Here is a 72,089-nt window from a genome sequence, read left to right as displayed (position 1 = left end):
ATGCCACATCTCATATGGTGTCTTTTCTACCTTTTTAGTAGGAGCAATATTAACAAGACGCGTAGCGGTTTCAAGAGCATAACTCCAAAAGGAGTGTGGTAAGTTTGTACGACACATCATTGATCGAACCATATCTAATAAGGTTCGATTTCTCCTCTCAGACACACCATTAAGTTGTGGTGTTCCAGGTGGAGTTAGTTGGGATATAATCCCACACTTCTTGAGATGTTCATCAAACTCTTGATTAATGTATTCACCACCTCGATCGGATCGAAGTGCCTTAATCGTTTTCCCTAGTTGATTTTGTACTTCATTTTGGAATTCTTTGAACTTTTCAAAGGTTTCATGTTTAAACTTCATAAGATAAACATATCCATATCTACTATAATGATCAGTAAATGTAACGAAGTATCTTTCCCCGTTCCTTGACATAGTCCTGAATGGACCACATACATCAGTATGTATGAGTCCTAACAGGTCTTTGGCCCTTTCACTAGTTCAAGTAAAAGGGGCCTTAGTCATCTTGCCACTTACACAACATTCGCATAAATCATAAGCCTCTTGACCCGTGGATTCTAGAATCCCTGCGGTCTGGAGCTTCCTCATGCGATTGATGTTAATATGGCCAAGACGACAATGCCAACGATATGTTTGATTAAAGCTAGTTTTAACACGTTTAGAGGAAAGAGAGCATACAATATTATTTGATCTATTGTTAGAAGTATCTATTTCATAGACACCATTGTGAGGCTTAGCCTCAAAATAGAACACACCATTTAAAAATGCAGAAATGCTACCATTAACAATATCAAAAGCATAATTAAAACCTTGTTCTCTTAAAGCAGAAGCAGAAATAATATTCTTAGTCAAACTAGGAACATAAAAAACATTGTCTAAAGTAATAAACAATCCAGAAGGTAATTCAAGAATAAATTCTCCAACTGCCTTCACAGCAACATTCTGCCCGTTCCCAACGTGCAGCTTTAAGTCACCCTGCTTCAGCTTCCTAATCCTTTTTAGTCCCTGCAAATCATTACAAATGTGAAAACCACATCCAGTGTCAAACACCCAAGATTTGCTCGAAAAGGAAAATAGATCAATAACATGTATACCTGAGGATTCTCCAATCTGCAGCTTCTTAAGCTTCAACTCAGCCAGGTACTTGGGACAATTCCTCTTCCAATGCCCGATCTCATCACAGTGAAAACACTTGGCATCTTTATGAGGCTTTGCCTTCGGAGTGGCAACCTTTTTGCCTTTGCCCTTGTCTTGCTTACTCGCCTTGCCTTTTCCCTTGGATTGCTTCTTCTTGGTAATTCTTCCTTCTCTGATCGCCAGCACTGGATTGCCCTTAGTTGGGATGTTTGTCTCAGCAGTTTTTAGCATCTGATGCAACTCTGGGATCGTTCTTTCCCACCCATTCATGTTATAGTTCAAAACGAATTGATGATATGAATTGGGTAGTGAGTTAAGGATCACATCTGTAGCTAACTCATTACTAAGGGGTGCGTTCAGACGCTCCAGTTGATCAACGAAAGACTTCATTTTCAGTACATGAGAACTGACTGAAGTACCTTCCTGCATGCGACATGTAATGATAGATCTCATCACCTCAAAACGCTCATGACGAGCTTGCTGCTGAAATATGTTTTTCAGCTGCTCACTCATCTCATATGCTCCCAAGTTTCCAGATTCTTTTGAAGTTCTGGAATCATCATAGCAAGCATAAGACATGTCACATCTTGGGAATCATCAACATGTTTTTCCCATGTCCTACGGGCTGCACCCGTATTAGCAGCAGGTGCTTCGGGAATTGGTCCTTCAAGGACATAAGCCTTTTTCTCCGCCCTGAGAACAATTTTCAGGTTGCGGTACCAATCCATGAAGTTAGAATTATCAAGTTTAGCATTTTCAAGGATGGACTTAAGCGAGAATTTGGTGTTATCAGAATTGTTTGTAGACATCTGTAGAATTTAGAAGAAAATTTTATTAGTAATTTTCATGCATTAATCTAATTCAATTTTGACCCAAGATATACAAAATTTTAGGAATTAGGATGAGATCCCATCTCCCCATAACTCAGTGAATGGACTTAGCACTCTTCACTGGCATAGATTGAAGGGTAGGTGACGATCACCAATTGTGTCAACTACACAATTCTCGGTTTGGGGTCGCATGACGAGTAGTGTCAAGCATTGGTACGTTAACCCCAACTACGCCCACTTTCACAACCGTAGAAAACAAATGCAGGGTAAACACTAATATTTGCTCTCGTGTCGCAAAAGTGATATTTGTCCTCAAATCAGAACTGTAGCCCGGCCCATGTAAGCATGGAAATCGCGGAACTACCCCTAACCAAAACCGTAGGCCTGGATGCAGGGTAAACACTAGCACCAGGGGTTCGGATAGATCAGTTCGGGTGTTCTTAATTCAGGGTGGCGTAGAATATCGATTTTAATTTGGGTTATATTTTAAAATTACCAGTTCGGGTCGTTTTAAAATACTTGTACGGCCTATGGCATGAACATAGGCTATACAATTCCTTTGTAAAAATCAATTTTACGTTTTAATTTGTGACGACTTGAAACACCTTTCAATCACTCGACCGATTAATTTTAAATACCCTATTTAATCTAAGTTGGTCGTGTCGCAAATTTATTTTAATTAATAACTTTTATTAATTACGGTTTTCAAATTAACTTTTAATTTTTGTAAAACCAATTTTGATTTTTTTATTTTAAAATAAACTGTTTATTTTAATTACCTATCCAATACTTAATAAACCTTTTATTAAAATTGCCGTTTTAATGATCGTGTATTAATTATTAATTTTATGTACGTAACAAACATCTCATGGCAAAACGCATAATAAAATAAATAAATATGCAATTCCGGGTTAAGATTATATTCGGTTCCTTCGAGCCCAAGAATATGAACCGAGCCCATTAAGTGTAGCACAAACGCTTTTGTGCCCCCACTTAATTTTAGATCCAATCCAAATAAAAAAAACTTTAATATAAAGAAAACTTAAATTTCCTTTAGATATTGTAACGAAAAGACTTAACAAAATTTTAACTTTATTTTTAAAATAAAGTCTTTAGTTACGTTTTTTTTTTTAATATTTTAGTTTGGTATATATTAAAAATAATTATTTTAATATATTCGTTTTTCTTTAAACTAATTTAACGCGTGTAGCTCCAAAAACTAATTTAGTACACGTGTTATGAAAAACGATTCTAGACCCGGATTTGCATACTACGATCATTAAGCTAAACGAAATAGGTTAAGGCCAAATATTTTGTCAAAGAGAACTTTGACAAGTGTTCATGTTTGGGCTTAATAAAACTTGCCTATAACTATTATACGTGACAGGATCCTATGCCAAATCTACTCGATTTTAAGCATGCAATCCTATAACTATTTTATAGATCTACAAACACATCTATAAAATAACCTACTATGATTTGTAAGGTGGCTCTGATACCACTGTTGGAAATTTCGTGTAACTTTTAGAAAATAATTTTAGTCAATTTGTCAAACAAACTGAACGCAGCGGAAAACATGTACACAAGGTTCGGTTCTAAACCGTTTCCACCAGTTATCTCATTACAATCAAAATAGGTTATATAAAATTAAAGAATCGTGACATCCAAGAAAGACACCTTGGTTCAACGAACGATCTCGCTAGATGATCGTTGATCACGAAATCATATTTGTTCGTTTGAAACGATTTCAAACGAAACCTTAAATCTAAAGAAAATAAAGTTCAAAAACTTTACTTACCTTTTTTTGCGTAATTGAAGAAACAAAAACTTGCTTCTGCTCCTCACCAGAATATTAAATCTTCGGCTGAGTATGAGAGGGAAACATGTTTTTTTTCACCTTTTTCTTCTTGTTTGCGACTATCAAAAGGAATCAAAATTCTCCTAAAAAAGCATCGTCCAGAGCAATGAATATATTCATGAGAGCTATATAATTCAAGATTCAATAGTAATCATATTATATGACTTTCATATATCTCTTTGGAAATCAAATTGCCGTATATCCCCAAAAGATATTTTGGAGGAATTCTTTTATATTAAAGATATAAAGGATTAGGAATTGTAATCTAATTACAACTTCACCATAATTATCTCATAATTAAAACAAGTATCTCTCTTTTAATTATCTAAATAATTAACAATATATATATATATATATAATTTATTATAATTAACAAATTAATTATAATATTAATCTGGCTCACCGTAATTATTCTAAGTAATTACCAGTTTCTTTTATTACGCTTATTATTTCGTGATCCAGTGATTAACGATTAAAACACCGTTAAATGTTCGTTGCCCAAAGTGTAACTCTTTGGGTCGTACCTTGACGGCAACATTGAATTATAATCGACAATTGAACATTATATCCAACACATGGGTGGTCAAGCACGCAACGATCAGAATCCAAATCAAGATCTGGAGACGGAGTTGGGAAATAGGAGGGCCGAGGGTATGATCGGGGAGATAGAATCGGAGGTTCAGGAGACAACTAGATTCGGTGATTGTTTGGGCGTTCAACTAGAAGGTTTCGAAAATCACTTGAGGAAAATGGTTCATGGGGAAAAGTAGAAAAATGGGTCTCAATGAATTTTTTGACTCTTAATATTAATGGGGTTTCTGGTGTTGAAAAACCAGTTTGGATTCGAAATCTGAAAAGGGAGGTTAAATTTAATTTTCTTGGTCTGCAAGAAACTCACCAGGCCGATCTATCTAAGGATCCCCTTAGCCGTTTTTGGGATAGGAGTCCGATGGAGTGTAGCACCGTTGATGCGTTGGGCCGCTCCGGCGGAATTCCGTCTCTTTGGGACCCGGGAATCTTCACCGCTGATACGTTCATGAAGGATCAGTGGTTCCTGTTAGTCTCAGGATACATGAGAGGGATGGAGGATCGGGTAAATGTTATCAACATTCACGCCCCTAATGATTTGCCTAGCAAACGCCTTCTCTGGGATTCTATCATTGAGATCAAAGCTCAACACCTGGGGTTGTGGGTCGCCCTTGGGGATTTCAACGATGTTCGTATAGCCGATGAACGAGCAAACTCCCAGTTTGATTCCAACTCCGCTTTTGCTTTTAATGATTTTATTTACAGGGCCGGGTTTCAGAATATCAAATGATTGGAGGGAAATTCACTTACATATCTGATAACTCTGTCATCAAGTTTAGTAAACTTGATAGGTTTTTTGTGTGCGAACAATTCTTGAATATATGGCCTTTTGCGCCCCTAAAAGTCCTCAGGAGGGGTTGGTCAGACCACTGCCCGGTCATTTTGGCATGTGGGGCACAGGACTTCGGTCCGGTGCCTTTCAAGTTTTACAATAGCTGGATTGGCTCAAAAGAGCTAGACGATATCGTAAAAAAGAATGTGGTACAGCAGGCGACATTGCAGAAGGGAGATATTGTTCTGGCTAAGACCCTAAAGAGTATAAAGTCAGACATCAAGTCATGGAGGGTTGTGACCCACAGGCAGGAAATGCAAGTGATGGAAGACCTTGGCAGAGAAGCAGAAAGACTTGAAAAGCTGGCCGAAACTACCAGCCTAAACGCCGAGGAAAAACAATTGCGGGCGGAAATTCGGGTTCAACTAAAAAGGATGGAAATCGCTAAAATTAAAGACCTGTACCAAAAAAGCCGGGTGAAATGGATTAAAGATGGGGACGAAAACACAAAATTTTTCCACGGGGTAATCAATACTAACATTTCGAGAAGCAGGATAAATGGTATTGTGATCAACGGTGTTTGGGTCACGGACCCTATTATCATTAAAGAGCACATATGCAAGTGGTTCAAAAAACAGTTTAGCGAGCCAATAAGGAGGAGGTCGTGCTTTTCAAACCTGGGCCTGCCTTCCCTCAGTCAGGTTCAGGCCGAGAATCTTGTGGTAGATTTTACCGTGGACGAAATCAAAGAGGCTATTAAGAATTGAGATGGGAATAAGGCCCCCGGGCCTGATGGGTTTATGCTTAAGTTCTTCAAGAAATTCTGGGAACTATTGCAACCTAGTCTGGTTAAGCTAATGCAAGACTTCCACGGGCCAGGAGAATTAAGCCTCGGTTGTAATGCCTCTTTCGTGGCCCTCATCCCAAAGACCACGGACCCTCAAGACATGTCAAATTTTCGGCCAATTTCTCTTGTGGGATCTATTTATAAAATCATTTCCAAATTACTATCAAACCGGTTGCGGCCAGTTTTGGATTCGCTTATTGCTGACACCCAATCAGCTTTCGTTGGGGGAAGAAACATTCTTGACGGCCCCTTATTGTTAGTGAAACGATTTCTTGGACGAAGAATAAAATCAAGACCTTGATCTTCAAGGTTGATTTTGAAAAAGCCTATGACTCGCTTAACTGGAAATTCCTTTTTACAGTTATGGATTACATGTCATTTCCGGCAAAATGGATTGATTGGATCAACGGTTGTCTTCGTTCAGGTAAAGGTTCGGTGTTGGTTAACGGCTCCCCCACAAAAGAATTCCCGTTCAAGCGGGGTTTGAGACAAGGGGACCCGTTATCCCCGTTTCTCTTTATAATTGCTATGTAGGCCTTGGACATGTTCATGAAGAGGGCAGTGAATCTGGGGCTTTTTCACGGTATAAAACTCCCAAACGGGGGACCGGTTATCTCCCACCTGTGTTACGCCGACGATGTCCTATTCGTGGGCGAGTGATCATCCCATAACGTTATGTGGTTGAACCGTCTCCTCGGAATTTTGCATCTCGTGACTGGGCTCAAAGTTAACTTACATAAATGTCGGCTCTACGGGGTGGGTGTGGACGAGACGGATGTGGCTCAAATGGCTGATTCGTTAAACTGTGGGGTTGGGGTGTTCCCTTTCACTTATCTGGGGGTTCCTTTCGGGGCCAACATGAAAAGAACTACTTTCTGGCAACCGGTCGTCACAAAAGTTCAAAAGAAATTGTCCGTGTGGAAAGCGAAAAACTTGTCGTTCGCGGGTCGTGTTACGCTAGCCAAATCGGTTCTGGGAAGTCTTCCTTCTTACTACCTTTCTTTGTTTTTAGCTCCTAAAGCGGTCATAAAAAAACTTGAAAGTATAAGAAGGTCGTTCGTCTGGGGGAAAACAGTTACGGGTCTCAAAATGAAATGGGTTCATTTGTCGAAAATGATTAAACCTAAAAAGCTGTATGGATTAGGCATCGGAGGGATTGGAGACTTTAACGTCGCCATGATCTCCAAGTGGTGGTGGAGATTTAGGCAAGATCCTACCCAGCTGTGGGCTAAGGTGATTGCTTCCATCCACACTAATAAATCCGACAATAACCTGGTCCCGGTTAAGAAGACTGTCATAGGCCTGTGGAAAGACATAGGAGGAGTAGGGGCTATATTACAAAAGGAAGGTATTAACATAAACGAAAAACATAAGGTGAAACTGGGCAACGGAAAAGGCGTCCGCTTCTGGAAGGATGCTTGGATTACTTCTGTTCCTTTCATGAATCTGTACCCAGACATCTATAGGCTAGCAAAACATAAAAATAGTACGGTCGCGGACACGTGGTCGGGTATAAGCAACAATATTAGATGGGGATGGGAATGGTTAAGAAATCCAAATGCGATACGAGAATGGGACCAACTTGGTGAGCTCAATACGAGACTGGTAGAGGCTAGATTAACTGAAGCTAAGGATCAGTGGACCTGGGAAAACAATCTTGGGCTGGAATTTTCTACTAAAGCCGTTCGTTTTCAAATTGTTACGGCTGGGCAGCAACAACAAAATGACCAGGAGTTTAATTGGAATGCTTGGGCCCATTGAAAGTTAATTATTTTCTGTGGAGAGCTCGAATGGGCAGGATCACTACCAGGATGGAATTGGCTTCTCGGGGCATAAATATGCAGGTTTTGAACTGTGTCAGGTGCGGTTACGTCGAGGAATCAGTAGACCACTTGTTGGCTGGATGCATTATGGCAAGAAGTATATGGTGGCATCTGTTTGTCTGGGTTAAAATCCCTATGCCTCCAAACTTAAACACCTTAAATGACATCTTTGAGGTGCTCAAATCTGCTCCAGGTTGCAAAAAGTGGAAGAAAATCGTTCATATTGCAGCCATGGCGACCGTGTGGAGAATCTGGAACGCCCGCAACTTAAGGATTTTCGAAGGGAAGAGCATGACCACGTCAAGCATTGTCGAGTTGATAAAAGAAGACACGTATACTTGGGTGTCTCACAGAACGAATCTTCCGGCTCGTCCATGGAATAACTGGGTAAACTTCGATGTAGCTAGTATGTTGTAAGGCCGATCAGGCCCCTGTCGCCGTTGTTTTTGTTTATTGTTTTTTGTCGTCTTTGTTTCCTTGTTTGTTCCAGCTTCTTGCTGATTTCTATATATAAATATAGAAGTTTTCGCCATTAAAAAAAATTATGATAGTAAAAAAAAGGTACATGAACCATATTTAGATATTTATTTAAAATATGGTATGAAATTTATAGTTGTTAAAATCTAGAAAAAGTTTATGATGATTCTATTGAATAAATAAAATTCTAATTATAAATAAACGAGTAAATTGTCATTTTAGTCTCTGAGGTTTGACCAGAATTGTCAATTTAGTCCAAATAATTTTTTTCTTGCCATTCTAGTACAAATAGTTTGTTTTCTGCCATTTTAGTCGCTGACTTTTGCCATTTTCATCGATGTAGATCCCAATATCAATCCGGATCACGGTGGTTGGTTGTTTTAGCCCAAAACACCTATTGATTAAGTGTTTGAACTATGAAAAGTTAAGAATGATCAAAGATGAAGGTGAAGCTAATGGATTAATGAATACAACAAGTGTTGTATTGAATCCAAACAATGAAATAAATCAATAGAGCACCTTGGATATCAGATTTGAGCACAAGAATAATGATAGAATGCAAACAACACCAATATTCATTAAGAGAGCCAAAAGCTTGAGTTGGTAACGATACAAGGGCAATATATAGTGTTCCTGACTAGCCAGCAAATTTATAAATTCGCTGGAATCTTATCTACACTAGGTCAAGAATCCTAATTCTATAGAATTACAAAATGAGCCCTGATACTATCAAAATAGATACAAACCACTATAAAACTAATCCAGCACAAGTATGAACGATCTCAAAAGTTCCAACAATATCCCCCCTAGATCGTTGCATACTTGTCTTTTCATTCTTCAGTTGTTTCCGCTGGATTCTCTGTAGCTGGCTTTTCAGGCTCTGTGGGATTATCTTCGTTCGTTGTCGTTTCGGGTGGTGCTTGAGTGTTCATTGGTGCATCCGGAGTTTCTTGAGTAGTAACAGCTTCACTGATTGGTTGATCCTCCATAGTGGCCTCATATATGGATGAGGCCGGAGGTGGTCATGTTGTGGTCGGTTCAGTTGTTGAGGCAGAGGTTCTTTCTTTCTTACGTTCATGTTTCTTCTTCTTCCTTGCTTCCTTTTTCTTTTCTTCGGTTTCTTTTCTTTTCTCGATCTTGTCTACCATATCCAACATTTCCCTCTTTAACTGCCAGGCTCTCTTTTTACACTTTAGCCAAGTTTTAAATTTATAAAACACGATATTTACTAACACTAAACACACATATGGGCAAGTGCACCCATCGTGGACGTAGTATAGTGTTGGTAAGATACTGAGGTCGTCCAAGGACACAAGAGCTTTTAGTACCGGTTTATCCTCAACGTCTAATCAAATAAAAAATGTTAGAAAAAGATTTTTTAAACTAAGAAAATAAAACTAACTAAATGCTGAAAAGTAAAAAATAAAATAAAACAGATAGACAAGATGAATCACTTGGATCCGACTCGTGTATAGTATAACCTTTGATTATTTTCGCACTTTTGCACTTGTTTAAGAGATTATCTTAGTTATTGTGGTAGGCCCCTTTTTTGAAGGTAACGTTACCCTCAACACAATAGTTTGAGTCAGCAGGGATACAGTCCTAAAGGATCGGATTATTGAAAGATAATGAATTAAGTTATTAATGCAAATTATGGTAGGCCCCTCTTTTGAAGGCGACGTTACCCTCGACTAAGTAGTCTGAGTCAGCAGGGATACAGTCCTAAATAGCCGGGTTATAGTATTAATAGTAGTTTACTTATGAGGGGGTCAAAGAGTTTGGATCCCCGCCATCCAATACCTTTGGGTATTGAAGGAGATCCTACTAAATTTGACCCAGGTCCCTTACAGGACCTCTAAACGCTGAACAAGGGCAAGACCCTTACCAAACCGTTCCCTTAACCCCCGACCAGGTAGCCAACATACCTCCGTATAGACCGTGGAGATATGAATGGTGAAAATCTTTTATTTTATATAGACAATAAAATAATGCCAAGACACCACGGACAAACGATAAGGAAGAATCACCTTCAACATAAGAAACTAGTTATTAAAGTCATTAATACAAAACCAATTAAGAAGTGCAAAAGATTAAAAATAAAAAGTATTATACTAAACACTTGTCTTCACCAAGTGATGTAAGAGACTTAGGCAAACATGGCTTTGATTGTCAAGAACTTTTACGATCAATCTTGGATCCCGAGACGACTCACACACTCTATGATGGACAATGGATGATGGTGGTGGATGATGGTGTTGTGATGGTGGTGGGTGGTGGATGAAGTGTGAGAGAGGTGGTGTGCCAAGGGATGAGTTGAAATGTCTCCAAGCACTCCTATTTATAGGCTGAACAGAAGCCTGGGCACGGCCCCGTGTCCGCTGGGCACGGCCCCGTGCCCGTCTGACACTATCTCTCCTCATTAATTGTAATTCGCAATTACAATTAATGCGCTTGCAGTACTTTGGGCACGCCCCCATGTTCACTGGGCACGGCCCCGTGGTGAGCAATAGAAGCTTCTACTGTTTTGTCTTTTCTGCTGCTTCTTGGGCACGGCCCCGTGCTCGCTAAGCACGGGGCGTGTTCAGCCTTCTGTCTTCCTTGTTTTGCTTGGGAGGATGCTGTCGAGGGGTCGGGCAATCCACTTTTGTTCCTTTTCTTGTATTTATGTTAGATTTGGCTGTCTTTTTGCTTCTTTTGTTAATTTAAGCTCATTTCATCCTGAAAATACAAAAGGAAGACAAAAATACACTTTTTCCAACACTAGTACTTAAAAAGGGTTAGTTTTATGCCTCATTTGATGTAATTTATATGTTGCATTTTACACACATCAAATATCCCCACACTTGAATTTTTGCTTGTCCTCAAGCAAAACTCTTTAATATGTGGCTTACACTCCCAAATGGAATGGGTAGAAGAGAAGGTTTTGGGCTTGTCATAGAGTGTCGGGATTTTCCAAGATCGTTTAGGTTTTATTTTTACTTATTTACAATCCTATTTGTCATGATTTATTAAAAACTTTTCATAAGGTAAATTTTTTATTAAGGCATAACATGCCTTTCTAAAATTCCATTTATATACAGGTTCACATACCTCACGGGGGAAATCACTCACACTCGACCGAATGTGTATTTTTAGTGAATCACTCGAGAGCGGCATGTAACTTATTTCTACCATAAGCTTGCCAAGCAATCAATCCTCCTTCTTTTTAACTTTATACCTTTGTAAATATCAAGAGGACTTTTTGGGTGAAGGGTTAGACTTGGGCTAAAGGTGGGTAGTTGGGTTAGTGGTTAGTAGAAAAGGGCGAAAGGCGTAAAAAGCATCGGTTTTCGTAAAACATTTTGTTTTTGTGACTTTCTATTTTTAATGAAGTATTTATTCAAACAAGCTTTTGTTTTAGGAGCTTTGTTTGTTTATTTCCAACTTCATTGTTATATATATATATATATATATATATATATATTAGTCACACGAAAACCGAGCTTGTTACTAAAATAAAGGTTTAAAAATAAAAAGGGTTTTTGGTGGGTAAAAAGGGTTTTGGGTTAAGAAATGAAAAAGTTTAGGCTCAAAGGGGTTAACTAGGGGGAATTTTTGGGTAGGTGAAAAGAAAAATAAAAATAATGGTGTTGAAAGAAAAGGGGTTAGTCCTAATGCATCCATCATTTACTTACTTGGGTTTAAGTTGGTAAGGACCAGGAATGTATTGTCGTGGCAAGTTCTAGAGTCGTAAGAACCAAGCGGCTATTCACACAAGAAAACGAAAAATGAGCATTTAGTTGTAAAGATGTGTATTTGTATGCTCTATAAAGGCTCAAAACTCACTTTTGTGGGAATGGTTTTTTATGTGAGCAAGTATATATAATCAAATTTTAACTAAGCTTGTCATGCCGTTTCATAATTTTCTTATGTTGGTTCTTTTTATCACGACGCTATTGGTTGTAAACTTATAAAAATATAACCTTGTTAATCTTAGAATTCCCAACTTAAACTTAGACAAGTGAAAAAATGAAAATTTTTGAAAAAAATTTGGGGTGATTAGCGGTTCCAATAGAGTTTTGTGTAAGGCTTGTTATTAGGACTTGCAAAATTCAAGGTTTTAGCATCCCCCCCCCCTCCACACTTAAATTACACATTGTCCTCAATGTGTCCCAAAAATAATTTTTTAGTTTGATTGAATGTGTAAAATGGTGTTAAAAGCAAAATTTTAGGTTACTGGCATTCTGGACTCGGCCCCGTGGTGACCGGGCACGGCCCCGTGTTCAGGTGTCAGTAACAATAATTAAAGAAAAGAAACAGAAGCCTGGACACGGGGGCGTGTTCGGTGAACACGGCCCGTGTCCAGTTACCTGAACTGGGCATTTGTCTGCAGGATGTTCAGCACGGGGCCGTGTTGGCTGGACACAACCCGTGCTGAACTTACTGTAATGGAGAAATTGTTGTCGGATGGCTCTGTTTTCGTGCATGGGGCCATTTTCTCGTTTCCCTTGTTATCCTTGACCACCATGAGAGTGTTTTATTTATTTCAACATCATCCAAACCTTAAAACCATCATTCCATTAAAAACCATAGAGAGATCTTACATAACGTTCCTAAAGAAAAAGTAAAAAGAAATGTAAAGAAAAATCTTAACTAATTAGGTCAGGAGGTACATAAAGTTATCATAAAGAGTTCTACTTTTTGTTAAGAAAATTTCGGGAATAGGTTCCCGATGTAGTAGGACTCTTGGCCGATGGTTTTCTTCCTAGATGTTGTTAAAGCCATTCTTCTACCTCCCTTGGAAGGAAGAAGGTGGCTTCATTTTCCTCAACATCTTGCGGAGGAGGGGGAACAACCACCGGGACTCCTTGTACTATCCCCTGCGGAGGCTCCGGGTGTACGGCGTACCATTCGGCGGGTAGGATGACTTCGGGGACCACGATCCATGCCCTTTGGGTTATTATAGGTACCAAAGGAGGAGAGGCGAGGAGGTTTAACCTCTGGTGCAAGAGGTTTACCTCTCGGAGACATCCCTCTAGTCCCACCGTTAGATGGTTGATACGGTCAACCAATGCTTCTTCCACCCCCGTCATTTCATCAATAGCCTCTCTTAGGGCGTAAACATAGTTTACAAGAGAGTCATCCGCAGTTGATGATCTTCTCCCGTGTCGGTTATTTCTTGAGGAAGACGTTCCGCTTGTCCTGCTCGCCATTTCTGAGGAAATAGACCGAAAAGGGCTCAATTCTTACGAAACAGCACCTCGGACACGGCCCCGTGCTCGATGAGCACGACCCCGTGCCCAGTTGTCTGCAGGTTTTGAGATCAAGGAATCTTGGAGTTTTAAATTATTTTTATAGTTTTTATTCGAGTTTTAAGCACAGATAATTTAAAACAAAGTTATACAACTTACTTTGAGTAAGATCCCTTGGATAATAACCTTACAAACTTCACACCAAAGGTTGGAATCATGGAGCTTCCAAGCTTTAGTGGAGGAGATGTTATGAAAAATTGAAAGAGAAGGCAATGAATAAAAGTGGAAAAGACAAGAGGGTTCTTTGGAACCTTCTTTTAGAACTTACCTAGGATAGTATGTGTGAAGATCCCAGGAATCTATGTCTTTTGAAGTGGTAAAAAATGAGCAGGATTCAGGCTGCATTTAAAGAAAACGACAGCGTGTTGGACACGGCCCTGTGTTGGTTGGACACGGCCCCGTGTGCAGTTAAAATCCTGACACATTTTGTCCGTATTCTGAAAAAATCAGCAGAGAATCTTTTAGGTGGGCACGGGGGCGTGCTGACCTGGACACGGCCCCGTGTCTAGAAGCTGTCTTATGGAGTTTCTCCATTTTCTAAGGAACTTATTGATATCGGGTGGTTCCTTACTGGTTGGAACAACCCCAAAGTGCCTAAGATACCTCAATTGCCCTAGACTAAGACGAGAACGCAAGACGTTGTCGGTGAGGGTAATTCCTATGTTTATTTTAGGTGGACAAGTCCAACCCTTTTCCGGGCTCTCGTTAAAGAAGGTATATGCCGAATCGCTCAGGTCTATGTATGCACCGAACGAAGTCGATGGAGAGTCCTTCACGGCACAATCGGCACAGGGACGACTATCGTCCATGTCTTTGCTAGGTACGAAGGTAGGATTGGGAACAACGAGGTTGTTTTCATGCGACCCCAACATTTCTTCTTGGTCATCATCTTTGGATGGATCAATGAAATCCTTCCTAAGCTCTCTTAACCAATTTAGAACTAGATTTTCTAGTTAAAATAACTCGTCAAGGAGCATTTCTCCTAGAATATCTGGTTGGGCGCATTCGAGGGAGAGATAGTGATTATTTTTACTTTCGCCCCTCTTAAGGTTATAGGGAGACGGTGGGTCTATATAGTGGGGCTTATAATTTATAAAGTAACATTCTAATTCTTTATGTTTGCCTCCACATAATTGACACCACGTACCATAAGAGTGCCGAAAGTAAAAAGAATTACCATCACTCATGTTTGTGTCAGAAATTACCAACCGCCGGGATCTAACGGTTCTGTTTTCAGTAACTGAATCTTGGGCACGGGGGCGTGTTGAGTGAACACGGCCCCGTGTTCAGCTTACTGTCTAACTTAAAACAAGATTGCCAGTTCCAATGATTGGGCACGGGGCGTGTTCAGCAGGCACGGCCCGTGCTGAGCTCTGCAGAAGCTGAAAATCTAAGAAAATCCTAAAAAAATTAAAAAGAAAATGAAAAAAATGATTAAGCCGTTGATTCCTAACTTTCTTAAAATCCTTGTGTCCCCGGCAACGGCGCCAAAAACTTGATGTGCATTAGTGTGTATATGTTTTAGGTATATATTTTAAGCCCTTTTTACACTTTAGCCAAGTTTTAAATTTATAAAACATGATATTTACTAACACTAAACACACATATGGGCAAGTGCACCCATCGTGGACGTAGTATAGTGTTGGTAAGATACCGAGGTCGTCCAAGGACACAAGAGCTTTTAGTACCGGTTTATCCTCAACGTCTAATCAAATCAAAAATGTTAGAAAAAGATTTTTTAAACTAAGAAAATAAAACTAACTAAATGCTGAAAAGTAAAAAATAAAATAATACAGATAGACAAGATGAATCACTTGGATCCGACTCGTGTATAGTATAACCTTTGATTATTTTCGCACGTTTGCACTTGTTTAAGAGATTATCTTAGTTATTGTGGTAGGCCCCTCTTTTGAAGGTGACGTTACCCTCAACCCAGTAGTCTGAGTCAGCAGGGATAGAGTCCTAAAGGATCGGATTATTGAAAGATAATGAATTAAGTTATTAATGCAAATTATGGTAGGCCCCTCTTTTGAAGGCGACGTTACCCTCGACTAAGTAGTCTGAGTCAGTAGGGATACAGTCCTAAATAGCCGGGTTATAGTATTAATAGTAGTTTACTTATGAGGGGGTCAAAGAGTTTGGATCCCCGCCATCCAATACCTTTGGGTATTGAAGGAGATCCTACTAAATTTGACCCAGGTCCCTTGCAGGACCTCTAAACGCTGAACAAGGGCAAGACCCTTGCCAAACCGTTCCCTTAACCCCCGACCAGGTAGCCAACATACCTCCATATAGACCGTGGAGATATGAATGGTGAAAATCTTTTAATTTATATAGACAGTAAAATAATGCCAAGACACCACGGACAAACGATAAGGAAGAATCACCTTCAACATAAGAAACTAGTTATTAAAGTCATTAATACAAAACCAATTAAGAAGTGCAAAAGATTAAAAATAAAAAGTATTATACTAAACACTTGTCTTTACCAAGTGATGTAAGAGACTTAGGCAAACATGGCCTTGATTGTCAAGAACTCTTACGATCAATCTTGGATCCCGAGACGACTCACACACTCTATGATGGACAATGGATGATGGTGGTGGATGATGGTGTTGTAATGGTGGTGGATGGTGGATGAAGTGTGAGAGAGGTGGTGTGCCAAGGGATGAGTTGAAATGTCTCCAAGCACTCCTATTTATAGGCTGAACAGAAGCCTGGGCATGGCCCCGTGCCCGTCTGACACTATCTCTCCTCATTAATTGTAATTCGCAATTACAATTAATGCGCCTGCAGTACTTTGGGCACACCCCCCGTGTTCACTGGGCACGGCCCCGTGGTGAGCAATAGAAGCTTCTACTGTTTTGTCTTTTCTGCTGCTTCTTGGGCACGGCCCCGTGCTCGCTGAGCACGGGGCGTGTTCAGCCTTCTGTCTTCCTTGTTTTGCTTGGGAGGATGCTGTCGAGGGGTCGGGCAATCCACTTTTGTTCCTTTTCTTGTATTTATGTTAGATTTAGCTGTCTTTTTGCTTCTTTTGTTAATTTGAGCTCATTTCATCCTGAAAATATAAAAGAAAGACAAAAATACACTTTTTCCAACATTAGTACTTAAAAAGGGTTAGTTTTATGCCTCATTTGATGTAATTTATATGTTGCATTTTACACACATCACTCTCTCTACCGCTCTCTAAAATAGCATAGCCTCCTCAAGATTTGCATTTCCAGCTCCAAGGTTTATACGGCTTGCATTCAACACTGTCAAATCGGAGAGCCCAAACATAAACACGTCCATAGGATCCAATATTCGAATATCCACATTTTCATTGGATCTTATCACAGCTTCGCCAGTCTTGCTATCATAGAACCATTTCTTGAAATCTTTGAGAGCAATAGCAATCTCTTCAGGAAGCTTGATTCTCGTGACAATTTTGAAGATCCAGACGGCCAAGCTCACGTAAATCCCACCTGGGAAGTGTAAAGAGATCAAATCCGGCCTGAAAGTACTGAATTACGCCACCACATCTTTTAACCACGAACATTCCTCTCAGGTTGTCGTACATCCAGCTAACGATTCTGTCAGTAGCTTCACTCTTTTTGACAGTTATCACCTGATAAAAATCAAGGAGTCTTTCTCTTTCTTTCTTGAACCATTCTGGATGCTGAGGAGAGAAAGTTTTTCCATTTTCTTGCTCATAAAGTACTTCCTCTTCCAGACCCCATTCGATGAATCTAGCTGGCATATCATCTCGGTGAACTTCCTCTTCATCACTTTCATCTCCCTCAGTTACCTTCTCGACCGATTCCAGACGCCTTTTCTTAGCCTCAGCCTCTTTTTCTTTTCTAGCAGTTTCTTCTTCTATGAAAGCGTCAAAGTCGAAGATTTCATCAAAGGAGAACATGGGATTTACTTTCATCTGCTCGCACATATTTCTCATCATTCTGTACATTTTCTCTAACCCCATCTGCTGGAATCTGATAAACTTTGATTGCTTAGCCATGTAGGCGTTCATCTCTTTATTTTTCTTACGCTGATCCTTAATCTTCTCTCTCAAAAGGTTTGTGTCGTTTACTTGGTTTTTTAGAAGACAAATTTCCTTGGCAACAGATGGACCGGTATCTTTGATCAATTTATCGTAAAGCTCTTGAAAGGGACGAACCCTTTGTGGAGGGACCGGTGGATTTGAAAACCTGGTCGGCTTCACAGGAGATACTTTGGAAGAACCCTTGCTTGCTGAGGCTTCATCAGGATCAACAATCAAAGCATCTACGAAATCGTTCAGTGACTGAACTTCTTCAGTAACAGTCTCTGGTCTTTCTGAAGATGACATCTCCTGTCTCTTGAGCCTTTTCTCTCTCTTTTGCCTTTCTTCCATAGCGTGAATTTCTTTTAAATCTTGGATATGTCTACGATGTTCTTCAGTCTCGGCCGCCCTGATGGTTGCACTCATGAGTCTTTCAGGATTTTCAGATACCTTTTTCTTCTTAGGTGGCTAATCTTCAGCAGCTTGTTTTTCTTTCCTTTTTCCCTTCGAGCGCTCTTCCTTTTCAGCTGCCTCAGCTTGCGCTTGAGCAGCTCTTTGTTGTTTTTCTCGAATTGCCTCCTTGTATTTTCTATATGCCTCCTTTACTTATGGCAATCTTTCAGCTGCATACATCCAGTCGTGTAACAACACCCATTCATTTGTCTTGATTTCTGTGTACTGGCGACTTGTAGGAACGTGAAATTTGTAAAGATCTCCATCGTTTGGAGGATCCTTATATTGGTCGTTGATTAACATTTGAATGAACCTTGGATACATCACCCAAGTCGGCCCACTGACATTTTCCAGCATGTAGTTGAAGATTAAACCAGAGACGTTGAACTTTTGTTTCGTACACAAATTTAACATAGCCGCCGACCATTCCAAATTTAATCCGTCAAACCCACCTTTGCGATGAACTAAACTCATAGCAAATACGTGAACGATGAACCTCCAGTCCCTTGTGAGTCCACCCCTTTTGATCTCCTTCTTTTGCTGAAAGTCTCCTGCATACCCCATTCCCCGAAATCCATCCAAGATATCATCTTTTCTCAAGGAAATTGGATCTTTTGTGTTGTCTTGCAGTTTTAAGACTTTGCGAATCCTCTCTTCAGTCACTTCTATTCGTTTGTTGCGCACGGTTGACGACATTCCTCTGGTGTTATTGATGGTCTCAGGCTTCGCATTTTCCCAGAATTCTCGAATATGGGTTCTGTATACTTTAACGGCAGTCTCGACCGCGTACCCGACTCTGCTTGATCTAACCCATCTAGCTGCATCCTCGAATTCCTGTGGGACCTGCTCCAGATTGATGCTTTGATTATGCTTTAACGTTTTATCCCATTCAACGTTCTTCACCATCCTGCTTTTGACACGAACAAAGAGGCAAGTTAGAAAGAACTTTAGGAAATAAATATTTACAAGAAAACTATAAACAAACAGTATTTACAAAACTATTTTGAAAAGTATATTGAAAAATATTTGGTTAAAAGAATTAAAGAAATTAGTTAATAAGTTAAAAAAAATTAAAAATTTAATTTGTGCATAAATTCGCTGCTGGGTCGTTGATTGTCTCCGCCGGTGCTAGTGGTCGAGATCCGGTGTTAACATCGACAACGATGACTGACCATCATCGCTGACTTCACTGATGAGCCAATCACTTTCCTTCTCTGAGTTCGCTGATGGCTTGGATGGTTTTAGTCGGCAACTAATTCGGACCAAGTGCATATTTACCGCATAATTTCGCTAGCGAACTTAGCGACAACAAGGTTTTGTTTCCGGAAACGATCTACCAGCGAAGGTAATAGTCTAGATCGCTTTCGGGCGAAGTAGACTATTTTGCCGGTTGCTCGAACTCGCGTTCGAGACTTTAGAGATTCCATGTTAAATTCGCTATCTTCGCTGTATTCATGTCCAATTCGCTGTCATCATCGATTTCTTACAAAACCCTTCTAAAACCCTTTAACCGATTTTATCGATTGATTAATGTCGATTTCAGATAAGTCTAAGCATAAACAAACTTTCCGATGTCTCAGTTCGTTCGGTTTTACCGTTTGAAACACATAAACAAACAACAGATTCGACAATTTATGAAGATTTCAACTATAAAGCAAAGATCCAAATATTAGTAATTCCTAAGAACGGAACTGATCACCGAAAACATTGATTGATGAATGCAGAGAATGAGAATGTTTATTAACTACAAAGTGTACCTTGTGATCTTGAATGAGATGAATCTTGTGAGAAGTTTAAAGTGTTGAAAAAAAAATGTTTCGGTTTTTAAAGATGAAGAAGATGAAGGATTTTGAAAAACTTTGGACAAATGACGGTTGTGAATAGATATTTATATGAGAATTAGATATCCAGCGAAATTATAATTTCGCTGGTATCTTAATTCCGCCGTCAATGGTAGGATTTCAAGCAATTTTTAAATTCGATCGTAGATTTCAAACTTTCTCGTAAAACGTGCCTGGTTTTGTTTAAAATATTATTTGTTACGTAATATTCACAATTTTGCTAAAATTTGAGCCATTTTGACTCCGAACTTCGAATTTCCAGCTCTGGGAGGTTCCATGTGATGCTGATTTTCTTAAAATATTCGACGCTTGCCAACTTACCTGCAGAAGATCATATCGCCAACACTTGTCAATTTCTTTATTTATTTATTTATTATTATTATTATTATTATTATTATTATTATTATTATTATTATTATTATTATTATTTACTGACCAGGGCACAAGAAAAACTGCCAGTGTGTTTGTCCGCTTAAATCCATGCATCCTTCTTTCAACATGCCTTCGGGGAGCGCTTTTATCATGTTTTTGGTAATATTGACAAGTCTTCAATGGCCCCCACACAAGCTATTGAGAATAGAATCATTACGCCCCCGTGAGTCCCACATCAGGACATACCCCCGCGATCAAGGTATGCACAAAGATTCCTCATAACAGGTGAGTATATTGGTTTCATTCTCTTCAACAATAGAACGGAGATCAGGTCTGTACTTTCGTACAACAGAGATCCCAAGAACTATCGAGGGCTGATCGGTGCATTTTAAGTACACTCTATTTTGTATTAATCATAGTAAAAATGCATCAATATTGGTAAAAATGATATTGTCTTGATTCGTTTTTATATTTAATGGGTTATAAAACAAATGAGCTTAAAAAGGAAGTAATAAAAAAAGCAAGGTTAGTGTTGGAAATAATCGTTTAAATTGTATTGTAATTAATGTGTTAGATAATTATTATTAATTTAATTACTAAACAGTTTTATATATTTGTGTATGTTGACATAACAGGGAAGAATGGTGAGAATTAAATGTGACTTCAAGTTCTAAATAATCATGTGGTGGGTCCTCTTTGAAATACAGATGGCTACAAGTTTGATGAAAATCAACGTAAATTGAGTTGGGCCGATTTATGGAGATGATTGGGCTGATTTATAGAATGGGACGCAATCAAGTAGGAGAAAATAAGAATGTCGGCCAAAAATAAGAATGTCGGCCGTGATACATCGAACAGGGACAATTTTCATCATCATTCAATATTATTCAAGCCAAGCAATGAAATCTGATCAACCCGGGATGACAACCGAAGCTGTGAAGATCATTATGCGCGGCTAAGCCTCTCGTGACTTCTGCCCGGATGAACGTTTACATGGTTTGATATAATTATTTGTTTTTCTGATTTTTGTAAACTGGTACAGCTTGACCACTTGTGTTGGATTATTGGTAAACGTTTCTTGTGTTTGAATTACTTGTCGTTTATTAAGTGTATTGGCAACTTTCTTGCGTTGTTAGCGGGTTGGTAAATTGGTGGGTAATTGATACAATCAAACGGGTTATTAGGTTGCATAGTGAATCTTAAAAACTATCCCTATTAACTAATCAAATTCATTAATTCCGAGGCCATGTCTATGTGGTGTTTTGAATCAGAAAACGAATTTTTATAGAAAAACGGGTATTCGGGATTCCGGGTGGAGGTTACTTCTTCTCATCTTGATAACACTTTTCGTGACAAATCGTGTTTTCTTTTAAAACGACAAACAAACCCCCAATTTAGATAGTTTAGTTTTACTTAATTTCTTTAACACTGACCACAAATTCCCTGTGGATACGATACCCTACTTACGCTATCTACGTAGCTTATTTAGGTTTTTGATTGACCCTTACGACAGTGATCAAGGGCTAAGACAGATAGTTTGGTGAACAGGTCAGTACTACCGTACAGCAGAGTGACCAAACTAATCTATCTAAGGTTTTGGCCAAAAATGGCGCTTATTATGAGAAGGGTTTTGGCCAAAAATGGCGCTTATTAGGAGGGGTTTGGCCTTTTTTTAAGGCACTTATTATTAAAAGGATATCATAGCGTCTAGGTCAGCATATATCTGGATGCAGCAGAAGAACAACTATGATATCCCCCGAATGAAATACCAATATAAAGACCCAAAATCTCAGACTTTGGCAATCTGTCAACGTAAGATTCAAGACCATTAAGCCATATGCCGCAACGTGTTACCCACTGAGATGCGTAATGCTTGAGAAAAGCCAGAATTCTTGTGTAGGCGTTATGTTTTGCTCCCTAACAGTAGTTTACTCGTCGGTGTTGCTGAATCTACCGACACGTGGTTGCTTGGTACCCCGATTTCTTTTTGTTTTCTGTTTTCGCAAGAAATGACAAAGTGTTAGCAATTTTCTATCACTTCCTCTAGCAGGAGTCAGACATAAGCATCTGTTTTTGGATTTTCTGAATAGATCCCCCCTAAAATCTTTATTTTCGTGAGTCCTTTTGCCCGAAAATAAAATTTTAAACAGAAAATCTTTTTGGTGGGCGCCATTTTTCGATACTTGTTTTACTCTCAACAAACGTTTTTTTTTTAAGGGATAGCGTATTTACGGACAATTTGGATCACAGGATTCATTTCCATTCAAGGAAATTAACCATTTCCAACCAGGTTACCAGCTGGTTGAATCGAGTTTTATCAAAGGCTTTTGTGAAAATGTCGGCTCGCTGCTGTGTTGTATCCACTGGCACCACTTGAATATACCCCTTCTCGTAGGCATCTCGAATTGCGTGAATTCGAATTTCAATGTGCTTTATTCTTGAGTGGTGCATGGGATTCTTCACAATTCCCAGACATGCTTCATTGTCGATGAATATAGGAGTCTTCATGATGTTGATTCCATAATCCAACAACTGATTTTGTATCCAGAGAACTTGTGAACAGCAGCTGTAGGCCGCAGTGTATTCTGCCTGCGCTGTTGAAGTGGACACCGTTGTCTGCTTCTTGCTTTGCCATGAGATCAAACGATTTCCCAAGAATTGACATCCTCCTGATACAGACCTGCGATCTACTTTACAACCTGCATGATCACTGTTAGAATAGGCAATAAGATCAAAATTACTATCTTTAGGATACCAAAGACCTAGTTTCGGAGTTCCTTTGAGATAGCGGAAGATGCGCTTTACAGCAGTTTCGTGAGATTCCTCGGGATTTGTCTGAAATCGAGCACAAAGACAGACTGCCCACATAATGTCCGGCCTGCTAGCCGTCAAATACATCAGAGAACCGATCATCGAGCGATAAAAGGATTTGTTTACTGGTTTTCCTTGAGGATCTAGAGTAAGCTCTGTCTGAGAGGCGAATGGGGTGCTTGCAACTTTACAGTCGTTCATGTTGTACTTCGTGAGAATATCCCGAATGTACTTGGCCTGATGAAAGAAAATCCCATCCTCTTTTTGCTTCACTTCTAGCCCTAAGAAGAAATTCAGCTCTCCCATCATGCTCATTTCGAATTTTGCCTTCATGACGGTCTCGAATTCTCTGCACAACGCCTCGTTAGTTGACCCGAAGATGATATCGTCGACGTAGATTTGAACCAGCATTGCATCTTCCCCGATCTTCTTGGTGAAGAGAGTCATGTCGATTTTTCCTCTGGTGTACCCACACTCTAGCAGGTAAGTTGACAGAGTCTCGTACCAAGCACGTGGAGCTTGGTGAAGACCATAGAGCACTTTGTCTAACTTGAAATAACGACCTGGAAAGTAAGGATCTTCAAACCCAGGAGGCTGGCATACGTAGACTTCTTCCTTTACTTTCCCGTAAAGAAAAACACTCTTTACATCCATTTGAAAGACCTTGAAATTTCTGTATGATGCATATGCTAGGAATATTCTGATCGCTTCCAGTCGTGCAACAGGAGCGAAAACTTCTTCGTAGTCAATCCCTTCCTCCTGACGAAAGCCTTGCACCACCAACCTGGCCTTGTTCTTAATCACCACTCCACGATCATCCATCTTGTTATGAAAGACCCACTTAGTACCAATTGGAAACTTTCCTTCAGGTAAATCTACTAATTCCCAAACTTTAAGCTTGCGAAATTGAGATAGCTCTTCCTGCATGGCCTGGACCCAACTGGAGTCTTGAATAGCCTCTTCAATGTCTCGCGGAACGGATTGCGAAAGAAAAGCTGCAAATAGACCCTTGTTGATGCTTGATGACTGCCCGCGTGTACGCACTCCTTCTTCGACTGCTCCTATGACGTTCTCAAGAGGATGATTTCGATTTGTCTTGTATCCTGCATTTGTCAGAGACTCAATCTGCTGCGGAAGGTTGGTGAAGTGTTCGTCCACATAAATCACTGGTGGATCATCTTCTTGAGTTGGTTCATCCACATTCGCCTGTGAAGAAGAAGCATCGTTTTCTTGGGTGTTCTCAGGCGAAGTGTCACCAGTTGCTTCATTCACAACAAGAATAGGGTCAGCGGTTGATGGAGATAGACGGGTGGAAAACGGAGTTAAACCAATGTCTGATGAGTCAAACAGTGGTTCAACTTGAGTGTCTTCAACAGGTTCTGTTTCTGGAGCATCTTCCGGAATTTCAAAAGTGTTAAAAATCACACCCACATCATAGAACCAATCGGGAGTACTTCCGGTGTTGGTATAGTTCCCTTCTTGAAAGTCAACATAGTATGCCTCAACCACCATCTTCGTTCTTTTGTTGTAGACTCTGTAGGCCTTCTGTGTGGATGAATATCCCATGAAGTAGCAGATATCACCCACTGCGTCGAACTTGATGAGATTTTCTTGAGTGTTTAGAAGGGTGCATGAACTTGATGAGCGGCTTTCTTTTGAAAAGAAGTTCATATGTGGTCTTTCCGTGTGGTTTTACAATGAGTACCCTGTTTAGAACGTAGCATGTTGTATTTACTGCTTCTGCCCAAAAAATGATTGGAAGCTTTGAATCTACTAGCATGGTTCTTGCAGCTTCGATCAACGTTCTGTTCTTGCGTTCGGCGACTCCATTTTGTTGGGGAGTTCTGGCTGCACTGTATTGGAGATGAATTCCCTTTTCTGCACAGAAGGATATGAAGGTCTGATTTTTGAACTCGGACCCATTATCACTTCTGATCGACTTTACTTTCAGTTTGGTCACGTTTTCAATTAGCGGGATGAACGATTTGAGAACTTTAGCAGTCTCGCTTTTTGCTTCAAGAAAATACACCCATGAAAACCGAGAGACATCATTTGTGATCACCAAACAGTAAGAACTTTTAGCAAGACTTTTAACACTAATTGGACCAAAAAGATCCATATGCATCAACTGAAGAGGCGGAGTAATCGTATTCACTGCTTTGGACTTGTGCGATTTCCTATGTTGCTTTCCCTGGGCGCATGCAATACATTTTTTAGAAAATGGAAATTCTTTAATCGGAAGACCTCTAACTAAGTTTAACTTAGAGAGTTTGTTCATATTTTTGAAATTAACATGCCCCAATCGCCTGTGCCAAAGCAGTGATTCCGACTCTGAAGCCTTAGAGATCAAGCAGGTCAAATTGTCATTTGTCATGGGATTTTTCATATTGAGCACGTATGTGTTGTTTTGTCTTGGAGCAGTGAGCAGTGAGCATGATCATTTCTGCAGGAACGACATATCCAGGCTTGAGGAACAAGCATTCCATGTCATTGAAAAGCACCGATATTCCTTTATCACAGACTTGTGAGACACTCATGAGATTGTAGCACAACTCTGGAACATAGTTGACATTTTCCAACGTGAGAGCTTTAGACACCACATCTCCTACTCCAACGATCTTCCCTCCTTTCTCGTCTCCAGCGAAAGACACTAAATCACCATCGATGAAGCGATAGTTCTTTAGAAGTTCCTTTAATCCAGTCATGTGTCTGGAACATCCGCTGTCGACATGCCAGATGCAATCCATGAGCATACGAAGCCATTTCTGGAGTTTATTCTGATATACAAAAAATATACACAAATTAGTTTGATTTGGGAACCCAGATTTGCTTCATTTTGAGTCTATCGTGGTTTTGACCCACGTTGACCTCTTTTTGTTTCCAAAAATAGGCTGTTGACTCAACCAGATTTTTAACAGACTTCTTAAGATAATTTAGTTGATGTGTGACGTTTGTAAGAAAATCATGTTCTTGTTTAGAAAACTTCTTGGTTTTACAATGTTTCGCTGTATGTCCTAAGTGACCACAGCGAAAGCATCTTTTACGTCTGGGTCTTTTGTGTTAGAAGATGATGTATGTGATGAGAGTCTTGAGCTTTCTGCTTTCTTCATTTTCTTGTCCACTCTACTTTCATCTTCTGAGTATTCTTCATCACTGTCTGAATCGAATGAACTTTCATACGTGTTGTCCTCGCTTGAGCTTTGCTCTTCACTTGCTTCGTAACTTGACTCATTGTAGCTTTGATCTTCGTTTGAACTTTCTGAGTCTTGGTCTTCGATGGTTTCAGTACTTGAACATTTGAAGCTCTCATCATTGATGGGTTGATCTTCATTTGAGGATTGCTGGGTTTCTTCACTAGGGAATTCGAGATTTTCACCACTTGTTGTTTGATATTCACTTGAACTTTCTGATCTTTGCTCATCTTTTGAGGCAGTGATGCTTGAGTCTTCATTGCCATGATCTTCAGTGACATTCTTTTCCGAATCTGTCATACCTGTTCTAGAAGGAATAAATTCCAGAATCTCCTCTGTGAGGAATTTTCCAAAACTATTCTTTTTCAATTCTGGCACAAATACAGGAGATTCACAAACAACTTTATCATCACAAAACGCATAATTTAAATCATGACATTCAGCCACACAATGTTCACGATCACGGGTCTCAAATATAGGCACATAGCCCTTACAGTCATCCGAAGATTTAAATTTAGGCACACGGCCATTACAGTCATCCATCCTACTTAAATTATTACATTCATCCTTAATATTGTTTCTCCTAGAACAGTTCCAGGCGAACCAGTTAATGGTGGAATAACTGTCGCCTGAATATCCGATTCCTATTTTTGAACCGCCGCATTCTCCATCCTCATCGCACACATCTTCTTTACACACAATTGGATCTGCATTACTTTTAGAACAGTTAGCGGTTGTTTCATTTTCACAAAACTCATTTTGTTCAACAGAGGCCTTTTCATTGATGAGATCGTTTTCGGGATGAGGAGTCGGCATAGGCACATAGTTTTTGCTATGTGGTGGAAAGAAGAGTTTTCTTTCATTTCCGTGCCTGTCCTTATACCCAATCCCGTCTTTCACAAATGTTGGTCGTTGGCAGTTTTTGATGTCAGTAAAGGCCTTTTGACTGACATTCCATTTGTCTATTATAATTTGTAATTTATTCTTTTCGTTCAAAGCTTTTTCTAACCTTTCTGTGAGATCGTTAATGATAAAATCTTTTCTAAACACAAATTCTTTTAGAGTTTGCATTTCAGCTAAAGTTGAATTCAACTTTCTCTGATATGCAGCCTCATTCTGTTTAAGCTCGTTGTTAAATTTTAAAGCTTTGTCTTTTTGTCTCTCAAATTCTAGATTTAGAGACTTGTAATGTGCCACGACATCAACGCATGCAGGTGTGCATAATGTTTCTTTAAAACTAAGTGGAATACTGTTTACCAAGTCCTTGTCAGCTTTTTCTTTTGAAGACTCTGTTTTCATAGCTGCAGCTGGGACCTTTTCCTTGCCTTTCTCTTGATCAGATGCCTTCTCAGACACATGCTCCTTTACTTCTCCAGACTTCTTTTCTTTCTCAGGCTCCAAGGAGGTGAGAATGCTTTTCAGACCTTTGTCAGCAGTATTTTCTCCTTTTGGAATTCCAGCTGTCTGTTTCTCAAACTGCTTCGATGAGGACTCGCTTGAGATCTTAGCCATCAGAGCTTTGTTGACATGCTCCTTTGCTTCAGCAATTTCTTTACTCCAATCATAGTCTTCGACGACTAGAGCTTTTGGCGTGCTAGGAGACGCGTTGTTCTTGTTTTCTTCAACTGTGATTTGCTTTACAGCAGGAGTGGTTTCACTGTTTCCTTCTTCCAACAGAGGACAATCACACTTGAAATGGCCCAGATTCTTGCAGTTGTAGCACCTAAGTTTGGATTTGTCAAAACCAGCTTTTCCAAGACCCAAACGCTTTCCTGTTTTGTCTTTAAATTTCTTTAACCTCAAAGTGATCATGGCCATCTGCCATTTCAGATCCATTTCTTCCATGTCATCTGGATCAACCTGATACATGTCTTCAGCTGTGAACATCTCCTTCTTTAGTTCTCCGGACATCAAAGCTTCATAGCTGCTCAGAAACATATTGAAAAGTGCCACGTTTTCAGTAGACACCTTCAACGCTTGTGTATCACCAACCGTGATCGTCTTCTCAATAGGTTGTGGAGCTTTCGATGCGCTTGCGGAAGCGTTGGCATAGATTAAATGAGAAGCTTGTGGAGTGATGCCACCTGAAGCAAGAAATGCCACGTTTTTCAATCCGGCAAAGGTTTGAGTTGACTTTGGTGGGTAACCAGCAGTGTTCGTCTCTCGTTTGTTGACATCCATTTCAAAGGCTCTTAGGGTGTTAATCAAGTCAGACAGAGTGACAGGATTTGGATTGTTGAGGAAATCCTTCTTGATCATCATGCATTGTAGGCTCCATTCCTTGGGGAGTGAATCTAGCAGCTTCTTTATTGCAGCACGGTTTGTGACAGGATTTCCCGCCTTCTTCATTTTGGTCATCATATTCAGAAAGCGACTGATGTGATCGGAAAGACTTTCTCCACGAACTCCACAAAACATGTCATATTGTTTCTGCACCATGTCTCTATTGCTTTCGATCAGCTCTTCATTCCCCTCATAATACTCAATCAATGCATTCCAGAGTGCATTTGCAGTTCGGTGTTCTTCAAACATGTTACAGTCATCAGTTGACATGCCATGGTTAAGGCAGCATGAGCACGATGATCACGTTGGATTAGGGCCTTGTCTTCATCAGTGAAGGTGGTTGCATCATTGTTGGCAACTACCGCATCTCCTCGAACCACCATTGGAATGTGAGGTCCAGCGGTAACAGAAAGCCACAGATTGTAGTCCGTATACTCGAAGAACGACTGAATGCGAGTCTTCCAAGTGCTAAAGTCTTCAGCCCCTTTCAACTTTGGTGGCCTAGTAGTGGTTCCGGTCTCAAGTTCCGCTTGAGCAATTGGACTTAGTTGATTCAATGACATCTTGATTTGGCTTTGACAAAAAAAGGACTGATCAGAAGCTAATTTCGCTGACAGATCACTAGAATCCGGTAACAGTGTTAATTCCGCCGATGACTTGAGAAGCACGAACTATTTCGCTGAAAATCTTCACTGATCTCCTATCTTCGCTAGTAAACACGATGATGTCCTGCACGAGCGAACAAGCTAATTCCGCTGATACAAGCAACACAAACGTTAGTTTGACTAATTTCGCCGATTACCGTGATAAGAACACTGTGGTTCAATATCACAGTTCTCGAAATCCCTTTCGATAATTTCGCTACAGGGTCACTTGACACTATTTCGCCGATAATCAGTAATTTCGCTCGAATTATGATCGTCGAAATTAATGATAATGCGATGAACTTCGAAATGAGTTCGCTATGTTCGCTATATTCAAAGATATCGTCGCTGTATTCAAATTTTAAATTCGCTATCTTCAAAACTTGTTCGCTGCATTCAAGTTAAATTCGCTGGACAGAGGGTTTAACATGAACTAAAGCCCTCTAATCACTCAAAAACAGCTCAAAACCATGTTTTGATGCATCAAAATGTCCAAAATGACTCCGTAATCGTGTATTAACAACAACCTATCGATTAAACACACCAAATCAATCCATTTTATGTCTAAAAATTTGAAAACCTTGAAACTTTTGAAAAACCTTCAAAACTATGAAAAATCTCAACAAGAACACAACAACCAAGAGCACTAAGGCTCTGATACCAAATTGTAAATCCCAATATCAATCCGGATCACAGTGGTTGGTTGTTTTAGCCAAAACACCTATTGATTAACTGTTTGAACTATGAAAAGTTAAGAATGATCAAAGATGAAGGTGAAGCTAATGGATTAATAAATACAACAAGTGTTATATTGAATCCAAATAATGAAATAAATCAATAGAGCACCTTGGATATCAGATTTGAGCACAAGAATAATGATAGAATGTAAACAACACCAATATTCATTAAGAGAGCCAAAAGCTTGAGTTGGTAACAATACAAGGGCTATATATAGTGTTCCTGACTAGCCAGCAAATTTATAAATTTGCTGGAATCTTATCTACACTAGGTCAGGAATCCTGATTCTATAGAATTACAAAATGAGCCCTTATACTATCAAAATAGCTACAAACCACTATAAAACTAATCCAGCACAAGTATGAACGATCTCAAAAGTTCCAACAATCGACCACCACCACCACCTCCCACCACCCACCCCATCACAACCTTCTATCATCGCCGCCACCTGCCTGCACCGTCACAACCCACCCCACCACCATCACCACCCACCATTTCCACCACCACCGGCCACTTTCCGCCACCCACGTCATCAACCAACACCACCGCCATCATCGTTAAACCAACAACCACCGCCATCATCTTCACTGTAAACCGACACAACACCATCCCCAATTCCCCATACCATCGCACCTGCAAAAAAACAAAGAAAAATGTGGTTTGACCAAAATTCACCTAAGTTAACTAAATTTTTTGAATGGAGTTAGTGGGTTGGATGAAAATGACAAAAAATTGACAAAAGTCGGGGACTAAAATGGCAGAAAACAAAACTATTTGGACTAAAATGGCAAAAAAAACTATTTGAACTAAAGTGACACTTTTGATCAAACCTTATAGACCAAAATGGCAATTTACTCTAAATAAACTAAGAGGATCAATGTTCTTATAAGATTAAATTAAATAACTAACTTTTAGAAATTATATACCGTCATATTAGAAAGAAAAAAACAGGTCACCTGTATATCATGTGTACCTCAAAATTTACCAACTGTCGTTAAAAACAAATTCTGTAGAGGACCCCAGGAAAAATTATTGTGTAATGTAATTGCTATTTAAAAAAAGTAGTGTTGATAAATCAGAATTTTGGACAAAACATAATAACTTAGCTGAATTCATTATCATTTATGACACTTGATCAAATTATTAAAAAAAAGTACATGTTATACCCCTAGGGGAAGGTTCAAATGAAAATCACTAGTTATTGTGAAAACTAGAAAACTAACTAAAACCCACTAAAAAGGAGGGAGGGAAGACTTTTAATGGAGGGGTAAAATTGGAACAAAAAATATATAACTTTTCAAACATTTCTCATTTCTCCATACGTTATCATTTTAAAACAAAAATGGCACCATAAGATCACAAATTTTCTTATCTTTCATTCAAGTATATTCGAGCATATTTTTTATGACATAAAAAAGATTTATGGTGTCGTCTTGTTTTCAATACTATTATTATAGTAGTGCACATGTGCAATATAACATGTACTACAATTTGCGTTACATGCTTAAAATTAGCTTTTTGATTCTAGTTTAGCTTTTAGGGTTAGTTTTTTTGGAGGTTTAGGATTAGGATTAGGATTAGGTTTTTGGGGGGTGGGGGTGGGGGGTTAGGTTTTTTTCGTGTTTATGTTTAGGGTTTAGTTTTAGGTTTTCGGGAGGGTGGGGGGTGGGGGGGTTTAGGTTTTTTTTTTAGGGGGGGGGGTTAGGCTTTTGGTGGGAGGGTGAATTTAGGTTTGGGGGGGGGGGTGGGGGGTTTAGGTTTTTGGGGGGTGTCGGTGGGGGTGGGTTAAGTGGTTTAGGCTTTCCGTATTAGTGCACATGTGCAGTACAACCAAAAAAAATTTTTTTTTTTTTTGAAATTTTTTTTCCATATATAAAAAGTAGCGATTTTTCTAAAAAAAATTGTAAAAAAAAAAAATTGTATGTTTTTTAGGCTTTTTTTAGTTAGTTTTCGAGTTTTCACAATAAAAGTGGTTTTCATTTAAACCATCCCCTATACCCCTAATCCCATATCTTATTTATGCTATATGCCTAACATGATGGCACTTATTTTACTTATATGCTACCCATCAAATTTACAGTACAGTTTGATTTGATCTGAGAATACATACAGTTTAGCTCAACTTCAGTAACATCACTCTTGAGCATTTCGAGAGAGGCACGAACCGATGAATAATTATGTCTCCACCGCTGAATTCTGAAAAATGTGTTTGCTTGTAAGTTGTAACAGTGCTATCTCAATTCTGTAATCCCCTAAATTTTTCATCATACTCGTGAAAACGTCAATTAAAGTGAACTTTTTTTGTCATGTAACGTGGAAAAGGGGAACATTAGTGATTTGACACTTGAAGGGGGGCACTGCAACTGCAAGTAAAAGGGGAGGGGGTGGCCGGAGTACATTTAGCACAACCCTATCATAATTCTGATGGATTAGCGAATAACCATATGATGTTTGCGTTCTTTTCCTTTTTCCTTTTTAATGAAAAAAGAGTGTATCTTTTATATATAAAGGTGAAGATGATACCTTTTTGCAAAAGATTTTGTATTGTTGCCATAATCTTGCATTGTCTTCCCTCAAGAACCTCTCCTGGACATAAAATATAATGTGTTGTTCTTATATGTGTTATGCAGATTTCATTTCTAAAGAGATAAAAATACCGAAACAAATAATGATCAGTTGGTATTGCGTTTGGCACATACCTTTCGCGCCCTTAAGGTTGTCAAGGTTGATTCAAGCTTAGTGTCTAACTTCATAAGTTCGTCTAGTGAACACGATTCTAAGGTTTGTCCCAAAAGCTTCCGAACACATTAAAATCACCGTATAGTAATTTTAGAAGTGGACATGTTCGAAAACATTAAACATAAATAAATCAGCGGTGCAAAGGGATATGTAACATCTAAAAAACCACCGTTTTGACACTTCAAGTTCTTCGATTTTCGTCCGAATTCTTGTGGTGTTGTGTTTCAAGTGCTGCAACAGTAAATGGAAATGTTTTTAAGGTTAAATAAAACACCCTTTTAAAATCTTGTGGAACTAGTTCATGTTTAGAATATGAATATTTGCCTGAATTTGGGGTTGAATTTCATCATTGCAGCTTTGTTTTGCCATAGCATGGTCATGGTACTTATGTATGGTCTTCCTTATGCTGAAACCAAACAACATATTCTATGGTTATTAATGTCAATGATCAACTATGATCAATTACTGTAAGAGATCCTATGGTTGTTGTCTTCGACTATGTGTTATGGGTTAACTAAACTGTTACGTATCTTATTTATTTTAGTTTTATTACTATTGTTAAGTCAAGGGATTAGGATGTTATTTTGGTTTAGTTTGGGGGGTGTCTTATGTAAATTTCTTATCTATTTATTTGGATGTTATGTATGGAATGGAATCAAGCATAATTTGAGTCAAATATCTCTCTATCTTTTAGTTTTCTTCTTCCCCAAGGTTTTAACCCTATCAAGGGTATCAGAGCCGTTCCGATCTCCGGTCGGAATTACTTCCGATTACCATGACTAACACTCGCAATCAAGAAATTGACAGCACTCTCAAGGAACTTGGCAAGGCAATCTCAAATCTCCAAGAAACCCTAGCCACCATGTTGAAACAACAAGAACAGTCGATGAAACAACAAGAAGAGATCTTACGAGCACTCAAGGAGCATTCAAGCGGTGGCAGTTTTAGCGGCGGCGGAGGCGGCTTCAGCGGCGGCGGAGGCGGCCCTGATAAGGGCCTGTTTAGCGATGAATCGCGGACGGGTACTCGGCCTATGCGGGTCGGGAAGGTTGAGTTTCCTCGGTTTTCAGGTGAAGATGTGGAGGATGGGCTGCAACCCGAAGATGTCAAAATAACACCTTCGGTTAACGCTTCAAAACTTCCGTTGCTTCCAGATCCAACAGGAGTCCCTGGGCCACCAGCTTATAAACCAGCAACTATTAACGCGAAGCGCTTGTCAGGTGAGGAACTAGAGTTAAAAAAGTCAAAAGGAGAATGCTTTTGGTGCACTGAAAAGTTCGTTCCAGGACACAAGTGCAAAAAGAAACAACTTTTTGTGATTAACGTGGAAGGCGACGAGGAAACTGAACAAGACGACAAGGGTTAAGGATTGAATTGAAGAGCTTACTTTTTGAGGGCAAAAAGTAGGTTAAGGGGGGAGTATTGTTACGTATCTTATTTATTTTAGTTTTATTACTATTGTTAAGTCAAGGGATTAGGATGTTATTTTGGTTTAGTTTGGGGGGTGTCTTATGTAAGTTTCTTATCTATTTATTTGGATGTTACGTATGGAATGGAATCAAGCATAATTTGAGTCAAATATCTCTCTATCTCTTAGTTTTCTTCTTCCCCAAGGTTTTAATCTTGATAGGGTTAAACCCTAAAAGAGAAGAACTAGGAGAATATTTGGAGAAAATAGGAGAATTTCAAACTTCAAATCTGATTTCCTTCCTTCATGTTACGTACATAAATAAGTAAATAACCCAAACAATTACATTAGACTCCCTAAACTACTAATAATTAGTAAAATACCCCTAAACTATTATTCTTCACGTAACAATACTTCCCCCTTAAAAGATTCTTGACCTCGAGAATCACAAAATAGAGAAAAAAATGCAGCATCCATGAGTTCTTTTGGGTCGACGCATTCCAGGGTGGACGCCATTCGGTCCTTCCGATTGCAATCGGAGAAATCCTAGCGATGCGCCATGGTGGGCGCCAATCATTTACGGAACTCGCCTTTGCCTTTAAACAGGCACCAAAAAGATTGTGGTTAACAACATCAATTATATCATCATCTGGAAGGGTATCAAACTTCCTACCATATTTGACATGAAGACCTTGACGAACAGGAACCGCATCACTGTTCGGAACCAGTAGGCCAGCCTTAACAACATTGTATAGTCTAGTTTTGGGTTCTTCGCAAGCGCCATTAGCAAGGATTATGCAAAGTGTGTCTCTATGTTTTCTTCCTTTATGAAGAACGGTGTCTTCATTGAAGGACTGGAGCTTTTTCACTGTCTCATGTAGTGCAACAATGGAATTATCATTGTTAATATTTTCATCAACAACAATTATGGCTTCTGTCATCCGAGTACCCGTCCGCGAATCATTGCTAAATAGCCCTTTATCAGGGCCGCCTCCGCCGTCGCTGAAGCCGCCTCCGCCGCCGCTAAAACTGCCACCGCTTGAATGCTCCTTGAGTGCTCGTAAGATCTCTTCTTGTTGTTTCATCAACTGTTCTTGTTGTTTCAACATGGCGGCTAGGGTTTCTTGGAGATTTGAGATTGCCTTGCCATGTTCCTTGAGAGTGCTGTCAATTTCTTGATTGCGAGTGTTAGTCATGGTAATCGAAAGTAATTCCGACCGGAGATCGGAACGGCTCTGATACCCTTGATAGGGTTAAAACCTTGGGAAGAAAGAAAACTAAGAGATAGAGAGATATTTGACTCAAATTATGCTTGATTCCATTCCATACGTAACATCCAAATAAATAGATAAGAAACTTACATAAGACACCCCCAAACTAAACTAAACCAAAATAACATCCTAATCCCTTGACTTAACAATAGTAATAAAACTAAAATAAATAAGATACGTAACAATACTCCCCCCTTAACCTACTTTTTGCCCTCAAAAAGTAAGCTCTTCAATTCAATCCTTAACCCTTGTCGTCTTTTTCAGTTTCCTCATCGCCTTCCACGTTAATCACAAAAAGTTGTTTCTTTTTGCACTTGTGTCCTGGAACGAACTTTTCAGTGCACCAAAAGCATTCTCCTTTTGACTTTTTTAACTCTAGTTCCTCACCTGACAAGCGCTTCGCGTTAATAGTTGCTGGTTTATAAGCTGGTGGCCCAGGGACTCCTGTTGGATCTGGAAGCAACGGAAGTTTTGAAGCGTTTACCGAAGGTGTTATTTTGACATCTTCGGGTTGCAGCCCATCCTCCACATCTTCACCTGAAAACCGAGGAAACTCAACCTTCCCGACCCGCATAGGCCGAGTACCCGTCCGCGATTCATCGTAGGATTTGGTATCGATAGCTCGAGCCGGTTCGTTCTAGCACTTCACATTTAGTCTTGCTTCTTCATTTGGGACATCTCTAGCGGGGGGTCAATTGAGGGAAATAGATATTTAACCGTTATCATTGTCACATTAGCATTGCTTGATTCTAGGGATTCGACACCTAGGTAGCCTTTATCTCATATATATTTGATCACAATTTGCTCTCGTGTTTGCTTCGTTTGCTTGTTTTGTTTCTTACGTCCTCTTATTTAATTTCGTTATTATTTAATTATTAAAAATCACTTTCAAAACAATTCTAAAATTTGACTACTTATTCGACAAAGGTTCATTATCTAGAGTTTGCATATAGTGTCCACGGATTGATATCCGGTCTTGCCATCTACACTACACTGCGACCGGTGCACTTGCCGATTGTGTGTGGTTTAGGTTGTGATTCCATTTTTAAAACTTGTTCGAATTTAATATACACATTTTCACACATCAAGTTTTTGGTCACCCAATCTACCCACCAATGATTAGCTAATAACCTAGCTCACCCTAATCGTCTTTCGAGTCACAAGATGAGGATGCAAGTTTTAATATAGTGATTTTAATTATTAGTCAACTTGGTCAATTTCTCAACACAATACCTAACCCGAAAATCCTAAGATAACCGAATTAAATTAAATTCTAAGTCTAGGGGGAATTTCTTCGTGCCTAAACCGCTGAATTTATTGACTAATAAAATAACCAAAACATACCAACATGCAATATCAAGATCAATTTCAAAGAAAAGTTATGTAAATCACATCAAATAACCGAAAACATGTCACAAACGCACTACAAACCTCTAGTTCATCAAAACCCATGTAGTTTAAGAAAATTAGCCAAGAATCATATTCAAGAACAAGAAACAAGTCTCAAACGATAAGCAAATCATGTTCATAATTTTGTAAAACACAAAGTCTAACAAAACTAAAAATAATAAATTGCAAAACAAACCCGAAACTTGAATCATGACTTGAAGCTCGAACCAATAGTCTCTTTTTTCCTTCTCCTTCTTGATCGTAGACCCCCACTTCTCGTATATTCTGCCGTCTACTTCTCTTTCTGTTCGTGCTTGTTCTCTTCCGTATGTGTTTTTTTTTAATTGCCTCCCACTTTCTCCATGTTAATTCGTTACGCATGTATATATGATATATCAGTAGGGCCAAAGAAATATAATCATGAAGATCGCCCAATATGCTTTCCCAGCTTGGGAACATAACGAGACAACAAGCCCAATAATCACCATTTAATATAATCGGCCCAATAAACAATCAGATAACGGTGGCACATTGGAATTTTTGGATTTCCTTAATTGCAATAATGAACTTTCATGCTTCTTTTAATCCTTGGTAAATCGGCCTCTGTATATAATTGTCATCCAAGCCCCACTCTTTATCTAATATGAGCTCCATCACCTAAGTCTTGCTTTTGAAACTCACCTACGAATGATATGGAAAAACAAAAAGAATTCAATCAATGACTCATTTATATTCTCAATTAATAATTTACGTTAGTGAATGGCTTTATGTTATCATGAAGTTGAGAATTAATTTCAAATTTCACAAAATGTGCACTTTGGTCCTTTAAGTTCTATTAACTATTTTTAAAACGACTTTTTGCTTTTCACATTTTGGTCCCTCAGGTTTAATCAACTCCCGGTTCTTTGTTTATTTATACATTTAAACCCGTTTCGATTTTATTTTCGCACCAGAACCTGTAATAATATAAAATAATAAAATATATAATAAAACTAAATAAAAACAAATAAAACTTATACAAAAATTATATAATTTACATGGGACACATATGTGTATTTTACCACACATCAAATATCCCCACACTTAACCTTTTGCTTGTCCCTAAGCAAAATCCTAAGCAACATGTCCAACTTAAACACTTAACTATAACGCAAGTCTCGAACAAGTTATAACGCGAACTACGAAATCATCAAACATAGCGGTTTCGCAAGGCTTACAACGTTCAAAAGGTTGATGAATCATAATATCTAAATGAAGACGGGCCTACCTAATCAAGCTTTTCTCACCTTCAAGCAATCAACTATGCATTGTCAACACCCCTCACAATTTCACTCATCTCTCGGCTAATATATATATATATGTAATCTCGAGTGAACTCTCAAAACCGAACTACGAAACATACTATCATAAGCTTGTACGTCAATCAAATCTCCACCTAAATGTTAGAATTTAACACGGATCAAGAGGGCTTTATTGGGTAGGTAAGGGCTAAAGGTAAGGTTTTTTTTAGGGATATATGGCTAAAAAAGTAATCACACAATAAACCGGATAAACGCAAAACAAAAAAACTAACATATTGGTCATTTTGACCCACAACTTTATTCTTTTTTTTTCTTTTTCTTTTCATCTTTTTGGCGACTCTGCTGGGGATATTTGGAGCCGGTTATCCGTTAGCAATGTGTTGTGGATTAACACATAAGAACTTGACCATTAATTAAATATCCGTTAGCAATGTGTTGTGGATTTGCTAAACACCAGAGACCAGTAACTAAAAAAAATAAACAGGTGGCATGTGATTGGTTACCACATCCATAGGCCCCACCATCATTCCCATTAACATAGTTATGGGTTAACGATTTCCCCATTCTATTCCCATTCACGGCCGCCGTTAACTAGCCGGCTTGGGTTAACCGTCGCCAACATCGTATGTGGCATCGTTAACGGATTGCTAGTAAAGCCACAACACCCAATCTTATAACTAGCAAATCTCCATAGCCAAAGTGTCTTATATGGAGCACCCTAGGGGTATGATTCCAGTCATTACTAATGTTACAATATCATGGTTTGCAAGATTGGGTGCACAACTCGCAAATTGTTAATTTTATAAGGTCACATACATGGCCACCAAACACATACACTATGATCATATGGTGACTTCTAATCATAGACTATTTATTGGATAAAATCATTTTTTTGGGATGGTCATTTTATATAATTTTGTTATAGATATATGTAAAGATGTCAAGTTTTAATTCCTATCTCATACCAAAACCATAAAAGATTTAGGTGTCTGTAAAGGTAGAAGCCTAAAGTGTTTTTCTTAGATAATATGGTCGCCATGAATATTATGGCTATAATCTAGAAAATAAAAAATAAAAGTAGATAATTACATGCTACTTATTGTTTCTTGGGTATAAATAAAGAAAATATGTGAAGTTAGTTATTATGAGTCTCAACTCACAACAATCAAGAGCATCTCTACTGTTTGTACTAAACATTTACATCATTTGGATGCAGAAAGAGAATTAATGTACGAAATTTATTACAAATCTAGTATAAGATTTAAGTTTTATGTAATTCAGTTTTTCCAACTAATAAGTAATTATTATTATTATTATTATTTTGAGCGGCAAATTTGGAAACTAAGTAATTTAAATTTACACATTGAGATATTCAGTTAAATTATATTTTCTAAGTCATGTTAAACAAAAAGCACCATTTATAAACATTTGGAATTGCTTCTTCCTAGACATTGTGGGATCGATATGTTTTAACTTGCCAAAATACAATCACCGGATTCAAACTTGCAGAGATTTGAGAGAGAATTCTAAATTAAATCATACTTGCATTAGCTTCAAATGAGGGGTACATAGGGGTACTTGGTGAAAGGGTGTGACACCCTTTGGTGAACCGACCTTCAGTGGGTGTGACGGTAGTAACCGTCAATACTTATCTATCTATTATACTAAATGAATTCTTTTAGGCCACATAAACTATTCTTAGCCAATCATTTTGATGATGTGGACATTCTCTAAAGGCTAATAATTCACACTGGGCGGCAATATCATTTCCTTCATTCTCCTTTCTCCTTCTCACGTACGTTTCTCTATTCTCCTTCTCACGTAAGTTTCTCTCCTCAACCTTTCCTTTATATCTTATTATTTGCAAATCACAAACCTAGATCTCTAAAGCAAGGATTCAAATCATCAATTGAAGGCAACACAGTAAGTTATTTTTGATCCTTAATCTGATCCGCATATGTTTTTTTTTCATTGATTGGTGTTTCATATTTGTTTAATCTTGATTTATCTTTCACGAACCCTAATTTGCAGCGAAGCAGTTCTCATGTATCTCTGATTCATCCTAATCGTTACCCTCTTGGTATGTTAAGTTTTAATCTTATAATCTTACGTTTATATAAAACCCTAATTATGATATGTGCGATTTTCAGACCTTCAAACTTCTACAAAACCCTGCTATGAACCGAATTCTCTTGATGGTTCCACTGATTGGATTCTATATAACATTTGGCTTCTAATTATTTCAATTTTCTAATATTTTTCTTCAATGGTAGCAGATCTCTGTTAATTTTCAAGTTATGGTTTTTGCTCAGGTAAATGTTCTATTGGTTTTTTTTGGATTATATAATAGTTTATTGAGTAGGAGTTGGGTGGAAAGTGTGTTTTTCCTAGAAAGTCTAGGAAGCAATAAGAACGCGACATGTGGCATTGAAGGATTTTATCTAAAAGGGCATTTATGTACTTTCACAATCTATTTTTATTTTAGGAAATTATCTTCAATAACTAACTATCCATAAATTTCGAAATTTTTTGTTTTCGATTTTAGATCTCACTTAATATCAATCATTCCTTCGTTTTCTTGCTGGAATCTATCAGCATGTTCTTGGTACTGTGTTTTAACAGTTTGTTCTTTGGTGATGTGTTTTAACAGCAAGCAGATTCATACAACTGTGTTTTATTATTCAGATTCATACAGTTGTGTTTTAACAGCAATCAGATTCATACAGTTGTATTTTTGCATTCAGATTCATACAGCTGTGTTTTAACAGCCAGCAGATTCATACAGTTGTGTTTTACCATTCAGATTCAAACAGTTGTGTTTTAACAGCAAGCAGATGCATACAGTTGTGTTTTAGAATTCAGATTCATACAGTTGTGTTTTAACAGCAAGCAGATTCATACAGTTGTGTTTTAGTATTCAGATTCATACAGGTGTGTTTTAACAGCAAGGAGATTCATACAATTGTGTTTTAACCGCAAGCAGATTCATACAGTTGTGTTTTAGCATTCAGATTCATACAGCTGTGTTTTAACAGCAAGCAGATTCATACAAATGTGTTTTACAAGCAGATTACGACCGTGTTTTCTCTTCCGGCGTTGCTTCCGGCGACTGTGTTTTCTCTTCCGGCGACTTCAAGTCGGCTCCCATCCATCTTGTTCAAATCCCTTTTTTTAATCTCTTCCCTGCAAACATAAAACACTTCAATGTAGAACACAATTGAACCCTAATCGCCAACTAAAACACAGAACACAATGTCCGTTTGATCTTACGTATATAGAAGTTGGAAAATCTCTTATCTTCATCCATGATTATAGGTATTTTTGGTATGATTTTTGATTGATTTCGTTGTGGGTTTAGAGAGAGAAAGTGAGAGAGAGGGAAATTCGCGTGTAATAAGGAAATGTGACTTATTGACGGTTATTTTTTATTGATTTAAAACACTGTTATGACGAAATTGCCCCTTATCATTTAAAACAATCTATTAAATATAGTTAAATATTACAAGATTGCCATCGATTTAATCTCAACCCTTAAACACACCAATCTGATGGACCAGATCGCTTCCTAGACTTTCTAGGAAAAACACACTTTCCGTAGGAACCCTACTCATAGTTTATTATTGGGTTTTGTTTTGTTTTTTTTTTTTTTTTTTGTCAATCATATGTATATGTTATTGATTTAATTGGAATTAGATTTATATGATATGGTTTGAAACATGTGACTGTATTGTGATTTTTTGGGGTAAATTTGGTTACATTCACCAAGTGTAGAAGTGTAGATTGGATTTTGGAGTTTATAAATTGTGAAATTAGAGATCAGTGTAGAAAGATAATCTTACAACTCTTTTAATTCTACAATACTTTGTTTGTTCGGTTTTTGATTTTGTTCATGTTTGTTCAGAGATATTCAGTTTTCATTCATTTTCGCTCTGTGATTCTTTCCGAGTTTCTCAACAAATTTCTTTCCAGTAAAGTTCTTTTAACATCACGTTGTAGTTTTTATTATTGATTTATTGAAAAAGTTTCATTGAGTTCTTCATCTAGGTAATCATTTTTTGTTCAAATATGGTTTTAGTTCTTTAATCAATCGTAATAATACCCTAATTCCCACAATCGATATTATTAGGTGTCCATACCGTTTGTCGTAGTATTGTAGCTCCATCACCATTAAGTTTGGTTAAATAATAGAATTAGTGTTGCAGAGATAGCACATGAGGATATACAAGAGTAGTTTGAACTCGAAAAACAGTAGATAATATTACTTGCACCAGTGGCGTATATAGAGTATGTTCTTAATCCCTTTCAGCTTGAGTTACTTTATTGTCATTTGTTTTTTTTATTTAACAAGATTAATATTCAATCAGTAATAATTTGTTAATAATAAGAATTATATTATGGCTACATATTTATTTATTTATTTATTTAGAATCCCGTATGGGTCAAACAAGGTTAAAGTCACTAGACTTTATGTAGGATCGTTTTCGGACCCGAACGAGTCGATCAGAAGAGTTTATCTCAATACGAAAGGCGGAAACAAACGTATCGAGTTCAATTCAGCAAGAATATCACTTTAAACTGTCGATATTATTGATAAAAAGACGTTATACAGCGATTTGACACTTCGGCAGCACTTCGTGGCTAAAACCGGAAACTGTTCTCCTGATTTCGCTTGAGACAGCCTTTATATAGGCGAAGAGATTCCGCTTGAACATGTTTCAAGCGGAATTAACATAATAAACTCAAGCGAAATCATCATGTTAACTTCGAGCGGAATTAGAACATTTATGATTTCGCTTGAACATGACCTGGTGTCATTTCAAGCGGAATCACCTCTAATTCTCACTTTCTCTTTTTTCGTGCCCTGATCTAACTAGTTCTATACAAGACTCGATACAAGACGAAGTTGACAGACGGATGCACCAACAAACTCCCCCTCGGATGTTGACGGACTCTTCAGTGTCGAGTCTTCGCATCTTCAGTCTTTATTAGCCTTTGGGCTTCTCTTTGAAGTATCTGACGCTGTAAGTATCCTCAATCTCTATCTTCTGTTTTTATCAGCACCAACAAATTCCTCCCCTCGAATACTCAGGATCTGAGTCTGGCTCTTTGTCATTCAGACTCTCCCTCTCAGTAAGCAGGGATCGCAGTCTGTCTTTCACAGGTTCAAGATCATTGCCTGACTCATACTTTGCTCAGAATCGAAACCTGGCATTCTTTGATCACAAGCTTCTCAGGATCGATTAACCCAGCTCTTACTCAAACCTGCACATTCTCTACCACAAACATAAGCTTTTTATGATAAAAATTTCACAGACTCAGACACCACTTGTAGATATCTTAAAATGATTTACCATTAAGAATCTCTAATGAACCACTTTCAGGAATATTGTTTTTATTTCAAAAACTTTTCTCATTTAAACACATACTCCCCTTTACCACATGCACATCATGTCTAGCACTCGGAATTTTGAAAATCAGCTCTCCAACACCAGTTGTCGAAAATCTTTTGAGTTTTTCAAAATTTATGCTAAAACACACTAAAATCTCTTTTTTTTTTTTGGATTTTTGACTGTAATGAAATGCAGTAAAGAAATATTTACAGACAACATTTTAGTGAGTTTGTGTAAGAGGATCATATCAGTTTTTAAGACAAATCACCAACACCGTTAAGCTTCATTTCATTTTAAGTTCTAAACAATTCACCTAGAATGTCAATATACTGGTCCACTTTAAATTTTCACACAAAGTTCAACTGTTTCGAGATATGAGATTAATGTTTTAAGCACTTAAACTTATTCGCGTGTCCCACCACTTGAATATACTCCCGTATCCAGATCCCAATATTCAGTCTTATAGGTGAGTATACCTAGTTGATATCTGTAAGGGGTTAGATGCGAAACCGTGAGAGCTCAGGTCAGAACTTCCGTTCAGCAGAGAGATGACGGTTCGACTTTTGGTGTGTCCCCATTAGAGGATCTTTTCTTCAACAGCACATGATTAGCATTTTTCAATGTTTCATCATTTTTTGTACTGAGGGCGAGCTATATTTCAAGCAATGCGTAAAGTATTATACGGAACTAGGTCAGAATTTCCATTCAGCAGAAGTCCCGGGATAATACCCCAGATATCACTAAGCATAAAGACCTAGTATCTCAGAAAGAGGGACCTTTCAAACAAGATTTCGGGGGTTACCCATATATCCAAGAAATGTTTCCCCACGATATAAGCAAGTTTGAATTTTAGGTTTATATCTCGTCACAATCTACTAAATGTGCAAAAACCTACTGGCACATCCACAGTGAGATTGTTTATCACATTTTTACTTTCCAATTCTTTAGCGTGTTGTGATAGTCCACTGATGTACTATCATTTCCTCTTTTTCATAACAAAACTCATTTTTGGATTTTATCATTTTCTTTTTTACTTTTTCAAATTTTCTAAATGTTTTTGGATTTTCTGAAATTTTTACTCCCCCTAAAATGCAAACACATTTAAGGAAAATTGAAAACAAACTATACAAGAAACTTGACAACTGATATCAAATCGCCTCAAATCGCCATTCACTTGGCATAAACAATCAGAACTCCCCCTCTCAACAAACTATTTTTCCCATTTAGATTTCAAAACACTTAAGTTTGTTTTAATCAAAATGGCTTTTCCGGAAACTAAGTTTAGTTGATTTTACCATTTGTAGGGACGTGGTTCATCATATTGTCTTTCAACCAAATATCACTTGTAGGAAAATGCAAGTACAATTTAATGTACTTGATTTACCACTTGCAAGTATGCACAATCAACCCTCTGTACCACTTGTAAGAACGAAATCACTTTTCGTGAATTTTTCAAGAAAGATGCTGATTCATGCTCCACGCTTACCAACCTGGGAGCTCCGGCAAGTCACACTTAACCTTTTCAAAAACATTTTAAGGATGCCGATTCATGTTCCACGATTACAAACTTGGGAACTCCAGCAAGTCAGGTGTTTAATCAAAGAAAATATCCACCCAAGCCTGACCAGCCTTGGGTGTTACCGAGTCATCAACACTCGGTTTCTTACCTCCCATTTTCTTCTCATAGAACTCTTTAACCCCTTTGACTTTTCGATCAACCATTTTTCCAAAGATGTGTTTTACCTTGGGGTTAAAGGCCTTTTCAGCATCAAAAACCTTTTTGTCAGAATAAAATTGGTTTGAAATCTCAACTTTACCAATTTTCTTCTTAAAATTTTCAGCCCGAAGTGGTGGAAAATTCTCATCATCCACAGTCGGAACTGATTCTTCACCATCTGATTTTGTGGAATCAGATTCATTTCCAGATGAAAGCTCCTCTGATTTTGACTTATCAGAATCATCGCTAGAACTATTAACAGACTTCTTAATAACCCATTTCTGGTTGTCAGATTTAGCTCTTTTCTTGTAAAACCTGTTTGAACATTCACCAATTTCAAATTTTGAGTTTTTGAATAGTTTTGTTCTATCAATTGGTGGTTCAAACTCAACCACTTTCTCTTTCAGTTTAGAAACTCCCTGTTTGGTTTGAATTGCTTGCGAACAGTTCACTGCAAGATGTCCAATTCTACCACATTTGAAACAGGTTCGAGTTTTCTTCTTCTGATCAACAGTCTTCATTTCATCTTGCTTCTTAGCAAGGAACTCTCTGTTTGACTATCTCCAAAATTCTTTCTTTTCTTCTTCTTCTTCTTCAGCTGATGTACCTGAAACAAATGTCATCTTTGATTTAAAATCTCGAATATATTTTTCATTTTTCTGTTGGAATAAAACCCAATCCTTTCTTTTTGAAATTACCATTATGGTTTGGTTTCTTTTGAAAACCAGAACCAGAACTGTAACCATTTTTCTTGTTTAATCTTTGTTGAACTCTTGAGGTGTATGGTTTAGGTTTTTCATTAAGATTTAAATCTTTTATTTCAGAAATATTAATTTCTGTTAGTTTGAAAACCTTTTTGATCAATTCAGTTTTTACACCTCTTATTGGAAATTCCTCATCAGAATATAATTTGTCCGAATCATTCAAAGTATATACCACTTTAAATGTTTCATCATTCAAATTAGATTTTGATAACAGGAATTCTTTATCATAAACTCTTTTGCCCTGTTTTTCATTTTGACCCGGAATGCTGGACTCAGACTTTGACTCTGACATAGACTCCGACTTTGACTCCTCAGTTTCATCGTTATCTAACACATGATCCACCACTTTCTTCATCAATTGAGATTGTTGAACAATGTCAGACGATGTAAACGTGACATCAATACTTTCTGGCAAATTGACTGAGGACTCCGACTCCCATTGTAAGTTTGTAGCCTTTTGGACTCATTCAGAATTTGGATTTCTGGGCAAATATCCATTTTCCAGCGGGGGTGGACACTTGTTATAGCTGACACCTTATTTCTTACCAGAATTCATCTTGTCAGTCTTTTTCTTTGTGTCATTCTTCTTCTTTTCGTTCTTCTTCTTTGGAGTCTTCTCTTCAGTTTGTTCTTCTGTCACTTCATCTTCTTCAAATGCCTTCAACAGTTGGATAAATCATGTCAATAACATAAGAAGTACATGAGTAACTTTTCAACAAACGATTAACTCTTTCAGTTTCAATTCTTTGAGCCTCCAGTTTCTGCTCGAGAGCAGCACACTTCTCAATGTAGTTGTTCACAACTTTCTGTTTGATCATGAACGCTCCTTGAAGTGTCTTCATTGCTGTTGCCTATTCTTCACTCGTATCATTGTACATATTCATTGCTTTATTCAGAACATTGTACGATTCTTTCAACCTGTTCATGTTGTGAATCAATGTACTGTTTTGTTTCTTTACAGCTTCACAATTTTCACAAATCACCGGACTTTTCTTTGCGTCAACTTCTTCACTAATCTTGAACTTTGGAACTTCTTTCACTTTTCTTCTGACCACCAGAACATCTTCATCATCACTTGTTGGTGCATACATCTGTCGACTTCGTCTTGTATCGAGTCTTAGACTAGATTGTATAGATCAGGGCACGTTATACGAGAAAATATGAGAGTTTAATAGTTAAGAAATTGATTTCGCTCCAAGATACACATGGAGGTGATTTCGCCCGGAATCACTTGTTTCTGATTCCGCTCCAAATGTCTTGTATATTTCGGGCGAAATCAGACCTCTATATATAGGTCATTTATGAGCGAAATCAGTATCAATTGCCTTGTATTCCATACCGAACTACTGTCGGTGTGAAGACTGATTGTAATTGAGTTTTTATCAATCAAATCAGTAGTTAAAGTGAAGAATCAGCTGTTTCTACATCAGTTACTTGTTTTCCGCACCTGTAACTGATCAAAACTCCTCTGATCGACTCGTTTGGGTCAGCAAACGATCCTACAAGTGGTATCAGAGCACAGGAGGAGGAGTTCTGTAGAGATTAGCTGGATTTCTTTGAAATTTCTTACTTCTACACCTTCTTTCTTCATCAGAATGAGATTTACCGGTCAAAATCTGATCAGTTTTTCACAGACTATAGATAATTGGACATTAACAAACCCCTGAAAGTTTGAGACTAAAATACGGCTTAAAAATGGACAAAATGGACCTCCGAGTTGATTCCGCTCGAACTGGATATTTCTGATTTCGCTCGAGATGAATGTCTGATTCCGTTCCAAGTTACAGATTCTGAGTGATTCCGCTCCAACGTCTAAACTGATTCCGCTCCTAGATACAAACTTTGAGATTCCGCTCTAGAGATAGTTTGAGATTTCGCTCCAGGCAAACAAATTTCTTGATTTCGCTTCAAAAATCAGTGGTGATTTCGCTCCAATTAACAAATTTCAGATTTCGCTCCAAACTTGTTTGTTGATTTCGCTCCAAGCTGCCAGTCTCATATTTCGCTCTTACTGCAATTTGCTATTTCGCTCGAACCTGTTATTTGTTAATTCCGCTCGAAATTACTTGTTTTTGAAAAACATGATACGTAATCATGAGTGAAGAATTCTACAACGTGTTCGCTTCATCTCCGACTACTCCGGCTTCCATTGCTCAGAATATGAACTTGGAAAACGAGACCGGAACATTACAAAAGCCCCCAAAACTGATGAATATCGAAGAATACTACGGGTGGAAAGACAGATTCGAAAACTGGGTTCAGGCAAACCATCTTAGGTCATGGGAGTGTATTCTGAAGAAGTACGTTTTGCCACGAACAGATTTGCAGGTTATCAAAGAGTTATCAGAATTCAGTGACAAAGAGCGAGATATGTATAAAGCCGAAAAGATGATGATCAGTCTGCTACAGCAAGCCATCAAAGAAGACATTTTCATTCTGCTTCAGCATGACAAGACTTCAAAATCAATTTGGGATGCTCTTCGTGTAAAATTTGAGGGTAGTGAGAACATGATTAAGAGCAAGAAAGCGTTGCTCAAGAAAGAGTTTGATCTGTTCAGTAGTTTACCGGGAGAAGATACGAAGAAGCTGATTGAACGTTACTGCCACTTGGTGCGATCAATGTCGATGCTGAGTATTACAAAAGATTGTGAAGAGTGGGTAGACAAGCTAGCTGATGCTTTACCGCAGAAAGAATGGGGAACTTACTTGATGATTTTGAAAAATACTAGGGTTTATGATGGGTTAACGATTTCTCAATTTATTGAAAAGATTGAAAGTCAGGATCTGGAACAGCAAACGATCGCGAGGATGAACAGTCCAAGTGGTCAACAAGATGTAAAGATATACTACAAAGGCAGTGTCCTGGAAGTTGAGAGAAGTCCGAAAATCCAAACTGCGTTCAGTGCTGGGGATTCAACGGAAAAAGCTGATCAAAGTTCCAAAAGCAGCAGTGGATTCTCTTCATTTCCGAGTGTCAATCCAAAAGAGTCAACTACAAGCTTTCATTCTCAAAGCACGAAAACAGGTGGTTATGTGATTTAGTGCAACATCGCTTTGAATCTTCCAGGCGGTCAAAGTTTTTCTAAAGAGGTTACAAAAGATCATATGGCTCTACTTGGTTCGGTGTTACTATCTTATGAAGGTTTAGTGGCTGGAAGGATCGGAAATCCTATGCTCACAAAGGAGGATTACGACCAGATAGATGCCGAAGAGATGGAACTGATGGATATTAAATGGTGTCTAGTAAGTGTTCTTCGACGAGCTGAAAAGTTCAAGCTTATTACTGGGAGAAATGACTTTCTTGATGCACATGTTTCAACTTTGGGTTTTGATAAATCTAAAGTTACTTGTTTTCGATGCAGGGAGAAAGGTCATTTCAAAAGAGAATGCAAGAACAGGGAAGCTAGTGGAACTCAGAATCCGTTTGGAAAAGACGACTACTACCGGAAAGCCATTTACCAGCAAGTTGGACAACAACAAGAACCACAGGTGGCTCATGGTAGAAGAATCGAGGATTCAAAGAGAGCATGTTTGGTGGATTTTAACTGGAACAATTACATATCTCGTGAAAGCAAAGTCTGCTTAGTCGATCAAGATGATGAAAGACTACCCGAAGGTTTTAGCTGGGATATGTTTGTTGATGAAAAGGGAGAGTTTAAAGCGTTCATTGCAAAGATTGTTAAAGAACCTGATATGTTTACTGCATGGATGAAATCTATTGGTGAAATTGTAAAGTCTGTTGCATCTGATGAAAGTTCACAGAGTGCAGATGAAAGCTCACAAAGCTCAGATGACAGTTCAGAAAAAGAAATTGTTTTTGATCAAACACCATCCGATTCTGGTTCATCGGATGACAATTCTAAAAAATCTGTACAGTCTGATCAGTCACCAACTGATGATAGTAGTGACGATGAAGAAGAGAAACATATTAATATTTCAAAATCTCATCTTTCTCCTGAAAGTTTTCACTTCTATTTTGCAGATCGCTTGGAGAAGCTAAGAGAAAAACAAGCTGCAAAAGAACAAAAGGAAATGAAGACTGAAAGTGTTGTTCAAAATGAAAAAGTTGAAAGTGTTGCTGAGGAGATGGTTGAGACTGAGCAAGTGAAAGAAGAAGAAAAAGTGATTGAAGCTAAGAAAGTGATCGAAGTTAAAAAGATCATAGAAATTGAAAAGATAGTTGAAGTCGTCAAGCCATGTTTAAAGTGTCTTGAAGCTTGCAAAGAATGCAAAGTCAAAGATAAAATGATAGCTGAGTATGAAAAGAAGAAAGAGCAGTTGTTGTTCAATCTTAACTATGTGAAAGAATCTTATGATGTCTTGAACAGAACAGTGACTGGTCTTCAAAAGACAAACTCGGAGAGAGAAGATGCTTTGACAATGATGAATGTTGTGATGATGTCGAAGCAGAAAGCTATCAACTTCTACATCGAGGAGAGTGCAAAGTGGAAGCAAGAGTTGGAAAATGAGAAAAATCAAAAATGAGAGGATTAGACGTTTATTACAAAGTTATTCTAGTTCTGATTATCTCATTGATCGTATCTATCCGACTGTTGCAGGTATGGAAGCTTTCCAAGATGAAAAGCCGAAGAAGAAAGATACTGGTAAGAAACCGACTGTTAGATATAACAAGTGTCCGCCTCCGATATGGGAAGGGTATTCTCCTAGAAAACCAAACGAGGAGCAACTTGAAAAAGCAGTCAATATAAAGCTAAAAACCGACACAACTGATGAATTACCAGAAAACATTGACGTTACTTAAACATCGTCTGGCACTGATCATGAGTCTGAGTTAATCAAAAAGGTGGTCGATCAGGTGTTAGATACTGATGAAGAGTCTGAGTCAAAGTCAGAGTCTGGAGGTTCATGTTCGTCAGTCAATGGTCCAAAATCGTCGGTTAAACGGTCTTACAGTAAAGAATTTTTGTTGTCAAAAGCAAATTTGAATGATGAAACATTTGAAGTAGCATACACTTTAAATGATTCTGACAAATTATACTCTGACAAAGAGTTTCCAATAAGAAGTGTTCATGTTGACATGATCAAAAAGGTTTTCAAAATGACAGAAATTAATATTTCTGAAATAAAAGATTTAAATCTTACTGGAAAACCTAAAAAATACACTTCAAGAGTTCAACAACGTTTAAACAAGAAAAAAGGTTCTGGTTCTGGTTTTCAAAAGAAACCAAACCATAACGGTAAACTCAAAAAGAAAGGTCTTGGTTTTATTCCACCAGAAAATTATAAAAATGAGAAAAATTCTAAAACAAATACAGGATTTGTTTTAGGTGGAAGTGCAGAAGAAGAGCAGAAGAAACCGTTCTGGAAACAATCAAACCGGGAGTTTCTTGCTGAGAAGAAAAGGAATGGAACTGGAGTGTTTCATCCAAAGGAAACTCGAACTTGTTTCAAGTGCAATGAAGCTGGTCACATTGCATGGAACTGTCCAAAGAATATCAAGAAAAAACAGGGAGTTTCTGAGAAACTAAAAGAAAAAGTTGTTGATGTTGAACCACCAACTGAAAACTTCAAAATTTTTGAAAATTTCATTCATGAAGTTGGTGAGTATTCTAAAAAGAATGTTTACAAAAAGAAAGTTAAAAACAACCAAATATGGGTTGTTAAGAAGGTTAATGAGAAAATTGGCAATGAATTTGGTTCCACGAAGCCAGAAGAGCCACAAGTTAAGGTGAAAGATTCAGTGAATGATGTTGATTTTCCATCACTGAAGTTTGAAGAAGTTAAGTAGAAAGTTGGTAAGGTTGAGATCTCGGGTCAATTTTATTCCGAGAAAAATGAATTTGATGTCGAGAAAACATTCAATGGGAATGTTAAGAAAATTTTTGGGAAAATGCTTAATGGGAAAGCCAAGGGGGTTAAAGATTTCTATGCAACTAAAAAGGCTACCTATAACCCTACTGCGCAAGAATTGAAAACCCTTAAGTATGAAAAGACTTGGGTGGAATTTCTTTTCCTTTGAAGTCTAAGGACTATGCCGGAGATCCCAAGTTTGTAATTGTGGATCAGGAATCGGCATCTTTCATGTTTATTGAGTTTGTATGAAAGTTTTTAAAATTGTTGAAATTTTACAGGTCGAAGGACTACACCGGAGCTTCCAGGTTGGTAAGTGCGAAGCAGGAATCGGCATCTTTGAGTTGGTAAAATGGTTTATGTAGATGTGATATTCCTACAGTTGGTATTGTTTGTGTTCGTTGAATTGGTACAGAGGTTGCTTGAATGCAAAGGGTAAATCAGGGACATTAAGTTGTACTTGATTTACTACATATGAGTATTTGAAAGACAAGATGATGAACCATATCCCCGAATTTACTAATGGTAAACCTACAAGTGGTAAAAACAAATTCATTTTCCGAAAAAATCATTTTGATTAAAACAAACTTAAGTGTTTTGAAATCTAAATGAGAAAACGGTTTGTTGAAAGGGGGAGTTCAGATTGTTTATGTCAAGTGAATGGCGATTTGATGCGATTCGATGTCGGTTGTCAAGTTTCTGTATAGTTTGTTTTTCATGATTGTTTTAGAGTTGGGTCAAGAGTTTAGTTGTTTTTCAATTTTCTTAATGTGTTTGCATTTTAGGGGGAGTAGAAAATTTCAGAAAATCCAAAAACATTAGAAAATTTGAAAAACCCAAAAACACGATAAAATTCAAAAATGAGTTTTGTTGTTCAAAAGAGGAAATGATAGTACATCAATGGATTGTCACAACATGCTAAAGATATGTAAAGATAAAATGTGATAAACAATCTCACTGCGGATATGCTAGTAGATTTTTACACATTTAGTAAATTGTGACGAGATATAAACCTAAATATTCAAACTTGCTTAGTTTGTGGGGAACAACTTCTTGAATATATGGGTAACCCCCGAAATCTTGTTTGAAAGGTCCCTCTTTCTGAGATACTATGTCTTTATGCTTAGTGATATCTGGGGTATTATCCCGGGACTACTGCTGTATGGAAATACTGACCTAGTCCCCGTATAATACTTTCCGCAAAAGCTTGAAATATAGCATCGCCCTCAGCAAGTTGATGAAACAATAAAATTGATAGTCACTGCTATTGTAATCAAAAGATCCTCTAAAGGGGACACACCGAAAAGTCGAAGTCGTTATCTCTCTGTGTATACGGAAGTATCGACCTGAGCTCTCACGGCCCTCGCAAGTTAACCCCTTTACAGATATCATCTAGGTATACTCACCTGTAAGACTGAATATTGGGATCTGGATACGGGAGTATATTCAAGTAGTGGGACACACGGATAAGTTCAAGTGCTTAAAACATTAAATATCGTATCTCGAATCAATTGAAATTTGTGTGAAAATTCAAGTGGACAAATATACTGACAATCTAGGTGAATTGTTTAGAACTTAAAATGAAATGAAGCTTAACGGTGTTAGTGACATGTCTTATAACCTGATATGATCCTCTTACACAAACTCATAAAAATGTTGTCTGTAAATATTTCTTTATTGCATTTACTTTCTTTCAGAAAATCCAAAAAGATTTTGTGTGTGTTTTAGCATAAATTTTGAAAAACTCAAAAAGATTTTCGACAACTGATGTTGGAGAGCTGATTTTCAAAATTCCGAGTGCTGAACATGATGACCATGTGGTGAGGGGGATTTTGTATTTGAAACCAAAATGTTTAAATCCAAATGTTACAAGTGGTTCATCAAGATTCTGAAAAGATAAATCTTTTAGATTGATTTGAGGGAGAGTCAGTGTTAGTGCATATGCCTCTATAGTTAGAATGTTTAAATATGGAAATTTACTGTGAGGTAGAGACTATGCAGGTCAAGTTTGAGCTGGGTTTTAAGATCCTGGGCTGAAAGAGAGCCAGATGACGATCTTGGTACAATCTCCTAAAGAGCCAGGCTGATCGATCATCAGAAGCTTATGTGTTAGAGAGCCAGGTTTCTATACCTGAGGATTCTGTGGACAGAGCATGAGCTAGATCATCGATTATGAGGACAAATCTTGAGCCAGGCTAAAGATTATGAAAGTGTGAAAGCCAGATAACGATCCTGAAGTAGATGATGCTGAAGAACAAAAGTAATACCACCACATTGTTAAGGGGAGTCTGTTGAAGATGTTAGAGAAAGTGAAGCCCAGAGACTGATCAAGACTGAAGACACAGTCAGACTCGACACTTACGACTCATCAACATCTGAGGGGAATCTGTTAGTGCATACATCTGTCGACTTCGTCTTGTATCGAGTCTTAGACTAGATTGTATAGATCAGGGCACGTTATACGATAAAATAGGAGAGTTTAATAGTTAAGAAGTTGATTTCGCTCCAACATACACATGGAGGTGATTTTGCCCGGAATCACATGTTTCTGATTCCGCTCCAAATGTCTTGTATATTTCGGGCGAAATCAGATCTCTATATATAGGTCATTTATGAGCGAAATCAGTATCAATTGCCTTGTATTCCATACCGAACTGCTGCCGGTGTGAAGACTGATTGTAATTGAGTTTTTTCAATCAAATCAGTAGTTAAAGTGAAGAATCAGCTGTTTCTACATCAGTTACTTGTTTTTCGCACCTGTAACTGATCAAAACTCCTCTGATCGACTCGTTTGGGTCAGCAAACGATCCTACATCACTGCTGACCGGTGTCTTGACCTTTTTCTTTTTCTGTTTAGCTTTTTCATCTTCACTATCACTTTCTGCCAGCATTTTCAAATGATCTCTCATTCTTTTTGCATAATATTCAGTGTCATCATCACTATCTTCTTCAATTCGAGCAACAAAAGCTGTGTGAGCTGGAGCTTTGTTAGGATCATAATCATCCCAATTAAAATTCTCCCAGCTAAACTCTTCAGGTAGCTTTTCATCGTCTTGGTCTATCACACATGCTTTACCATCAGCTGGTATATATTTGTCCCAGTTGAATCCTGTTTATGGTTTCTTTTCATCTTGATTCACCATACAAGCTCTCTTTGAAGATTCTTCAATCACATTCCTGCCATGTGCTGTTTGTGCATGTTGTTGAGTTGATTGTTGAGCAACTTGATGGTAGATGGCTTTCCTGTAGTAATCATTGTTGTTGAAAGGATTTTGAGCTCCACTTGCTTCACGATTAGTGCACCCCCTCTTGAAGTGTCCTTTTTCCCTGCAACGAAAACAAGTGACTTTAGATTTATCAAAACCTAAAGTAGAAACATTAGCTTCACGTAGATCATTTCTTCCTGTGATCTGCTTGAATTTCTCAGCTCTCCTCAACACACTAGCCAAACACCATTTTATATCCATTAGCTCCATCTCCTCAGCATCTATTTGATTGTAATCCTCTTTTGTAAGCATTGGATTCCCGATCTTTCCTGCAACAAAACTACTGTATGATTCTAACACCATTCCCAACAAAGACATGTGTTTTTTAGCAACTTCCTCTGAGTAATCCTGATCATTCTCAAGATTTAATACAATATTGCATTGTAGTTTCTTTCCATTCTTTGTTGCTGAAATGTTCGGATCAACTGATGGAAATGATGAGCAACTTGTGTTGCTGTTTGATCCTTTGGATGAACTTCCTGATGAGCCTTTAGCATTAAATGCAGTTTCCACCTTTGGTGATAAGTTGATGGTTTAATCATTCAACCCTGATTTGTAATAAAGCCCAATGTCTTGTTCACCGTCAAAATCTTTCATTCGGACAATCTTCCGTTGCTCCATCTCTCGAGCTTCCAACTTTTCAATGAATTTACTCAAAGTTAGCGAGTTAAATCCTTTCTTGTTTCTGAGCATTATCAAATATGTGCCCCAAGTTTCGTGTGGCAACGCATCAGCTAATTTTTCAATCAACTCCTCATTATCTTTGTTGATACTCACTCTTCTCATGTTAACCAACAAATTGCAGTATCTTTCAATAATCTGTTTTGTGTTCTCATTTTTCAAACCACGAAACAAATCAAACTCTTTCTTCAGAAGTGATTTCTTGTTCTTGATCATTTCTTGACTACCAACAAACTTTGATCTTAAAGCTTTCCAAATCGAATAAGAACTTCCATTATGTTGCAATAAGACCATGACGTCTTCTTTCACAGCTTGTTGCAGCAGACTTAGCATCATTTTCTCATTTTTATATTTCTTTTTATCATCAATGCTCATATCCTTGATAGCAATCTCCTCTTCATCGTCATTTGTCGGTCTAACGTATTTTGTCTCAACACATTCCCAAGCATCTAAATAGTTAGCTTGTACCCAGTTCTCAAAACGTCTTTCCCAACCCTTATACTCCTCGATGTTCATGAGCTTAGGCGGTTTTTACATAGTCCCTGTTTCATTTTCCAACATCGTGTTCTGTGCAAGAGTGATTGGGGTAACCGGGGTAGCGAATGCGTTATAAAATTCCTCATCCATGTTACGAATTTCAAGAAATTTTAAAAACTGTCTTTCAAGCGAAATAACAAACTTCAAACAGAAACTGTTCAAGCGAGATCACTGATTTGAAGCGGAATCTCTGATTCAAGCGGAATCAATCAACAACTTTCAAGCAGAATACAGTTTCGACCGGAATCAAATCAAAACCTCAAGCGGAATAACCCAACTGAAGCGGAATAACACGTTTCAAGCGAATTCAGCAGAAATTTTCAAGCGAAATACCGGTTTTCAAGCGGAATCAACCAGTATTTTCAAGCGGAAACTGGTTTTCAAGCGGAATCAAGCCTGAAATGTTGTTGATGTCATCATACACTCGCTGATTTTCAAGCGGAATATCAAATTTTGTTAGTATTAGATCGATTTTAAGCTTTAAACTTTCAAGGCTTTGTTAAAATACAATTCCGAGCAAGACGTGTAAAAATCAGATCATTTTGACCGTGAAAAGTTATAGATTTTGAAAAAGAAGGTGTAGAAATCAGAATTTGCAGCTGAATTGGTATGAACTCTTCCTCTTGATCTCTGATACCGCTTGTAGGATCGTTTTCGGACCCGAACGAGTCGATCAGAAGAGTTTATCTCAATACGAAAGGCGGAAACAGACGTATCGAGTTCAATTCAGCAAGAATATCACTTTAACCTGTCGATATTATTGATAAAAAGACGTTATACAGCGGCGACACTTCGACAGCACTTCGTGGCTAAAACCGGAAACTGTTCTCCAGATTTCGCTTGAGACAGCCTTTATATAGGCGAAGAGATTCCGCTTGAACATGTTTCAAGCGGAATTAACATAATAAACTCAAGCGAAATCATCATGTTAACTTCGAGCGGAATTAGAACATTTATGATTTCGCTTGAACATGACCTGGTGTCATTTCAAGCGGAATCACCTCTAATTCTCACTTTCTCGTTTTTCGTGCCCTGATCTAACTAGTTCTATACCTTTTATACCAAGTTACTAACCAAATGGGTCAAGCTAGCTTACTTCATTTTTTGAATCATAAGACTATGAGGTGTGGAATGGCCAATTTTGGTTTGTGTTCCTTAATTAAAAAAAAACTACCTAAATGTGGATTGGGGCAAATGGGTTGAAGTCACCAAAGTCATATATTGTATACTAACCAAATGGGTGCTAAATGGGCGATGGTTTGTGTGTTTTTTTAAACAGGTAAATGAATAAAAAAAACTCCATTTAGAACTTAACAGAAAAACATAACAGTAATGTTTCAGCTATGTTTTAAGATATGAAAGATGACCAATAAATTATGTCTTTTGAGGGAGGCTTTTTGAGATTCAGTAGGTAAGTTCACATTCTTTCAATATTAGTGTTCACTTATGTTGCATATTAACAATTTATACAACCATCTTGCCGAATAATTGGAAGAAACTTCTAATCTTTGGGTGATATGAGAGTTTTAAATTAAAGTAGCGAGTGTGGAAGATATAGTCTCATCCCATATGTTTGACTTCTTGAGTCAACTTTACATACTCAAATAAGAGATATTTACGGTCCGGTTCAGCCGGTTTTTATGAGTTTTTGGGTGGAACCGGTAACTACGGTTTTTGGAAAAACTAAGCCAAAGCAGTCGGAAGGCAGCGTCGACTGGACTGTCGGACCAGCCAAATGTTTAAGAATTAAAGGGTTTACGAATAAAGTAAAAAAAGAAAAAAATTAAGAGCACGTATTCGGCTAAACTAATAATCTATATATATGGTAATATTAAGTTCATATACGTAGAAAAACATGTTTTTTTAATATTATGGCGGTATGTTCATCCCGCCCTGTTACAAACCATAAGCCAGACCACATTAGCTCGCTGATTTAACTTGCTTTGGTCAGTTACGTCGGTTTCGATGGTTTTTTAACATCACTAACTCAAATTACCACTACCTTTTTTAATTCTTACTTTCAGGTTTCCGGTTCCATAGTCTCTCAAATTACCACTAAAGTTTCACTTTTATATCTTTTATTTTTAGAACGATGAACAAAAATGGTCAAATTATGGAACCGGGTTCGTACATGTTGGTGGGTTTGTACGGTGGAGATGGTGCCTCCCCACGATGGTGGCTCTCGCTTCCAGGAACAATCACAGAGGTTTTTAGTAGCAGACTGACTTCACTCATGAAGTTTGCAAAAAGAGGTAAGAATATTTGTGCATTTGTGTTTTTTTTTTCTCATAAGGTCTCCATGCTATTTTCCATAAGATTTATATATTTATTCACAAGATAGTTTGAATATTTGTGAGTTTTTTAAACAATACAATAAATATCTAAGTATAATATAGGGTGTTTGAATATTTGTGAGTTTTTTAAACAATACTATAAATATTTAGCATTGGAGCGGAAGACCAAATGTGACTCTTTAAGCTATTATTGTTAGTAGTAGTAATAGTACTAACAATAGTCCAAATGGGTATCAATGAATATGGTAAGAAGAATACTCTCTTTTTTGCTTCTCTATTTTTGACTTTAGAGGTCAACTCTTTAGAAATTCTCACCATTCAAAATGATATGGTTTTTAGTATAATTTAACGCCTATATATTGTTTTGAAGTTCTTCAAAAGTTAATAGTATTCATATCAAAAGTAAATAACTCATGACCAGTTCAGAAAATTAGTCCTAATGAATTTGTCATAGATAAAGTAGACTTTGAAGACATCGCTTTTGACTAGATGACTTAAGAGAAGAGTTTAAGGTGTGCAATTTTCATGAATTGTTATTGTTTGCATCTGTAGTAAAGAAAGATGCCAACCTTATTAAGTTCATGTATGCATGTGTTGGATTGTTGTCTACAATAATTGGCCCATATCCTTTAATTATCGGTTATAATCTTTTATGCCATCTCAACCACTCAAATTTCATTTTTTTTTCTATTGATCCGCCTATGGGTCATATTGGTGAAATATGGAACTAGATTAGGCATGAGGTTTAAAAAGGGTGATGTGGGAAAAAATATTTATTTAAATGGGTGATTTTCCAAAAGGGTGTTGTGGGAAAAAAGTATTTATTAAAATAGGTGTTTTAAAAAATTATATATTTTTAAATAGTATTTTGTTGGCCCGTCGAAAAAAGGAAGATAACTTTGCTTCAAGAAGTGGGCCAAGTTTTGGATAAAAAGATTGACTAGAATGCATTGGTCACGGAATACTATATGTTGTATCGCCCTTTGGACAACGACGACAAACTACTAATAAAATGACAAATGTAGTTTATAAGAAAGTATTTAGTTATTTGTGATTTTCATGTACTCATTCATTTATATTTTTTTAATTTTAGTAGCATTTTTATACGTTTATATTGAAAAGTTTTTTCATTACAAAATTCATCTCAATACCAGTAGATATTATATGTGATTGTTATAGTTCAATCAAGGTATTTGTCTTCAAACTTTTGTACATATTATCTTTAATAAATCCAGTTGTACGATGGTTACAACTTTGTGAATTATAAATCATATTGGAGGGACATATATGTCATTTTATCACGTTTCAAGAGTTTTATCACATTAGTTCTGTGTTTCTTCAAACAAATTTTAAATGTTAGTTACAAATTTGTAAGAGTTCAAAAATATTTGTTGGTTGTAGGTTTTTGTGGTCCAATAGAAACATTGTGCACGTGAGCTTGCGGGGCTTTGGAAGTTACCAGGTGGACTCATTTTTGAGGTGTGCACACATACGTACACACACTTACTTTTTATGCTTACTACTGATTGTTACTTTAGGATGATGTGAATATTTGCATGTTTATTTGTTGGTTATATTGTTGAGCATATACTATCACTTTACATGGTCAACGAATTGATCATCTCTGAATTGTTGCTTAATTGTTTGCTCAATGGAAGCAAAACAACTGGCTTGAAGTCTCTTTTAACAAATTAATAACCTAAATCTGTTAATTTGTTGCAGGTGATAAATAAAGAGAAGGTTGCTTTGTGAAGATGATATATTATCGTCGTTGTGCTGAGCAGGGGCGGTTCTTAGAAGGCCACTGGCAGGGCCACGACCCGTTGCAGGTGATAAATAAGGAGAAGGTTGCTTTGTGAAGGTGAAGATGATATATTATCGTCGTTGTGCTAAGCAGGGGTGGTTCTTAGAAGGCCACTGGCAGGGCCATGGCCCGGGCAAATTTTTCGGCCATAGTGCTAATTTTCCGCATTTCGATCGAAATTTTCATATATACTATGTTTGCCCCGGGCTTGCCCGGGCTTTTTTTAGTGCCCGTGTCTTTCGGCCCTTGGCACGTTCAACGGGCAAGATCCGCCACTGGTGCTGAGGTACGATCTCTATAATTTTGCATATCTGATTTCGTATTGTACGTATTTTTTAGCATCATATTTGTAAACCAATCTTGATTTCAAATTAATGTACTAAAGCAACTTTTTAGTCAACTAGCAAAAATTGTTTGTAAACGCCCAAAAAACACTACTTGTGTCTGATGTTTAACTTATTACTTTGTATTGTGACTGACTTACATTTGCTTCTTTTTGTCGGTGATATATACTCTAGTAACATATATCATGGAGATTGGAGAACTGAGGCACAATAGGTGGTCTCTTTTTTTTGGTTTTATGCATTGGCTAGAAACTGGACATCTTTTAATACACACTGAAGTGGAAGAAAAATTAGGGTGTAAGTCACAGTTTGTGCTTTTTTAGTAATGAACATGTGATTCAAACTCCTCACCAAATTAAGTGTACTCCATTTCTTAATTTGTTGTTTAGATATTCTACTCTTACATTCTGGTTTAGGGTATAGGAGGCAGAGTCGTGACTTTGTGGACTAGTTAAAGAAGAAGAAGCATGGTTTGTTGTATATGGAAATTGATGGAGGGATTGCCAGCTATATCATGTATCATCAACACTAAACCTGCTGGTATCATCATCAATTAATTTTCTTGTTCAGTCGCTTATGTTTATAAATCCTTTTTTACTATAACAATTTGAAAAAGGATCATCATCAATTAACTTATGAGAATTTTTGCACAAAATTTTAATCTTTTGAATGTAACAAATTGAAAAAGGATTTGATACGTTTGTTAGATTGAATACTAATCGCTTATATGTTTAAACTGATTTGTTAAATTGAATACTAATCGCATACTAGCATTACTCCTGGAACTATTATGAGTATAAAGAGATTTTCAACGAATTGTGATCGTTGCATATTCATGTATTTTAGTTTGTCGTTGTACTCTAATATATTCATTTGTGTTTTAACATGTATGAAATCATAATATTTATGTCAATGGTGATAATGAAGATATTTTATTTTAGCAACGCGTGTAATACACGGGGTCTTAAGCTAGTGTTATAACAATATAATACAAATTTAATCTAATTTATGATAATACTACTAAATCAAATATTAAACCAACAGCCATCTACAATGATAATATTATGCCAAAAAATTAAGAAAGTAAAACATTTGATCAAAAATATTAATTAGGTCAAAAATGTTCCACCTTACAACTTAGTCCCCAAGGCCATACATGATACAACTAGAAATTATACATATATTTCGAACTATATTAATTGTTAATGGTGCTTCAAAATGTAAGATGAATTGCAAAGGTTTTCACAGTTGCTTGAATGCGAGCTTAATTAGGAAGCAAATTAATAAAAAGATTTAGTTGTGTGATTAAGTTTATGGATAAGGATATGATATTAACAAGATCAAAGCCATATAATCTATCATATGAAGAACTATACTGGAAACATAACTAAAGAAAGTACCCTGATAAGTTAAAAGCCTAAAGTGACTCATCAATAAACTAGCTAGGGTTTCCTTGTGTCAGTCATGAAGAGCTCCCTAAAACAGAAGCTACCACAGATTCACATGAACTACACATCATTTCACTTAATTCATAGGATTACCCACAAGTAAAATCTATTTGCTTCATGGGATTTCTTAAAAAAGAACATGTTATTATTATAATAACATGAATAAACTTAAAACCATTTGCACATCCCTTATAAGGTTTTAGGGAAAATGTGATGAAATATGTGTTTCTAGTTGTGTTCATCCTATTTTAGAGACTATTATATTACAATGTTTTGTGGGTGCACAATAAGAGAGAGAGAGAGAGAGGGAGAGAGAGAGAGAGTAACTTATTGGAGCTTGAAAATTCAAAGAATTAACCCTTCTGAGAGAAGATAACCAAAGAAACTTCCACATCACAAAGAACTGAAAGCTCACATGCCTTTTTCAGAAGACCATTTCTCCTCTTGTAAAAAGTCACTTGCCTAATTGTTGCATTCTCTATTCTCTTCATTTCAGTTTTTCCTCTTACCATTTTTAATTCTGTAAGTATACATTGTTAGACGAATACTTATAAGCTAGATCATAGTAATATTATTATTATTATTTCTATTTAACCTAAGTTATTATGTGACGGTTACAGCCACTATTATTCATGTATATATTCGTATGTATCACAACCTTGTCGATTACAATTCATTTTTATGAACAAAACCTTCGTTCTTTGAAACCCTAAGTCTGGAATCTAACATAGTGGTATCCGAGCCACATCGATCCAATCCACGTAATCACAAATCTCTCAAAATATGAATCAGACACAAGGAATACAAACACAAATTCCTAAATTTACTGGACAAAATTATTATCACTGGCATATTCAAATCAAGGTTCTGTTTGAATCGCAAGAATTATGGGGTGTTGTTGATGAAGGAATTTGTGAATTGGGTACAAACCCTACAGATGAAGCAACAGCGGCATATAAAGATGCAGTCAAAAAAGACAAACGAGCATTACACATCTTATTTCAATCAGTAAGCGACACCATATTCGAAAGGATTGCTCTGGCAAAATCATCGAAGGAAGCATGGAGTATTTTACAGAAATCCTATCAAGGAGAAAACCGGGTAAAAACTATCAAACTCCAATCTCTTCGTTGTGAATTTGATGCATTAAAAATGAAAGAAGGAGAATCTATTGAAGATTATTTCAATAGAACAATCCCTATTGTTAACCAATTACGAATGAATGAAGAAGCAATCAGTGAACAACGAATTGTAGAAAATATTCTACGAAGTTTGACTCGAAATTTTGAGTCGGTAGTGATTACTGTGGAAGAAACGAAGAATTTAGAGAATGTTTCGACTGAAGAGTTAATGGGAATCCTTCAATCTCATGAACTGAGATTGAAACGATATGAAGATATTCCGATTGAACATGCATTTCAATTGCAAAACTCAAATCAAGACAGGTTTAACGAACCCAGAAACGAAACAGGAGGAAAGGGACGCGGTAAGAATAGGGGTCGAAACTGGAACTCAGTTAGATGTTATAATTGTCAGAGATTAGGCCACACGGCCAAGTTTTGTCAACGAAAGGATGATAGCGAGAGATCCGATAATGTATTAATTCACAGAGACGAGGAAATCACTGAACAAGATGATACAATGTTCATGATTTTTAACATGGAGGAAACAGTCAAGGATGACTGTTGGTATTTGGATAGTGGTTGCAGTAATCACATGACCGGAAACAGGGATTGTTCATTAAACTGGACGAATCCTTAAAGAAGGAAGTTAGGACCGGATATGATAAACGGCTGGAAGTGCTTGGCTGTAGTGAAGTATCGATCAAAATTAAAGAACAAATTCGAAAAATATCAAGTGTATTTTATGTGAAGGGTTTGAAACATAACCTATTTAGTGTAGGGCAACTTATACAGAAAGGATATGTAGTTCTGCTTAAGAAGGATCGATGCATTATTAAGGATGCAAACAATGAAACTGTCGGAGATATTAAAATGACGAGTAATAAGATGTTTCCTCTTCGTCCAGGTAGTGATCTAAATTTTCCAATGACCATGACTACTAAAGAAATGTTTGTTTTATGGCATAAAGGTATGGTCATGTTAATATGGATACACTAGTCAGTATGGGAAATAAAGGATTAGTGCTCGGGTTACCTAAAATCATGAAGGACGAGAGTATATGTGAAGGGTGAGTTTCGGGAAAACAGGCAAGGAAGGCATTCTCAAAGAAAGTCACATGGCAAGGCACTAAACCCTTACAGTTGGTTCATTATGATATATGCGGCCCTATGAGGACAGAATCAATAGGAGGATGTAGGTATTTCATTACCTTTATCGATGATTATTCAAGAAAAACTTGGGTGTTCTTTCTCAAATATAAATCAGAGGCATTGAATTTTTTCAAAACATTCAAAGCCTTAAATGAAAGACAATCCGACCATTTGATCAAAACACTAAGAACTGATCGAGGAGGAGAATACTGTAGTAAGGCATTTCAAGATTACCTAAAGATGAATGGGATACGTCATCAACTCACAAACAATTATACACCCCAACAGAATGGGGTAGCAGAAAGGAAAAATAGAACGCTGATGGAACTGGGCAGAAGCATGATGAATGTCAAACAATTACCAAATTGTTACTGGGCAGAAGCAATAGCATGTGCTACATATATTCTAAACAGAATCATTACCAAGACAAAACCCAATATAACACCCTATGAAGCATGGAATGGTAACAAACCCAATGTAGAGCATCTCAAGGTGTTTGGCTGTCTAGCTTATGCTCATGTTCCAAAACAACATCGAGGCAAGTTAAATGAGAAAACGGAAAAGACAGTATTCGTTGGCTACAGGGAACACAGTAACGGCTACAAACTATATAATCCACAAACTAATAAAATCATTATAAGCCGCGATGTAGTATTTGATGAAAGTAAACAGTGGGTCATAAATTCAGAAAATTCAGATGTTCCTTTCGTAATATCCGACGCAGATGAGACTCAATCTCAAGAACATATAGGATCAGACGTTGTACAAGAAGAACAGATATCAACAGCTCTACCCGAGCACAATGAATCGATAATACGAGAAGATGAGGAACAGTATCAAGGGATTGATCATAATCAGCAAAACGAGAATGAATCCACAACTGAGTCTGCACATCAACATGAGAATAATTCATCCTCATCAGATTCAGGGAACGAAGTCATTCGTACAAAAAGTCTAAATAACATATATCAACGGACTAGGGCACTCACAGAAACAGAACTTTTGCATAAATACAACGAAAATCAAGTTGTTAATTTTGTTCTTTATACTAGTTCTGACCCCACGTCATTTGAAGAAACCAGCAAGGACTCAAGATGGCTGGAAGCAATGGACAAAGAGATAGAGTCAATTCATAAAAATCAAACATGGGAACTTGTAGATCCTCCTGCACAACAAAACCGATTGGTGTTAAGTGGATCTACAAAACAAAGTATGACGAAAAGGGTAATGTAGACAAGTACAAGGCCAGGTTAGTTGTAAAAGGGTATAAACAGAAATATGGCATAGATTATCAGGAAGTTTTTGCTCCCGTAATTAGATTTGAAATAGTCTGATTAGTGTTGGCCCTAGCAGCTCAATATGAATGGCATCTCCATCAAATGGATGTAAAAACTGCCTTCCTAAACGGAAATCTAGAAGAACAAGTTTATATAGAACAACCTCAAGGCTATGTCAAGAAAGGAGAAGAGAGAAAGGTATGTTTTCTCAAACGAGCTCTATATGGTCTAAAACAAGCTCCTAGGGCATGGTATAGTCGAATAGATGCCTACTTCATTAAGATTTAAGAATGAATTCAAGAAATGCATTTATGAATACACTCTCTATATCAAAGACACAAATGAAGGAAAGATTATAATATGCCTATATGTGGACGACTTAATAATAGCAAGTAGCTCGATGAGATTAATTTCCGAATTCAAAAATTCAATGAAAAAAGAATTTGAAATGACGGATATGGGTCAATTACATTACTTCCTCGGCATGGAAGTGACGTATGAGAATGGAAATATCACTCTATCACAAAAGAAGTACATGCGAAATCTATTGGAGAAGTACAGGATGACACATTGCGACACAGTGTCAACTCCAATGGAATATGGATTAAAGTTATCTAAAGATGATCCAGAAGAGTTCATAGATGAGAGGATATATCGTAGTTTAGTTGGAAGTTTGATGTATTTAATAAACACTAGACCAGACATTATGTTTGAAGTAAGCAAAATAAGTAGGTTCATTGAATGTCCAAAGAAAAGTCACTGGGAAGCAGCGAAACGTAGACTAAAATACATCAAAGGGACCCAAGAACAAGGAGTTACATATTCTAAAGGAGGAAAAAACATTTGGTGGGGTTCAGTGATAGCGATTATGCCGGAAATATAGATGATAGTAAGAGTACTTCAGGTTATATTTTTCATCTAGGATCGGGCCAATATCTTGGCAATCAAAGAAACAAAAGGTGGTGGCATTATCTTCAACGGAAGCTGAATACATGGCTCTATCTTTAACGGGATGTCAGGCTTTATGGATCAAAGGAATCTTAGATGATCTGCAAGGAAAAGAAGACTACGGAATTCCAATATTTTACGATAACAAATCAACTATTTGTCTAGCCAGAGATCCGGTACATCATGGTAAAAGTAAGCATATAAGAGTCAAGTATCATTTTATTAAAGATTTAATCAAAAAAAGGGAAGTAGCGGTTGTGTTCTGTGCAACAAAGGATCAATTCGCAGATATCATGACGAAGGCTCTCCAGCCAAAGGACTTCACTCGGTTGAAGGAACTGTTGCACATGAATCTGAAATGATCAAGCTTACGGGAGGGTGTTAGACGAATATTTATAAGCTAGATCATAGTAATATTATTATTATTATTTTTATTTAACCTAAGTTATTATGTGGCGGTTACAGCCACTATTATTCATGTATATATTCGTATGTATCACAACCTTATCGATTATCAATTCATTTTTATGAACAAAACCTTCGTTCTTCGAAACCCTAAGTCTGGAATCTAACATACATATCATTACAGTATAAATGAGAACAACCCTTTACATCCTCAAAAACAGAAAAAAAAGAAAGTAAATGTTGTTGGGAATCAAACTTCATGGTTGCAGCGGAAGCATGAGACATGGATAGATTCTTGTTCAAGATAGAACCGAATTGAATGTCCATGTTTCAGAAAGATTGTTGAATGCAGGAAATTCAAACAGGAAATAATGGACAATTCGAGTGTAACTTGAATGTCTTGATAACCGGAACAGTTGCCGGCAAACAAGTATATATACATCATAGTTTTGGCGGTTCAAGATGGCGGGAATAACTGCTCCGGCAGTTATTCGAAAATACCCGCTTATCAAACCGAAATACATAAGTTATCATCCATAATTCGAATACATATCATATACTACTTATACAAGTTCGAATAAATATAAACATAACAAAGTTTAAATAATAATTCTAACATAACCCCCTTAAACTTTAGTTATGTTTCGAAGTATGCTGCATAACACTCCGGTTGGCATCTTCAACAGCTTTCTTCATGTGATTGAAGTTGAACTGCTTCCTTTTCTTTTGAAGATTCCAGTCATCTTCCCATTCTTTCCGGCGAAGAGAGCGTAGTGAGCCGAAGTAACATCTTCATGAACGTCACCTGCACTTTTTCTTCTCACATGGCAGCCTTGAGAGGGACCTTCTCCTTCGTTCACCATCTCCTTATCATAAACCTTTTCTTAAACTGTTTTAAACCTGTAATAATACTCTAAGATGTCGAGATACATGGCATAGATAATCCTCATGTAATCCCTGTCTTGGTAATCAAATCCAAAATCCTTCGCTATCACCGGCCATAAATTTTCACTTGTGACATCTCGGTAGCCGCGGTCTCTTTCCACCAATACATACAGGCCTAACAGATCTATTTTCCTTTTGTTCGGAGCATATGGAGGGACTGGCCTCGAAGACATTCCCATATAGACGTTCAGGAACCACTTCACCATCTCCTCGAATTTTGCCTCCAAAGTGTGTTTGTATTTGAATACAAACCCTCTATCATCGATCATATCCAGTAAAACTTTACAGTCAGCGAATTCATGGAACTCCATGGCCTTGATGATCATCAAACTCCAATCCATCTCTTTCGAAGACAGATTTAACTCTTCGAAATAAGAGTTTAAATATCGTTTTTTGAATTCATCATCATAAACACTTACATCAAGTATTCCTTGTTTTTCGGTTAAACTGGTTTCTTCTTCCTTTGTCAGGCCACTCACATCGTTCACGGAATTATTTACCGGAGTTGAGAACATGGGATAGATTTTGCAAGTATCACCGGACTTATTGACGGTGTAGCCTTACAACGTTAACTGATCCATACTCAAAACGTTTCGATCTAATTCCGGTGAGTAGAATACACTTTGTATTCTCATGATTTCATTGCTTGATTTAATTTCAACCGACCCAACCCCTCGAGTGAATAAGAAATTGTTTTCCCCAGAACGTGTGTCAACCCCAACAATGTGTTTAATGCGTTTAAACACATTTAAGTTTCTGGCAATATGGTGTGTAAATACAGAACTAACGTACCAGATGTCGCTCCATAGCCCTCCCTCGGTACCGACAACAATCATCTCTTGATGATCATTGATCACTCCTTCTTGTTTCTGTATTCCTGTGTTCACCGCCTGTTAAATTAGTTGGGTTGCCTCGTCGGTTTCTTTTTTCTGGCAGGAATAAATCTGGTGCCCCGATTGGTGACAATAATAACATACTCTCACTCGAGGAATTCGTTTGTCTTTGTCGTTCGTCTCGTCTGTGCAGTGTTGACATGGCAACAAAGAGGAAGTGGATTTGATCTCGGACTTCTTTCCCAATGATGCTCTGATACCACTATGTTGGGAATCAGACTTCATGGTTGCAGCGGAAGCATGAGACATGGATTGATTCTTGTTCGAGATAGAACCGAATTGAATGTCCATGTTTCGGAAAGATTGTTGAGTGCAGGAAATTCAAACAAGGAATAATGGACAATTCGAGTGTAACTTGAATGTCTTGATAACCGGAACAGTTATCGGCAAACAAGTATACATACACCATAGTTTTGGCGGTTCAAGATGGCGGGAATAACTGCTCCGGCAGTTATTCGAAAATACCCGCTTATCAAACCGAAATACATAAGTTATCATCAATAATTCGAATACATATCATATACTACTTATACAAGTTCGAATAAATATAAACATAACAAAGTTTAAATAATAATTCTAACAAATATTATGTACATACAATTTGCAAAACTTACAAAGTTTCTAGCTATCACTCAAGATCAGCTCAAAGTTGAAAAGAAGTTTTTCTAATTTGAAACTAGTAAATCATCAAGATTCAAGATTAAAGAAGCAAGAAGCAACAGATTTCCATCTAAACAGACAAAAGCAAAACCCTAAAATAACTCACAGAGAGCATTCATCTTCCGTCTCTTTACTTTCAGACCACAAAAACCAAATCATTGTCTAGTCATGTATTCCTTGTCTATATATCTACCAAGAGAACTCAAAATCATGAAGGAATAAAAGGTGTAATGGGATGGATCATTCTGATAGAATGAAAAGAAACATGTTTGTTATCATGTGGTAATGAAATTAAGCATTACAAAGGAATATATTATTAGTATTATGGAAATAAATATATTATTATTATTATTATTATTATTATTATTATTATTATTATTATTATTATTATTATACATCAAAAATTTTATTATTAATTTTTTTACCATTAATATATTATTATTATTATTATTATTATTATTATTATTATTATTATTATTATTATTATTATTATTATTATTATGAGTAACCAAATATCACAATGGAATGAAATAATCCATTTCATTCTTTTGTCCATTCCACTATCTCATCAATTTCATTCCCACATCCATTTCATTATCTCATACCAAATAGACTCTAAATAAAAACATTGACGTAACAAATTTAACATAAAAATCAACAATCAACTTAAAAACTTAATCTATTTAATATTTAATAGATGACTACATTATTTTCTCACCCTATATTTTATCTTTGATTTTTTAATGACTACATTATTTTCTCACCCTATATTTTATCTTTGATTTTTTAATGTGTCACGCAGGATCGGTCATTTTTAATTGTAAAAAAGAAGTGAAAAAAATATTATAGACTTTTGTACAGTACACTTCGAAATATAAATAAGAGTAAATTATAAGTTTTGTCCTTTATGTTTGTCCCAAATTTCAGCCGCTGTCCTTTACCTTTAAAATTGATGAGCTTTGTCCTTAATGTTGCAAAATCTTGCACGTTATGTCCTTTATGGCAAACCCAGTTATAATTTTCAGTTAAATTAAGTCATGTGCAGGGCACATGAGGGTAGAAATGTCATTACACCTCCCTCATGTCTTTCCCCCTTGTTTTAAACCCTAATCTACCCTAATCCTTTATGTCACCAGCCACAACCACCGGAAAACTGTCCCTCCACCGCCGGAACCTCCACGTCCGTCGTCACCTCCACCGCCGGAAATCGTTGAAAACCACCATGAACATAAGCAACAGCCATCAAACTCCTGATTATCATACAACAAATCCTAACGATCCTATCCAAAGCCCTAATTTTCATGAATCTCCTCATTCAAAGCAACCGCCATCAACAACCGCCATGAACATAACCCTGATTTAGATTATGAATCTCCATCTCCATCTTCACCTGCAAATATCGAAACAAACCCTAGCCCTAAACCAAATCAATCACCCAAAAACCCCTCTCCGTCACAAAGAATCGTTGCAATCAACCCTGATTCCGTCACAAAGTCGCCGTCACGTTGGCGGTGTTGTCACCGGTATGTTCAGAGGACGCCATTGTTGCAAGATAATCGTAGATCCGTCTGGTTTGGCTTTACTAGGTTTTGTGTACAGATACTCTGTACAGATACGACATTTTAGGGCTCAGATCTGGTATCAGAGTGATGAAATGACAGAAATGAAGAAGATGAAATGGTGATTTACAGGTACAGATCCAGAAACGTTCTGGTTGTCGATTGTTGTGTAATTGCCAGACATCATTTTGAAGAATCTCCGGTGAGATGTTGTCGGCGATTGTTGTTTGTCTTTGTCGGCGATTGTTGTGTTATACACACACATATATATATGGTGGTTGCAGTGGTGGATAGTGGCTAAGGCAGTGGTTGATGGTGGTAGAGATCGAGAGAGAAACAGAGAGCTAGAGAGAGAAGCAGTTGTAGAGAGAGGAGAATCAGATGATGATATATATAAATAAATAATAGTAATAATAATAATAGTATTTTTTTTAATAATAATAATATTAAATAAATAGGTAAAAAGACAAAAATACCCTTGGGTAATCAGATTTAACCAAAAAAATTAACTGGGTTTGCTATAAAGGACATAACGTGTAAGATTTTACAACATTAAGGACAAAACTCATCAATTTTAAAGGTAAAGGACAACGCCTGAAATTTGGGACAAACATAAAGGACAAAACTTGTAATTTACTCTATAAATAATTATAACTTTTCATTATGAAAAGAAAGCATTAATTTATCTTGTTTTGGAAAACTTAGGGAAGAAAACAAGACAGACCGGTTAGATTTCTTGCATTACTCAGGGAATTTGGTCATGTTTTCAGTGTGATTTTATATTAAAAGTTTTAAATCTATATTTAGATTTGTGTTCATTTGCTGGCAATATTCAGTTTTTTTAAGGCAAATTTCTTTAAGGGAAAATATTCAAAATAGTTATCAACCAATCCCTATTTTGAAAATGGTCAGTTTTGGGATAGGCGTTTCACGAATCCGTGTGTATTGAAAGCATCACTTTAAGAATGATT

The 72,089-nt window shown here is 37.4% G+C and overlaps 2 protein-coding genes and 1 pseudogene across 2 annotated transcripts; 2 read left to right on the top strand and 1 right to left on the bottom strand.

The window, feature by feature from the left end:
• The first annotated feature begins 4,418 nt into the window (after positions 1-4,418).
• Positions 4,419-5,970, top strand: LOC110901355. Its single transcript, XM_022148187.2, has 3 exons — positions 4,419-4,569; positions 4,680-5,059; positions 5,137-5,970. The coding sequence occupies exons 1-3, from the start codon at positions 4,419-4,421 to the stop codon at positions 5,968-5,970; spliced, it is 1,365 nt and encodes a 454-aa protein (XP_022003879.2).
• A 1,891-nt stretch (positions 5,971-7,861) lies between these two features.
• LOC110901356 lies at positions 7,862-8,290 on the top strand. Its single transcript, XM_022148188.1, has one exon. It carries the CDS (start codon positions 7,862-7,864, stop codon positions 8,288-8,290), a length of 429 nt encoding a protein of 142 aa, XP_022003880.1.
• A 20,944-nt stretch (positions 8,291-29,234) lies between these two features.
• On the bottom strand, positions 29,235-62,671 carry LOC110901357 (annotated as a pseudogene).
• Positions 62,672-72,089: the final 9,418 nt, after the last annotated feature.

This window comes from Helianthus annuus, chromosome 13 (genome assembly GCF_002127325.2).
Source record: "Helianthus annuus cultivar XRQ/B chromosome 13, HanXRQr2.0-SUNRISE, whole genome shotgun sequence".
Taxonomy (NCBI): domain Eukaryota; kingdom Viridiplantae; phylum Streptophyta; class Magnoliopsida; order Asterales; family Asteraceae; genus Helianthus; species Helianthus annuus.
Note: the sequence above shows the minus strand (reverse complement) of the source record. Positions and strands in the feature narration are given on the sequence as shown.

Coding starts and splice junctions, on each gene's coding strand:
- LOC110901356 (XM_022148188.1), top strand. CDS start 7,862: ATGGAATTGGCTTCTCGGGGCATAAATATGCAGGTTTTGAACTGTGTC.
- LOC110901355 (XM_022148187.2), top strand. CDS start 4,419: ATGGGTGGTCAAGCACGCAACGATCAGAATCCAAATCAAGATCTGGAG. Junction 4,570..4,679: donor TTTGGGCGTTCAACTAGAAG/GTTTCGAAAATC, acceptor TTGAAAAACCAG/TTTGGATTCGAAATCTGAAA. Junction 5,060..5,136: donor CCCTTGGGGATTTCAACGAT/GTTCGTATAGCC, acceptor TTTTATTTACAG/GGCCGGGTTTCAGAATATCA.